At 51.1% G+C, this 60,948-nt stretch overlaps 1 protein-coding gene across 2 annotated transcripts; it reads left to right on the forward strand.

The window, feature by feature from the left end:
* The first annotated feature begins 5,979 nt into the window (after positions 1–5,979).
* USP7 (ubiquitin specific peptidase 7) lies at positions 5,980–60,697 on the forward strand. 2 transcript variants are annotated; one of them, XM_052636425.1, is made up of 31 exons: positions 5,980–6,104; positions 32,029–32,133; positions 36,956–37,154; positions 38,581–38,719; positions 39,385–39,473; positions 41,306–41,414; positions 42,226–42,356; positions 42,805–42,859; positions 43,718–43,798; positions 43,899–43,989; positions 46,179–46,261; positions 47,948–48,057; positions 49,449–49,605; positions 50,325–50,469; positions 50,704–50,834; positions 51,484–51,618; positions 51,884–51,985; positions 52,120–52,225; positions 52,970–53,062; positions 53,152–53,219; positions 53,510–53,610; positions 54,481–54,634; positions 55,177–55,244; positions 55,684–55,792; positions 55,882–55,959; positions 56,901–57,001; positions 57,783–57,882; positions 58,526–58,645; positions 58,773–58,844; positions 58,976–59,066; positions 59,392–60,697. In XM_052636425.1, exons 1-31 carry the CDS (start codon positions 6,023–6,025, stop codon positions 59,496–59,498), a joined length of 3,312 nt encoding a protein of 1,103 aa, XP_052492385.1. In that variant the 5' UTR covers positions 5,980–6,022; the 3' UTR covers positions 59,499–60,697. The 2 variants fall into 2 exon arrangements, with proteins under 2 accessions (XP_052492385.1, XP_052492386.1); XM_052636426.1 differs by lacking the exon at positions 5,980–6,104 and adding an exon at positions 32,871–33,045 and having other exon boundaries at positions 32,026–32,133; positions 59,392–60,696.
* The last annotated feature ends 251 nt before the right edge of the window (positions 60,698–60,948 follow it).

Genomic DNA, 60,948 nt, shown 5'->3' on the forward strand with positions numbered 1-60,948 from the left:
ACAGGAAAAGAAGGCACTCACAGTCTCACTGCCTCTCATTAGAGCATCTTTGTCTTTAAACTTCGAGGCAACCCACTCATATTACCAAAGCATCTTTTTGTGAGCTGTTTCTTTCTTTCTTTTTTTTTTTTGAGTAAACGATATCCCAATATCTGTAGCACACCAGCCAACCATGAACAGTCATTCTAGAAAAGAGTTTGCTTTAAGGTTTTGTGACTTCCTTGGTGGTCCACTGGTTAAGTAGGACTTTACCTTCCAATGCAGGAGGTGCAGGTTGGATCCCTGGTCAGGAAGCTAAGATCCCACATGCCTAGAGGCCAAAAAACCAAAACATAACACAGAAGGACTATTGTAACAAATTCAAAAAAGGCTTTTTAAAAAATGGTCCACATCCAAAGAAATCGTCAAAAAAAAAAAAAAAAAAGAAAGGCATTAAGGTTTTGTTGTTTCACAGCCTAGAAGCATATTGGCCACGTGACTTCCTTAGCCACCCCCATGGTCATTTTTGCCATTTGTTTAACTCAGGCAGCCATGTCCTTTTCACAAGTGGGTTAGGGTTAGGCCTATGAATAGTTTTGAGTGAAAGGATGATGGTGTCAGGAATGGGGAAGGGCTGGGGTCTCATTCATTCTTTTACAAGAACCATCTCACAAGTTCTGGATGGGAAACTATTTGAGAAAAGTCTTATCTTTTCACTTGGTTTCCATAACAGCCCCTTTAGATAGAAACTAGCCTCCCCATTTCCTTGATAAGAACCTTGAGTTCTAAGAGGTTGGGTAAGTTTCCCAAGTTCAAGTTTGCGGAACCCCTTGAACCACCTGGTTCCGCACCCTAAAGCCCCTTACCCTCCCGAACTGCTTACAGATACATGACCTTTACCGAATGCCTTATCTCTATGCCCACATCCTCACTAACCTTGTGGTTAGGGGTTTAAGTTGTATCTTTCCAACTATGGATTATAACACTTACACTGAAAAAAAAAAGAAAAAGAAAAAATGTGCTTGGTACTCTCATTTCTTCTTTGACATGTCCATTAATTTATTTTAGACCCTGATGAGAACCTGCCTTCCAGGTAGGTAAATAGTTTGGGTGGGTCTCAAGAAAAAAAAAGCTGACCAGCTGTTTATGCCGAGTCATGGCTGGAGCTCTGGGAGCAGCAAAATATGTTTTGCTCAGACAGTAGTGATAGGGTGGCCCCTCCCTACTTGGCTCTACCTACTGACAAGGGAGCTGGTCCAGAGGTTCCTGTCTCCCCGGTTTTCTGTCTCTTCCTCTGGTCCTTGGTTTCTCGGAACCAGGGGAGGGGTTGTGAAATTTAAAACAAATTGGCAGTGATCAGAAACAGTGCCAATCCTCTTGCCCAAACAGAGTTCTCCAAACAGCTTCTTTGGAGCATCTTGGCATTAAGGCTCCCAGGAAGCAGGATTTCCACAACTGATTCCCTTCTTCTGCGGAGTTCTTTCCCAACAACCCCTTCTGCGTGTAAAGGGGCTTTAATAATTCCACTGGGCCAAGAAGAAAACACACTAGCACAGCCCTCGGGAATAACTGAGTCTGGGCCTTCTTGGTAGGCCTCAAAGTGCACCGGTCTTGCTTTCCTAGTAGCCATGGGGGCCTAGGGATAAATTCTCCACCTGCCATCCACTCCTCTGTGAAAGATGGGCAAGGGAGGAAAAGAGTAAAGAAGTAAGAAAATCCATCTGAGATGCCTTAAAAGCAAGCAGGCGCTGTCTTTCCCATCTTTGCCCCAGACGGCTCCTAGCTCCTCACTAGCAGTTAGTAAGCATCAGCTGGGGTGGAAGCAGTGATTCAACCTTTATTGAGTATCTGCTATGTGTCAGGCACTGTGCTAGGTTCTGTGGACAGAGCTGTGAGAAAGATAATTTCTTCCATCAAGATGCTTCTAGGAGTGGACAGAGATTATATACACATGTTCATTTTGTTTGTTTGTTTTTCTCTTTTTGCTGTATAACATGTGCATGCTAAGTCATTCAGCTGTCAGACTCTTTGCAACCCCATGGACTGTAGCCCACCAGGCTCCTCTGTTCATGGGATTTCCCAGGCAAGAACACTGGAGTGGGTTGCCATTTCCTTTTCCAGGGGAGCTTTCTGACCCAGGGATTAAACCCAGGTCTCCTGCATTGCAGGCAGATTCTTTACCACCTGAGCTACCAGGGAAGCCATCTAGGATGAAGGTTGTAGGGAATAAGAGAATGCTAGGAAGTACTATGAAAAAGTAAACCAGTTCCCAGAATCATCGTTTACTCTGTGGGTCCCTCTTTGTATCAGCATATGACTGTGGCCCACATCTGCTATATATAATATATCCCCACCTCCCTAGGTGACCTCTAGGCTCTCATATCATCTCCACACATTTCTACCCATCAGTCCAGAATCCTGTTGAACTAATTTATTCACACCTCCATATGGATAATGTCTGGGGCTTCCCAGGTGACTCAGTGATTTAAAAAAGAAAAAAAAAAATCCACCTGTCAATGCAGGAGACTCCGGAGGTGCAGGTTCGATCTTAGGTTGGGAAGATCCTCTGGAGGAGAAAACAGCAACTCACTCTAGCATTCTTGTCAGGAATATCCCATGAATAGAGGAGTCTGGTGGGCTACAGTTCTTAGGGTCGCAAAGAATCGGACATGACTGAGCAGGCATGCATAGATAATATCTAACAAGCACTTCAAATGTAATACAGTAAAAAAAAAGAAAAAAAGGCAAACACAAATAAAAACAACAACCCCTTCCCAGCTCCCCAAAGTAAAGCCAGAAAAACATCTCAGTTTTACTCCCAAACCTCTGTCTCCTCCAGACTTCTCCCCCATGTTGGTAATTGGCAGCATCATTCACTTAGTTGCTCAAACCAGAAATCTGAGAGCAATACTTGATTCTTCTCTCTTCTGTCCCACCCAACTCCAGGCTATCAGCAACTTGACCTGCCAACAGACTAACCTGTTTTCTCCATCTCCACCCCCGCCCCCACCCCAGGCCACTCCATCTCCAGCACTCTCCTAGACTACGAACAGCATTCTTTTATTCTCATTCTCATCTTTTTATTTTTAAATTTTATTATTTGTTTATTTGACTGCACTGGTCTTAGTTGTGGCATACAGTATCTTTAGCTGCAGCATGTGGGATCTCGTTCCCTGACCAGGGATCGAACCCGGACCCCCTGTGCTGGGAATGTGGAGTCTTAGCCACTGGACCACCAGGGAAGTCTCATCTTTTTCTTTTTTTAAAAATCAATTTTATTGCAATCTGACCCATACCATATAATTTACCCACTTAAAGTGCACAATTCAGTATTTTCAGTATATTCACAGAGTTGGATAATCACCAGAATCAGATTTTGGATATTTTCATCACCCCCCAACCCAAAGAAACCCTGTACTTTCTAGCAGTCACTCCCCAAACCCTTAACTGTCCTTAATCTATCTTTCCTATCTATAGGTTGATTTTCCTGCTCTGGGCATTCCGTGTCATTGGAATCATCATACACTATAAGATCCTTTCTGTCTGGCTTCTTTAACTCAGCACAGTGTTTTCAAGCCTCATTCAATTTTTTAAAAAAATTAAATTTATTTTAAATGAAACGATGAATGTTTTTAACGATAAAAGGTATAATTCACAAAGATAAGCATCATAAATCATTAGACACCTTAACAACAAAGAAACAAAGATACATATAGCAAAAAATCAGAATATAAAGAAAAAATATATAATAGTGAGACATATTAACATTTCTCTGAGAATATTTTATCAAGTGCAGAAAAAATAGGAGCATCTTGAAAGATGTCATTAATAATTTAAATATATTTACATTTAATTAATTTATATTAATCCATTCTTCATTGCCAAATAGTATTTTACCGTATTGGGTGTACCACATTTAGTTTAACCATCATGCAAAGTATTCCCTACTCTTATCCTTTTTTAATTCCCGGGTTGGTTCTGAACCCAGTGATGAAGATAAGGTTGGCCAGTGTGGAACCCGATAAGCACCATTATCATTGCCTGCCACCCCTTCCGCCAGAGCGGTCCGGTCTGCCCTCCCCCAAGTGAGAAGGGTTCATTTGCATCTGAGAACCGTTCATTAGCATTTGTGTGAATAACAACACCTCTTCCTAATCTGGGGGGTGATGCTGGGGCTGGACTGATTCGTCGTGAAGTGTCTCCTTCCCTCTTGAATGTCACTGCTTGGGTCCAGCAAGAAATTCACCGGTGGGAAATGCTTAAGGGGTGGGAGGTGGCGGGGGGGCTGGATCTCATCACATTTGAATCATACATTCATTCAACAAATATGTATCTGAGTACTTGCTCTGTCTCAGGGCGCTTGGGATACCACAGAGAACAAAACATTCTTTTCCCGCTAGGGAGACGGACAGTGAATCAAGTAGAGAAAAGAGGAGAAAAACGCAGGGACAGGAGATGAGCAGATAGAAAATCTTCCTGGTCATTTGAGGACAAAATTATATTCTCCCTGGAGACGGTCACTAAGAGATACAGTAGAGACGCAGAGATGTACCTATCCTTCTCCACTCCCTTCTTCATCCACACTGCCTTGGATCTCATCAGAAAGTTGAGACCCCAATCGCCGGTCTCCCAAGTAATGGGAAGGAGGCAGGCCCTAAAGGATCTCAGCCAGATTGGGTTGATGTGAAGGGAATCAATTATTGCCAGATCAAGAGGTACTTTGACTGGTTTTGAGGAGACCAAAACCTGGTTTCTGGTTTGGGCTACAGTGAGAAAAGTTCTCGCACAGCGCGGTACTGGGTTGAATGAATTACACATCTGTTTTCAAAGAGGTAAAATAATTATCACCAGGGCCAGCAAGGGCTGACCAGCGCCGGCCGCTCGCTCCGATCGGGCCGTCTTCTGCCGAGTCGCCGGACGTCTTCAGCCAACCCTCCCGCGGTCACCGGGCCCCGGGCAGGGTTTCGGCTCCTGAATCCCCCGCCTCCCTCCCCGGACGGCCCTGGGGCTTCCTGGGTTGACCACACTCCCTGCCCGGCACCTGCCGGGGCCACTCGCCCCGCTAGGGCTGGGGCCCCCGGGCGCGCACGCCGGGGCTGGGCCGCGAGGCTCCGGGGCGGGCCCCTCGGGTCGGGAGAGGCCGAGGCGGGCGGCGCGGGGCGCCGAGCCGCTGCGCTGAGGGCCGCGAGCGGGCGGGCGGGCGGACCCAGGCGGCGGCGGCGGCGGCGGCAGCGGGCTGGCCGCGCCCCGCTCCGCCTCCCCGCTCCGCCTCCCCGCTCCGCCCTCCGGCGCGGCGCCCGCCCGCCCGCTTGCTGCGCCGCCCGCCCGCCCGCTCTCGTCGCTCGCAAGCTCGCTCTCGGGCCCCCCATGCGGATGTGACATTTCACGCCGCCGCCATTTTGAGAGCGAGCCGAGCCGAGCCGCCGGGCGCCGCGTCCGCTGCCGGAGCCCCGACGACGACGCCGAGAAGGCGGAGGCCGCAGCGCCCCGAGCGCGGCCGGCCCGTCGCCCGCCCGCGCCGCCGCCGCCGCCGCCGCTCCCGCCGGTCCCCGGCCCCGCAGGCCCGCCGCGGCCGGCCAGGCCTCCCGCCCGCCGCGCCCGGCCCGAGGCGGGGCTGACTCCGCGGCCCCCGCCCGGCCGCCCTCCGCCCCCGGCCGGCCCGCGGCCCCGCAGCCCCGGCCCCGGCGGCGGGAGGCGGGCCCCGCGGCGGCGGCGGCGGCGGCGGCGGGAGCGGCGGCTGAGGCGGCGGCGGCCGCAGCAGCGAGCGACGAGGCCGCCCGGCCCGACCCGCCGCCCGGCCGCCCGCCTCGGCGCCGAGATTGGGCGAATCGCGAGCAAGTACGTGCGCGTCTCCCTGCCTCCGCCGCCGCCCGCCGTGGGCCGCCCCGGGGCCGCCGCCGCCGACGACGCGCGCGAGGAGGAGGAGGAGGCCGCCCCGCCGCCGCCGCCGCCGCCGCCGCCGCCCCGGCTCGCCGCCGCCGCCCGCCCGCCGGGCCCGCAGCCCCGGCCCCCGGCCGCAGGCGAGGCCCAGGCCGCGGCCGACATGAACCACCAGCAGCAGCAGCAGCAGCAGCAGAAAGCGGGCGAGCAGCAGCTCAGCGAGCCCGAGGACATGGAGATGGAAGGTGAGGCCCCGTGGGCCGTCTGCGGCGGGGGCCGGGGGGCGCCTTCCATTGTGGCCGGGGCGGGAGGGGGGGCGGAGAGCCGCGGGAGCCACGCGAGGGGCTCGCCATCTTTACGCAGGCCCCGGGCGGCCCGCGGGCCTCGGCCCGGCTGCCCCGGCCCGGGCGAGGCTGCACCGTCATGCCGGGGGCCTGGCGGGCGGGGGGCGGGCCGCGTGCGCCCCCCCTCCCCCGCGCCTCCCCGCCCGCTGCATTGTCCGGCCCGCGGGGCCCCCCGGCCGCCTTCCTCGCCTGCACAAAGCGCCCGGAGCCCCCCGAGTTGTAAAGGAGGGCGCTCCGGGCCCGGCCGCGGAGGGACGCGGGCGCTTGCGGGCTCTGCGGTGCGCCCCGGGTGGGGAAGCCGGGCTCCGGGGAGCTGTGTCCCCCACGGCCCCGGTGGGGCGTCGTGTGGTTTCCCCCGCTTACGCTCTGGAAACGAGATCTCCGTGGGTTCTGGGGCTCGGGCCGCACCTGCTCGCGCGCGCGCTCTCTCCCTCGGAGAGCTCACCGGGGGCGAAGCGGGGCGCCCCGCCCCGACCTCTACCCACCCCCACCCCCTCACCCCGATCGCTCCGTAGCAACACTTGCTGGCCTCGGGCTTGGTTTGGAAACACCTGCAAGGGGCGTAGAGGTTCGCAGCCTCTGGACGGGCCCAGGATTCGGAACCGGGCGCGCTCTTCGTTTCCGAGTTAAGCCGTTTTGCGGGGAGTTAGGTAACCTGGCTGTTTGCGGTGCCTCCGGCCAGGTATGCGTTTGAAACTACGTGACACCCCCCCCGCCCCCCCCCCCGCTCCCCCCCCCCGCCACATACACACACACCAACACACACACACCCTTCTCCCCAGCCTACGACTCCTTACTTCCGAATTCAACCTGACTTCAAAGGTAACTTAGTTTTATGCTTAGGTGCCGGCAGTTTTTCAGAGTGCCCAGCTTTGAGATGATAGCAAGGGCTTGGTAATAGATGTTTGATGTAGAGGCTCTGGACAGGAAAGGGTCTTGCTTGAGCTTACGTAGCGCAATCGGTGCTGGTGGTTCGAAGGCTCGTGGCCTAAGTGCTTGAAAGGGCAAAGTGTAAGAAGTATTCAGAGAGGGTCCTTAGCTGTTTCGAGAGGGGGACAGACAGGCAGGAGTCAAAAAGAGGGCTTCTGAATGAAGGGGGTATTGAATGAGCTGTACTTACGTTGCTTTTAGCCAGAGATTTTGAGCTGCGGAAATGAACAGGGTCGGTAAGGAAGCGTTCCTACAGTGGGGTGCTGCACCCTGGTTGGTGGGAACTCTCACCGTGACTGGTACTCTCCTGTGAATAACAAGGGGCGGCCAGCAATTGAATGTGCCCTGAAAAAAATTGGCCTACAGGATGGCAGAAGGCAAAGTGGTGGGGAGTCCGGCAGAAAGCACTTCCCACCGGGATTTCAGTGGCCACTAATGCGGGATAGGGCAGCCCATCCATGGCCAGGCTGGTGCTGTATCTTCTGACCCCAGCAAGGCAATAACTTCATAGAGCTTTTGTCGTGTGTCATTAAGCCAACTAGCCAGAGGAGTACATTGCCCGGGAGGATTTTGAATATTAAAAAAGAGGTTGTTTTTTAGTGTTCTTTTTAAGTATCATCCAGTCAAGACAAAAACCCAGTAGTTATGTTGTCTTAGCACTTTTTAAAGTGTTTTGAACAGGAACGAGAGCTGATCAGCATGGCCCCCACTGCAGAGCAGATTTCTGGTGTAGAGCTGCGTCTCTGGGGAAGTAGTCATGTCCACAAGTTTCAAGGGCTTTTCTCTAAGACCAGAGAGTGTTGAGTGGGGAAGAATTGTCAGAAGTCATGCCTGCTTTTAAGACTACTTTATTTTCTCAAGGTGTTTTTGGTTCTTATATCCAAGTTTGCGTTGGGAAAGTCACCCATATAATCACTAATCTGCAAATTTACTGCCATTTCAAACTGGATTGCAGAGGTTGTAGTTTATTACTACTCATTCCATAAACTTAAAAGTCTTGTTTTTTTCAAATGGGTCTCTGTCCTGGGTTTATTTTCCAGAAGGTACCTTGTCTTTGTAGGGCTTATGGTCAACACCTTGTCCTGGTAGGCTTATCACTGTTGACCCCCTGTGAGCACCTACAGGTGAGACAGTCTCCCCTATCTCAGGCAATCTCTGTCAGCCTTTCTTAAGCCTTCCCACTCCTCAAGTGTTGTGCTTGGTTTATATATTGTACTTTAGGGTCAGTAAGAGCTAAACAATCCTTCCTGTTAAAAAGGGAGAAGGGTGGGGTTGTGGTGATCCACTGTGCGTGGCTTCATAAGCCAGGCTCTGCGAATGACTCGCACCTGTTTGGTGTTCGCCTTGGTTCCCATAGACTCAGCAGCTGAAAGCTGTCAGGGCTCTGATCAGCTTGAGGAGCTCTGCCCTTGAGGAGCATTGCTTCCCACTGCTCCTAGGCAGGGTGGTTTCAAAGGAGCCGGAGAGGCTGGTTAGATTGGCGCTTTCCCCCATCAACAGGTTAATGGGCTCTCCTTCTGCTGTACTGTTCACTGACTCTGCACAGCCTTTGTATGTCTGCTGGAGAAAAACTGCTCAGGCCAAGTTATTTTTAAAATGTCTTGTTTTGAGCAGTTGGGAAAGTTCGGAAGGGCAGCGAGGGAAAAGATGGGGCGGGTATGGTGGCAGTTCATTGGGGTTGAGACCACATGCTTCCTTCCTGTGAGGCCTGTGCACATTTTCAGGTTGGGAGGCAAATAGCATTGTTGAGGTGTAGCCTCCGTTGGGGCCTGGCCAGGAATGAATTTGCTCGGCAGTTTATTTACCCTCCAACTCAGAGGTAGTGCAGGCCAGGGGGCTGCGTGAGGGCCCCGCACTGGCCAGTGCCCCCTGGAGTACTTGAGAAGTGATAATCAGGGCTGTTCATACCCCCTCGGAGTCAACAGGAAGTTTCCCCGAGGCCTCCCTTCTGCTGCTCTGGGCTGGCTGGGACCAGAGTCAGTACCTCCATGTCTGTTCCCTGGTGTGATTCTCCTGCCCGTGTGAGCAGTCTGAGTGTCATCTTTGAGACTAATGGGGACAGACGGTTTCATTTTGTACTTTTGTACAACGCTCAGACCGTTGCTATCAGGACACCAAGGTGGGAGCAAATGAATGAGTGTGGTCTGCCATTTCTGAAAAGAATTCGTCACTGACTTCTGTGTCTTTTTGTTTGGGGTGCCCCAGTGGTGGATTTCTTTTTCTTTCAAACCTGTGTGGGTAGATTTCACAGAGTTTCAAGTTACTTTTCTGCTGAAGCAGGTTTAGGAATAGAAAGTGAGTTGTCTTGTATACGTGGATCCAAGTAGACTACACCTGGGCATTTTAGTCTATCTAAAGCATGTTTCCTTTTCAAATAGCACCGTAACAAGGAAGAAGTCAAATAATATGAGAATATAGGTTATCGTCTCACAGTAGCTTCGGTTGGTAAAAGAACTCTACGAAGTTAGCATCAACTTGGAGAATCCAGGGGAAAAAAAAAATGGAAGAATTTAGGCCAGACCCAGAAACATCTAACTCTGATGTGAGCCTGTCAAGTTTTGATGGGTTTGGAAGTTACTCGCCACAGGCATTTACCCTCCTGATTCTTCCAGACTGCTGACTTAAGATAAACAAAAGATTGATCAAGTTTTATCAGACATATTGGGGAAGAAATGTATACCTTCATCTTGGCTTTTTTGGGGGTGGGAGCGCAGTCAGTTTTGTGGAAAGGGAGAAAGAAGCTGTTGCGTTAACTCAAGGAAGGCGAGTGGAGTGAGACCAAGTATAGGCTTAGTGCCAGGCCCGTGTCTGAGCGTGGACTTTGCCATTTAATTGTTGTGTGACCTCAGCACGTTGCTTAAGCTCTCAGTTGTTGCATTCTGGAAAAGGAGGTTGGTGGGACCCTGCAGGGTGGTCGTGAGGGTGGAGACATAAAGCATGTGTGCAGTGCTGGGCGTGGAGTGGGGTGCTGTGGCGTTCAGTCACCGTGTGCTGATGGCAACAGGGTCGCACCTGGGCAGGGACAGGCGCAGGTTAATCAGGCGTGCTGCCGCGCACAGGTGGTGCTGGTTGGCATTCGTGGTTCTGCAGTAATTATATCCTAACGTGGATTAGGAAGCAAACTGACCAGCCTCAGTCCAAGCAGCATTGTTCATGAATGGGCTTGATGTTCCTAAGTAGATATTTAAGGTTAATGATAGAATATTTTAAGAAAAGTGCAGGGAGCTCAGAAGGAGAGAGGATGGTGGATTTGGTGCGGTGGGGCACTGCTGGTGGCGCCTGGTCAGCCTGGGGGCCTTCTGCTGAGGGTGTTACTTGACGATTATCCAGTATCCAAAATTGACATGATTGCCAGTCAGGTTTGTCGCAGGGAGGCCAGGTCACAGGAGTGTCCCAACCTGGGAGTTGGCCCTGAATTCTTGTCTCTAAATCCCACATCCTGTTACCAAGCCCTTTTGGTGTTCCACCCGCCAGGCCCCTGTTGCCTCATGCGGGGACTTTGCAATAGGCCTCTTAATGTTCCCTGCTTCCTCTCTTCCCCACACGACTGCCTGGTCCCCTTCCTCATGCAGGTAGATGGCTAGTTGCCCAGGCCTACCTGATGGATCCCTGACCCGGTTTGTGCTTCAGGCTCCGAGCGCGCGCACACACCTGCGCGGCACAGGGTTCAGCCATGGCTTTCAGGCCCTACTCTTGCATGGGTAGTGTCTGCCTCTCCTTGACTGCACAGAGACCCCAGGAAAGAGGCTCAGAAGCCCTTCATTCATTTTCTCAAACTTGTCTGGTGGTCTCAGGCACTAGCCTTGCATAAGAGCCGTGTCTTTGACCTGTGGGCTTGCCACTGTATCCTCATCTTCCCCACCCCGGGACCGTTCCTTTTCTGTTAAGTGTTTCTGTGGGAGACACTCATTCAGGAAACGGCAACCCAAAGGCAAAACAGTAGTACCGGAGGTGGCTGGCTGGCCAAGTCGGTGTGAAAGAGAATGCCGAAGCCATAAACCAATTTCGCTTTGATAGCTGCTAATTCAGTTTTATTGCTTTTAACGTTCAGTTGCTTCGATTGGCATTTTTGATCCTTTTGCCAGGAAAAGGTCCTTTTCCACACACAGGGCATCAGTGAACCTTAATGATGTTTCCTTTTGAGTATTTTTGAGTTTGTTATTGTTTCTGGTTTTTTGCCTGAGTAGTTTGTAGCCTGGCTGCTTCTTGATTTCCAAGGCAAAGGAACTTTGGAGACTGGAGTTGTAACACGGTATTTCTTGACATGTACTATGACAGTTAAATGTTAAAATGTCACCTGCTTCACAGACTTCTTGTTCTGAACTAATTTGGACTTAGGAAAGTTGGAGGAAGCAGGATTTTTAAGTGTCAGGCGTAGGCAAGAAAGTCAGTTATGCCATTTTGGTAGTAAGTTAACACACGACTCGGCTAATGAGAAGTCACATGTGTTGAAACCCTCTTGAAGAGAAGCAGGCCTGCTTCTGAGCGTTGGTGGTGTAGACTAGGAAGTTGGCAGTGGAGGTAACTGCAAAGTTTGCTGGGTAGGGAAATACACTGACCTGGATAAGAGTGAGTGCTTCCAGAACTTAAAGAAGATGCTGGTGTGAACTAGAAAGAGCCAGGGTGTGGGGATGAGGGCAAGGGGCCTCCGCGGGGTCACACCTTGGGGAGGAGAGTCATTGTCATTGGTGTTGGGCAGAGAAGACCGCCGATTGGAGGACGCACTGCCTGCATGTGCTTGCGGGGGCTGGCGCTGCATTGCTGCCCCTTCGGCTGGGACCCGTTAGTGCGGGCACAGCTGTTAATGTTCACGGAGATGCCCGGTGTCCTTCCAGGGAGTGCAGGTCATCCGATTGACCGGGGCTTTATCTTACCAAATGTGAGTGAGCACCATGTCTGAGTCTCAGGGTGGTGGGTGGTTTGCCCTTCTTTTTGTGTCATTTGCGGGGTTTGGGTGGACTCCGGGAGTTGGTGATGGACAGGGAGGCCTGGCGTGCTGCGGTTCATGGGGTCGCAAAGAGTCGGACACGCCTGAGCGACTGAACTGGGAGCCGAAATGATAGAGAGAGGGAAGTTCCCTTCCTTGTGCGACCATGACGGTTGCACGTGCTTCTCCCGCCTGGCATGGGATATTCGAAACCCAGGCCAGCCCGCCCTCCCTGGGCAAGGAATGCCAGTGACTGGTTTCCCTGAGGTCCTGCTACTGGGACGGCAGCGTCCCATGCAAGGTGCCAGCCCCCGAATATCGACCAGGGGAAGGTCTGACTTGAGCAGTGAGTTGTTAAACTGGCCTGAGCTTTGGAGAGGGGTTGTGTGAGATTGTTGGGGTGATCGGTGACGCAGAGCATGATCACATCCAGGGCGTGACTCCAGGTGTCTGGGTGGCAGTCTGACCTCTTGGCTCCCTCCCACCACCCCCTTTATGGTGCTTTCAGAAGGACTTGAGGGGGCTTTTCTCTAGGGTATATAGGCTGAGCAAACTAGGCTTATGCATCTAGAATTGCAAGTACATTTCATCAATATGACTTTGGGGAATAAATTACGTTTCAAGGCTCTTAATTGACCCGGTGCAATTGCGGTTTTCAAACAAGCACCTGTAATACTCTTCAGCCTGTTTACATGGCTAGATCTTCAGCTCCTCCTCTGAAATAGTGAAGGCAGGTAGTTTTCTTTTTCTAATTGAAGTATAGTTGGTAGTAGGTAATTTGGAAGTGCTTGCTTCTTAGAGTTGGTAGTTTGTCAGCTTGGAGGAGAAATTATTCAGTCAAACAAATTGGGTGTGAGTTGGTTAAAGACATTCCTCAATCCCTAACCTCATTTCCTCTTCTATCACCATCATAGATGGACCAGTAAGAGTTTTTCCCCGCGCATCTCAGCCTTGCCCTCCTGTCTTTAGCTTGTGCAGGCAGAGGCAGAGCAGATGGGGCTGGCGTGCCTGGCCCGCAGGATGTCCCTCAAGAAGCTGGTGGGTGAAGTTGCTGAGCTGAGCCCCATGCTTTGGGCAGTCCCCCTCCTCACACAGCTCTGTGTGATGTCCAGCCCGCGCTAGCCAGAGGGCTCCTCCTCTTTCTGAAGCACTCCAAGTCTCCTGCTGCTACTGATGAGGACAGATTAAACCTGTTTTCCTTCCAAGACCTGTACTGCTGGTGAAGGCCACTCGGGGTCTTGGGAGCAGGAGAGAGGATGCTCAGGGTGTCACCTGCACTGTGCAGTGAGGTGGCCACTGGCCACACGGTGGCAGTTGCAGTCCTTAACTGACCAGCCACGCTGCAGGGGTTCAGTTGCCGCCCGTGGCCAACGCTGCCACCCGGGACGAGCAGATGCAGCATGTGTCTGTCGTGCAGAAAGTGTTCGTGGCCAGAGCTCACCTAAACAGTCTGGCTGGAACCTTAGCTAGTGGTGTTTCTGGTGGCATTAGTGTCACGTTGAGTGTTGGAAAGATACAGTGTGTCCTGGAAAAGCTAAATGAAAATGAGTGAATAAATAGTTCCTGGGCAAATGCTACAGAGCAGGCTTTCTTCGGGTATTTGTGGTGAAGATCGAGTTTTGTCTTTTTTAAATTTCCAGTCCACTTGTGGACAGTTTCTTTCTGTGTTTTGTAAGCAATACAGGGTAAACAAATTATTTAAGAAATGAAATAAAAACCCACATACAGAATGCATACCCCACGTTATTACTACATTAAAGTCACATTTCAGCAGTTATCACTTAGAACAAACGCATAGGAAGAAAGACTGGCAGAAGTTATATATGTTCGCTGAAAGTGTGTAGAGGCCATTAGTATGCGGAGCTGTGCTGTGCCCCTGTGACTTTGTCATGGCCCTCTGGTACCTAAACAGTTTTGTGTGAGACAGCAGTTCCCCATAGTAAAAGCTTCCTTGCACACTTGGGAGGAATGCCACGTATACGACTGGTCTTTTTTGTGTGTTTGTTTTGTTTCTGACAATTTTGGCTGTGCTGGGTCTTCGTCTGCCTTGCTGTACGGGCTTTTCTCTGGCTGTGGCGTGTGGGGCCTGCTCTCTAGTTGCAGGTTTTCAGGATTCTCACTGTGGTAGCTTCTCTTGGTGAGCGCAGGTCCAGGGCGCTTGGCCTTCAGTAGTTGCAGCACATGGGCTCAGTTGGGACTTGCAGGCTCCAGAGCACAGGCTCGATAGTTGGGGCGCACGGACTTAGTTGCTCCTCCACGTGTGGGATCTTCCTGGTCCAGGGATATAGAACCTGTGTCTTCTGCGTTGGCAGGCGGATTCTTTACCGTTGAACCACCAGGGAAGCCCACTGACTAGCTTTCAAAGTAACAAGTAATATTGGTCCTGTTTGCTTGGGGGACGTCCTTGCTCCTCGTGGAGCATGTTGATTCCGGCCATCTCGGTATCTGTTTTACCAGCAGTAAATAGTATGCCCGTGAGTCCAGGGCTGCAAAGGTGTGCGTTGGGAGCCATGTAGGACACACGACTCCACGCTCCAGTTTGACAGCGCGTAAACTGGCCCATGCTCGGATGTGGCAGGAAAGTCAAGTCGCTGATAAGTCTCCTCCCTTGCTCCTCGTTTCGGTGAGGCCCGAAGACGGCACCAGCCCGCAGGCTCCTGCAGAGGCGCCCTTGGTCCTCCCCACCCTGCTTTTTGCTGGGTCTCTCCGAGCACCAGGCCTGCTCCTGAGTCCGCCACACCCTGAGCCTGCTGCAGGGCTTCTGTCCTCAGATAGAAGACCCTCCCAACTGGCGGTGCTCTGCTGGCCGCTCCCTGCGCTTAGTGAGGGCTCCTGGTGAACATGTGCAGGGAGGGCTGGCCTAAAGGGGTGGGTCAGTGGAAGCGTGAGGGTGTTGTGCTCAGAGGCGGGAGGTGGCGAACAGCACCATGGCCTTGGGACCTAGCAGGAGAGGATCTGTGGCCCCAGAATCGTGCCCCACGGAGGTCTGTCCTGATCCCCTGGAAGCTGTGACCACTACTGCCTGACAGGGTGCTTCGCAGGTGTGGTTAAGTTCAGGATCCCTGCATGGGGAGATGTTGTTCAGTCACTAAGTTGTGTCTGACTCTCTGCCACCCCATGGACTGCAGCACGCCAGGCCTGCCTGTCCACCATCTCTCGGAGTTTGCGCAGACTCATGTCCATTGAGTCCGAGAGGCCATCCAACCATCTCACCCCCTGTCGCCCCCTTCTCCTCCTGCCGTGTTTCTTTCCTGGCATCAGGGTTTTTTCCAAGGAGTTGATTCTTCGCATCAGGTGGCCAAAGCATTGGAGCTTCTGCTTCAGCCCTTCCAGTGAATATTCAGGGTTGATTTCCTTTGGCGTTGACGGGGTGGGGAGGTGATCCAGGGTTATCCAGGTGGCCCCAGCGTAATCTCAGGGCCCTCCTTCCCCTGAGAAAGAGGCTCGATGTGACATGATGTGAAAGGCCGCTGCTAGCTTGAGGATGGATGAGGAACCCAGGAGATGACCAGGAAGCAGGTCCCGCCTCCAGAAGGAACCCTGCCCTGTGGACACATTGATTGGAGCCCAGGGCGGCCCGTTGTGGACTTCTGACCTCCAAAGCTGAAAGGATAAATGTGTGGTGTTTAAGCCAGTGAGACTGTAGTGATGTGTTAGCTGCCAGGAAACGGGTCAGGGTCCAGGGAGTGGATGAGATGCGGCAGGCAGGCGTCCGGGAACCTGCACAGAGGCTGGGAGAGCGTGGCCGCCCCTCCCAGGGCCAGGCTGCTGGACACCAGGGCTGTGCCCGTGTCTGCTCGTTGGCTCCTTCCCACAGCTCTGATGTAGAGGCAGCAGCATCCCCATTTCACCCCTGAGCAAAACAGAGGTGCTGAGCACGCTCCACAGCCTACCAGGGCTTGGTGGCAGTGGCAGGCTTTAAATCAGGCCAGCCAGTGGCACAGAAATTTGCGTCTCGTCACACTCAGCAGACACTTGGTTGTGACGTCGTGGTCAGCCCCCTGCTGCCCTCTCCAACGGTTCCTGTCTCCCCGCCCAAAGTGGCAGGCTGCAGGTGGGCTCCTTAGTCGGAAGGCTTTTGTGTGGTTCACCACATGCTTTGAATGTGGAAGGCAGCTCACTGCAGAGTCAGCCGGGGCCGCCTTCTGCTCGAGCACGTGGATGTGGTGGGTGGCAGAGGGAGACTCGAGGTGTGTCTGAAGGTAGAAACCTGCTCTCCTCACTGAGTCAGGTCCTCAGTAATGTGAGCCTGAGCCGAAGTGCATCACCCCAAACAAACCGTTCAGGGCTCTGGCTGTCTGGAGAGATTTAAACTTGAGAAGGCGGGGAGCCTTGTCCGCCAGGGCTCAGGGCGAAAATCCCAGCTCTGTGGAGCCACAGGTTGGAGCCCCTGAGGCCGCTCGTCCACGCCGGTCCTCCGGTCAGCTCACCCACACAGCCCTGTCTCTGCTCGTGAGCAGACGAGGCTCCTCCAGCCACGCAGATGGCACCAGCCCGGCTGTCCCCCGGCTCTGTCTCCAAGCCCCAGCCACCTGCATTCATCTCCTCAGTGCCGCCTGAACCATCTGTTTCTTAAGGCAGCAGCTTTCACCAGGTGGAAAGAAGACAGGGTTGGAAGGGCCAGAGCCGGGTTCCTCAGCCGGCAGGGGCTGAGAGGCCAGCCAGTCCCCTCACTCCTGACATCCAACTAGCAGTGTGGGGGCGTATCCTGAATGTCCTCCTCCTGGGCCTCTCTTCCTGACAGTTTTAAAGGTTTAAAACACAAGATAGATACATACGCTAATATGTTGACCGCTGGGTTGGCCAAATTGCGACCTTCAAGCACATGGTTTGGGGGTTGTCTGGAGAAGATGGAGGTAAGCGAGGTAACTCAGGGGCATCCTCGTTAAGACCCAGAACACAAATGATCTGTTGAGGTGACTTGTTCCGCCTCAAGGTGTGCGGCGGGCAGTGACCCAGACACTGCCCCTCGGGGTCCGGATTGGTGGTGGCCGTGGACTCCTGCCGGACGCCCAGGTGATGGACATGGTGATGTTACAGGCAGGTTCCCCGGGAGCTGTTAACAGTCCTCAGAATTCTCCAGGTGGTCACTGCTGACCCTGAGCGCTCGGGGAAGGAGTGAGAATTACAGGTCTGAGAGTTTTCTGTGATAGCCAGTATTTTCTTGGGAATCAGAGATTATTATTTAAAATCTTAATTTCTCTTTTGATGAAGTTCAGTCCTATACTTTTTAAGGGCTGCTGTTCTTAAAATATTGCTTTCATTGTGGCTGTGTTGTTGGAGAGTTCGTGGTCATGTGATTTTGTTTTAGAGCAGACTGTGATTATTACACCCCTTACTCTAGAGGCCAAGAGACCCAAGTCTCTGGGGGGGTGAAGTGATTGAAGTCAATTCGCAGCTCCCCATTCTCACCAGATCTGTTCAGAGGCAGGTAGCACCCACCCGTGGCTCGCCGCTTCGCAGCGGTAGATGGTCTCCATCGTCACAGACAGTTCCAGTGGCCAGTCGCTCCTCCAGATCCAGCCTGTGAGCTGGTTTTGGGAGACTGCCTTGAAGCGGATTGCTCAGGGTAACAGAAAACCAAGCATTTTCTTCTGTAGAAAACCCAGGAAGAGGCATCTGCAGACTGACTCCCCCGAGCGCCTGCTCGCCCTTCGCCTCAGATCTCTGCTGCAGGCGCTGGCCCGGGTGCTTGACACAGAGGAAGAGGGGATCACGTGTCAGCTGGAGGGGAGTCGGCGGGATCTAGACGGCCCCGGGAACACAGTTAATGCGGAGAGAGAGGGATGGCCGCCACAGAGGTGCAGAGCCAGGGCTCTGAGCGGGGGAGGGGCTAGGATGTGAGTTCCGGGGACTCGAGGCGAGAGTGGCAGAGGTCTGGCTTTGGGTAGATGGAGGCAGAGCCCTCTTTGCTTGCTGCCTGGGCACGTGGATCGCAGTCAAACCCGAGCTGTGTCTCTCTGCTCTCCCCCCCGTTAGTCTCTGAGGCCAGTGACATTCCGTTCTCTCCACCGTGAGCAGCCAGATATTTTTCTACCAGATAACTGAACGCACTGCATTTTTATATTTTAGTTCCAGTAGGCCGGGAAAGGGCACCATTTGCAGTGCAAGTTAACCTTCATTTTACCTGCTTCGTTAACTATTATAAAGGTTAGATTTGCATCTGTCTGTCTGCAAGTCTCTGAAAAAATGTCAGTAGTCACCAAAAATTTTAAAATAGCGAGTTATATTGATGATTCCCATCCATCACAATTTAAACCACCCATTTAAAGCATCCAATTTATTGTGACCGTCAGCGCAAATTTTGAACTTTTTTGTTACCCCCTAAAGAAGTCCTGTATTCAGCCCCAGGCAGCCCCCAGTCTACCCTCTCCCTGCCTGTTGTGGACATTGTGTAGCCGCCTCACACTTCGTGTGGCTTCTGGCGTCTGGCTCCTTTCGGTAGCATGAGAGGGAAGGATCAGCACGCTGTCCCTTTTTATTGCTCAATAGTGCTCCGTCCTGTGGAGCCTCGCCATGATTTGTATGGGATCAGAAGATGTGCAGGCTCTCACGATTCTGTCATCTATAAGAGGTTTTATTCAGTGTTTTTAAAAGGGACTTGGAACTTTGTTGAGGATGTGATTCACCGCCAAATCTAATCAGCCGGGTGGTGCGGGGTGAGGGTGTATCAGAGTGAGTGGAGGGTTGTCAGCAGCCGTAGAGCCACATGGAGGCACTTACGAGGTTTCTCCCGCGCCCAGCTCTGCGAGTTGCTGACAGTCCACTGGCGCTGGCACGGGAGGCCACCTGGCCGGTGGGCTGCGAAGGAAGACAGTGGCAGGTGGGTGAGCGAGGCTGGAGCGCATCCCTGTGGGCTTCTCCCCGCCTGCTGGTGCCGTCCTCACAAAGCGAAGGGGCCAGGAGGCAGACAAGCCCCCGGGCACTGGGCAGCGCGGGGCTCCTTTGCTGCACCCTCCTCATTGCTGGAGCTCCGCGGGGAGGGGCCTGGGTTGCAGGGTCGCTCAGGTGGCACACATCCACCAGGTGGCCTGGTCTCTGGGCTGTCACTGCTGAAAACCCCGGAGAGCTGCTGGGTAGGTGGGTCATATCTATCATTATTTGCCAGGTTAGAAACTAAACATTAGTTATTCATTTAGAAGTAATAAATCAGCACATGGTAGCACATTTAATACAGTGGGGTTTTTGGCCATGCAGCACAGCGTGGGATATCAGTTCCCCAACCAGAGCCTCTGGCAGTGAAAGCACAGAGTCCTAGCCACCGGCTTGCCAGGGGACACCCACACGTGCAGGAGATGCTTTCTAAAACAAAAGTTTAATGAGGAATGGCTTTGTACATACATTTTGCAGATTCATTGTCAGACTTGATAGGAGTCAGCTGGGTTTTCATATCTGCTTTTGCTGACAGCTGCAATGTAAATTTTACTGGAGCTATAAAGAAACCCAGTCTCACAGAGGTATATACTTACAGAGGGACAGCCTTGTCAGGTAATTGTGGCAGTTCGTTCACACTGCACTACAGTTTGGTAGCAGCTTAGGTTCGTTGCAGCATGCAATTTGAAAACTATGAGTTAACTTTTCATGCTCTATTACATTAAAACTTATTGGTTTGTCTTGAACTTTGAATGCTGCATTTCTAATACCATTCATTGGTCATTTGAAAATTCCGATTCACAGTTTGCAGACATTTTAAATGTTGGTGTATTTCATTGTGCGGTTACATTAAAAAGTCCTTAAAACATCACATTTTCATTCAGCCCACCGGTGTTACCTAACTGGGAACAGGGTTGTAGTTAAATCTCCAGAAAGCTCATGGCACAAAGAGAGTGGTGACTTCCGATCTGTATGTTAGAGTCACCACTACTTGGCAGGTGAATATGAAAGTCACTCAGTCATGTCCAACTCTTCGGGACCCCATGGACTGTACAGTCCATGGAATTCTCCAGGCCAGAACATGGGAGTTGGTAGCTGTTCCCTCCTCCAGGGGATCTTCCCAACTCAGGTATCAAACCCAGGTCTTCCGCATTGCAGGCAGATTCTTTATCAGCTGAGCCACCAGGGAAGCTCAAGAATCTTGGAGTGGGTAGCCTCTCCCTTCTCCAGGGGATCTTCCTCACCTAGGAATCGAACCCGGGTCTCCTGCATTTCAGTTGGTTTCTTTCCCAGATGAGCCACGAGGAAGCCCGCCCAGTGAAGATGGTTGGATGATAATTAGCAACTGGCAGCCGAGTTGTCCACAGCAGCTAATTCCAGGTTCAGGCAGTGTAGGGTGGTCCCCGCAATGGGAAATAGTCCTGTGGTCCCACACACACACTTAAAAATGTATAGAATGTATTTTTATGGATACCTAAAAATGTATAGGCTCCATTAAGATGAACAGATATTCTGTCAGAATTCAAGGAGAGGACAATTAAGTAGAAATAATTAGTGATTTTGAGTATTTTGCTTCCTGCTCCTTCCTCATGGCCAGCATTCACTTCCTATTCTCTTTGGGTCTTTCCCCTCACTTTCTCCATTTTCCGGTGGCTTGTGTGGAACAGTTGGAGGAACTCTGAATTTAAACATAGCTTTTGAAACAGCACACCTTATTTATGTACCTGAGTTCACTGTCTGCCCTCCCGTTTTCCTGGCTTCTGGACGTTCTCGACGCCCTCTCCCCCCAGAGAGAGCGAGCTGTGCTGCAGTCATCTGTGCACACGACCGCCCGCAGGTCCTGGGTAGAAAGACTCAGACCTGCATCTTTTATGCCCTGTTTTCTTTTCCCCAGTGGATAAAGTTCTGAACTCATAACCCAAGGCGGTGTTTAGAGAGTTGGTAAATCACATTCTTCTCCTTGCCCTACAGGTGCTTTTCCTTTGGTTTTACATATGGTGAGGTTGGCGGCTGCTCAGCGGCTCGGCATTGCAGCCTGGGGGCAGGTCTGTGTGTGCCCCTGGCCCGGCGGGGCCCGGAGCAGCCCCTCACGCCGAGCTGCCCGTGTGTCTCGGTGCAGTCTTGTCATCTTGCAGAATTGTGCAGCTTGTAACCTGATCAGTAGTTCGTTGCTTTTTATTGCTGGGCTCTATTCCACGGAGGGACATCTGGGTTGTCTCCAGTTTTTGGCAGTTACAAATGAAGCCACTATAAATACCCATGTTCAGGCTTTTGTGTGAACATGAGTCTTCATTTCTCTAGAGGAAGGTGTCGAGTTGTTGGGTGAGGCGTGCTCCGTGGGGAACTGCCCACCTGCTTGCTGTCCGTGTGCCTGGGTCCTCTGCACCGCCTCCTCAGCCTCGCCAGTGGTTTCATCTCAGTCGTCTTATAGGTGGCGGTCGTTTTAATTCACAGGTGTCTAATAGCTCAGGCACACATGTTTTGGTTTGTTATTTGCCATCCTTGTGCCCTCTCTCACCCATCTGCTTAAGTATTGGGCTTTCTAAAGTTCTCACTGCTGTCGTCAGGTTGGAGAGCTCTGTAAGTATTCAGGGTGAGTCCTTTGCCAGGTGATCTGCAGATATTTCCTCCCAGCCTGTAGCCTGTTTTTCCCCTTAATGGTGTCTTTACAGAAAAGTCCATTTTATCAACATTCTCTTATTGATCTTGCCTCTTGGTGGTATGTCTAACAATTCTTTGCTGGGTATCACATGATTACTTCTTAAAGTTTAAATGTTTGTCCACCTAAGGTCCATTATGAGTTAGTATTTGAAGGTGGGAGGTTGCAGTTTATTTATTTTTGCGTATGAACGCCCAACTGTTTCTTTACTGTTTGTTGAAAAGACTGTCTCTTTTCCTCTGAATTACTTACACCTTTGTCAAGAATCAGGCAGTAATGTTGACGTGGGTGTTTTTGTGGACTCCTGTTCTGCTCTGTGTCCACCCCTTTGCTAACACAGCTCCATCTCAGCTGCTGGAGCAACTCAACTACTCCTTTCAGAATTGTTTCCCTTACTGTGCTGGGAATTTGACTGGAATCGTGTATCAACATAGCGATTCATTTGGGGAGATCTGAGGTCTTCACCCCGTCTTCCAAGCCCTTGAACGTGGTCCGTCTCCTGCTCTGGTGACTTTACCTGGGAAACCAGTCTTCCTCCCACTTTCTGTTGACACTAGTTTTTTCAGAAGGTCTTGGATGTGAGTGTTCCTTGATAGTCTGGGTGGGCCCCCCAAAAAGGAGGGTCAGGCCTGAGTGATAGTCCAGTGGCACCAATGTGGGGAGAAAAAGAACAACCAGAAATGGCTTGGTCCTCCATCCCAGACTGTTCTGTTTGTGGCTTTATACAAATAAAGGAACTCCCCTGACATGGGCTGTGCTTGACTGGTTTGTTAAAGTTTTAATTAGCACAGTCAGAGTATGTATTTTAAAATCTCTCCTCTGCTTCTGACCCCATTCTTCAGTCCCCGGATTTCCTTGTCTCTCTGAGTAGAAAATGCAGGTGTTTAAGGGTGGGTGTTGCTGTCTGCCCAGGTGTGCAGGGCCGACCGCCATGGTCACGGATAATGGAGGCAGCCCCTCTGTGCGGGTCTGCTAGGGGAGCCCCGCCGCCTCTGCCCAGAGGGGCAGCTCCGCAAAACTTGCTGCCCTGCTGCAGCCTGGCTGGTGCGCTCAGGCTGCGGGCTGTGTTCTGCTCGTGCCTTTTCTCTGCACTGTGGGGTTGCAGAGAGTCCTGGACAAGACGAGCAACCAAATGAACTGTAAAGGCGTGTGTACTTGCTGAGGCGATGGGAGGGCAAGCAAGGCTCCATCCAAGGGGTGAACACTGGGTACTTGATGCACGAGGGCCGTTGCCCTGCCCACACGCACTGCTTTCTTCCCCAAGGACTTCCTGCTCACTGAGTCCTCTCTGGGTGGACATTCTCCCTTAATAGTTTTGCTTTCTTTAAAACTACACGAATGTGGGGTGAATTCATACACACAAATAAATTTTATAGATAAATGGGTCTTTCAAACAGCACAGTGGATTTTTTTTTTTTTTTTTTAATTTTTGGCTGTACTGGGTCTTTGTCACTGTGCGGGCTTTTCTCTAGCTGTGGTGGACAGGGGCTGCTCGCTGGCTGTGGTCACGGGCTTCTCACTGTGGCGGCCTCTCTCGTTGCAGAGCTCCCAGGCTCGTGGGCTCAGTAGTTGAGGCGCACGGGCGTAGTTGCTCCCCAGCATGCGGGGTTTCCCCAACCAGAGATGGAACCCGTGTCTCCTGCGTTGGCAGGTAGATTCTTTACCTCTGCACCTCCATGGAGGCCCCAGAATCTTTATTCCTAGAGAAAGAGTGCAGAAAGTAGAGCATTTACACCTGCCTCAGGTGTTCAGTTTCAGTTGGGAAAGAATCCGCCTGCAGTGCAGGAGACCCCAGATCAAGTCCTGGGTCGGGAAGATCTGCTGGAGACGGGACAGGCTTCCCCTGTGGCTCAGCTGGTAAAGAATCCGCCTGCAATGCGGGAGACCTGCGTTGGATCCCTGGGTTGGGAAGATCCCCTGGAGAAGGGAACAGCTACCCACTCCCGTGTTCTGCCCTGGAGAATTCCACGGACTGTATAGTCTGTGGGGTCTCGCAGAGGCGGATGTGACCTTCACTTTCACTTTCAGGCGTTCAATCCACACAGCAGTTCCAGGCAGAGCCCTCGAGACGGCTCTGCTCTCTGAAACTGGTTTGTCCCCATGCAGAATGGCCTGTTTCTATTCAGTTCTTGTCCCCTCCCCCCCCAAACAGTGCAGCTTTATTGAGATATTCCGTATATCCTGCAACTCAGCAGTTTTTAATAAACATATTCACCCATCACTGCAGTCGGTTTATGATGCCTGAGAGAAACCCCTGTGCCCCTCCGCCGTCACCCTTCCGGTCTCCCTCCCTGCTCTGGGCACCCACTGGTCTGCCTTCTAACTCTGTGGAAATCACTCTTCTGGACACCTGATATGAACGAATGGAGCCGCACCACATAGGGCCCTTAAAATTAATGTGTTGTATAAGGTTTTCTCTGTGAAGCGTGCTGAAGTGTAAGAAACACGCTTGTGTACAATTTGGGGCATGTATGCTAGTTTTCTGAGAATAAATATCTAGAAATGACATTCTGAGTTAAGATTCTGGCTTTCATAAATACCACCTTTGGGGAGAATGATTTGACTGTAAGCTTAGACTCTAGCCGCTTGGCACCCATTTTATGATGTGAGATCCTTCGCATCTGTGGGCATCTCCAGTATTTTTCACTGTTGATGTGGTTAGACGGAAAGGGGTGTCCTGTTAATTAGGGGGGTTGTTACTTGTATTCCTTCGGGACCGCTCCTTGGCTGCAGTTGGCTTGTTTTGTCTTGACTTCAGCATCTTGTGAACCCTCTGGCTGCTGCAGGCTGCTCATAGTCTTCCTCCGTCCTGGAGCGTTCACGTCGTCCCTCCTCTGCTGGGCTTGTTGGGTCTTGTTTTTCTCTCCGGCAACCGGACAGCCCTACGCAGTAGAGCAGATGAGACCGGACATGTACGAAAGCAGCTGAGATGTAATTATAAGTTCCTCGTTTGGGCCGGGTGCACGCCCCTCTCCGAGCCTGGCCAGTGTCCACACCAGTCTGCAGTCGTGGTCTGTGGGGCAGACGTGATGGCGGGTTAGCACGGTCCTCCAGAGAACAGACGATTTTTGCATAATAAAGCCAAACGGAGAGCCCCAGACAAATAGTCTTATACACAAGTTTATCCGTGGCCTTCCTTGGGGCTTTATTTTCCTATAACTGATGTAAATCTGAATTATTTAAGAGTATGGAGCCCACTGTTGGGATTTGGCACACTGCTTCTGCTTGGAACTTTCAGGCTGTCCGCAAGGCAGGAGCTGAGAAGCCCCAGTTTAACAAGGCAGACACCACCCGCGAGTGGGCTTCCAGCTCCCTTCACGGAGTCAGAGCATATAAAAATTAAACCCAGAACACATGTTAACATGTGTTAACACAACTTAGTGTTGATTAAGTCACGATCTCATTGTTAACATGACCAAAGGAAGTCTAGAATCACTGGAGGCTGCCCGGGCCAGGGGCACGAGAGCACAGAAGTGTTCTCTCACACACACATACTCTCACACGAGAGCACAGAAGCTCTCTCGCACACACACGAGAGCACAGAAGCTCTCTCGCACACACACGAGAGCACAGAAGCTCTCGCACACACACACGAGAGCACAGAAGCTCTCACACGCACACACACACTCATACTCTCACACACACACTCACGAGAGCACAGAAGTGTTCTCTCACACACACACACTCGAGAGCACAGAAGCGCTCTCTCACGCACACACACGAGAGCACAGAAGCTCTCACACGCACACACACGAGAGCACAGAAGCTCGCTCTCTCACACACGAGAGCACAGAAGCTCTCACACGCACACACACACTCACGAGAGCACAGAAGCTCTCGCACACACACTCATACTCACGAGAGCACAGAAGTGTTCTCTCACACACACGAGAGCACAGAAGCTCTCGCACACACGAGAGCACAGAAGCTCTCACACACACACGAGAGCACAGAAGCTCGCTCTCTTACACGAGAGCACAGAAGCTCTCACACGCACACACACACTCACGAGAGCACAGAAGCGTTCTCACACACGAGAGCACAGAAGCGTTCTCTCTCGCACACACGCACTCACTCACACAGAAGCCCGCTCTCACGAGAGCACAGAAGCTCTCTCACACACACTCACGAGAGCACAGACACACTCTCGCACACACACATACACGCAGAAGCTCTCACACACACACACGCACAGTCCCCGCTTCCTCCCAGGAACCAGCTACAGACAGATGCCTGGGCCCGCGGTGGTTGGATAGGCTCGGTCAGATGGCTGCCTGGGGCTGGCAGCCAGGTTCAGACATGGGACCTCTCAGTCCTGACCCCCCTGTTCCGAGTGTCACGTGCTTCCGGGCCACAGGTGGTTCCTCTTGGGACGGTGCTTATGTGTCCTCGGGGGTTTTCAAGGCCCTGCCCGCCCTCTGCCCGAGCCTCACCACCCACCTCCCCCCGTGCCTGCCGGCTGCCTGGCTCCTGTTGACTGTGGAGCCTGGCAGGTGCATCTCGGGACCTCTGCCCGGCCGGCCCCCGTCTCTGGTCCCGGCCTGTGTGTGTCTGTCTGCCCTTCTGTCACCTTAGCCCGTGTGTCCAGGGTCTGCTGATCAGTTCTCCCTGCTGCCTGGCCCAGCCTGTTGTTGACACATCTCAACGCTTGCTAAGTGAGGGACTAACCACTGAGAGGAGGGCAGCCCGCTTCGCCTCCCAGGTGGGTCGTGTGTGCAGACCAGTGTCAGGAAGGGAGTCCACCCCTTGAGGGGATGGAGAGCCTGCTAGTGTGATAGTGGATTCAGAATGACTTTTTTGAAGTGTAGTCAAAGTTTTCCATTTCTAGGAGGTTTCACAGAGTGAGGGAGGGCATTTCCTCACAGCACATGGGCCCTGTGGTCCTCCTCCGACTGGGCCGGGATGGGGTGAGCTTGTTGGCAGAGCCTGTGGGCTCTGCTGCCTGGTCGGCACCGGCTCCTTCCCGCCTGGCAGTTGCTGGGGTGGTTGACCTGCGTGAGAGCAGACAGCTCACGCGGACATTCTGCCCCATGTCTGTGTCCTCGGTGACCTCCATGTTCTGCCCAAGGATGCGTCGTCCCCTGCCTCTTCCCTCTCTGTGCGAGGCCTGGCTTGCCCTGAGACTCCCCCAGGGGGACCAGAGTTGACACCGAGTAGAGTTCTCCCACAGAATTGTAGGTTTTGTAGGGGTGTCTGGAATTGTTTCCCAACACCCAGGAGGTTCTGGCTTCTTGGGGAATGTGACAGCTGACACTTGTGGGTCCCTGCTTTTGTGGAAGCCTTTTCAGACCCTCTCCTCCCCATCCTCTGCTGGCGGCGGGGCCCCAGCTGCTGCCTGCCCCCCGGCCCCATCCTCACTCCTCACCATGCCTTCCTCTAACCGGCCCAGCCTCTCAACCGGGCTCAGCAGGAGTGGTTCATCTTCTGTCTCTCACCATTGAGTTAGCAGTTGCTTCTTTGAGCTCAGAGCCAGGGGTTTTGTGGATCAGAACCTTGAGAAATCTAGTGTATCTGAATTCTTGAGAGGAAGTGATGGAGCTGAAACAGGATATGTATGCACATCTCTGTTCGGACCTGTACAAAACTCTATTTCTGGACCACTTTGCCTTTTGAAGGTGATCATCTCAATTGATGGTTGCTTGATTATGTGTCTGGGCCTGATAACTGTGGGCAGCTTTAAAAAGAGAATGCTGAGCGAGAGCTCCTGGAGGTTCTATGCAGTCACTCTGATGTGGCTGAGAGAACCCTGCCCTCCCCTCCCCCCACCCCAGCAGATTCTGCTGCAGAGCCATGCAGACATGGCGGGGAACTGCGCACTTGGACCACAAGGTGACTTGCGAGCCCAGAGGGGGCCTCGTGACTCCGAGTGGAGAGGAGGGGGACCAAGCAGAAGCCTGGGGGCTCTGACCTGGAAGTCAGGGTGGACTGGTGGGGTGGGGCTTAAGCTGTGTTGGTAAGGCTCTGCTTGACCCATTCAAGGAGCCATTCATGTCAAGGTCGCCGTGGTGTCTGTGTCCCTCCACTTACCCTGTCTGCCCTTTTTAAACCAAGTCATGGGTTTTGCTCACGGGGTTGTATCACTAGTTGGGATTTTGAGGAGAAGTTTGCAGGGGTGGAGAGTGACTCTGAGGCGTGGCTGGACCCTTGTGGCCCAGCTAGCTCCTGGGGGCAGCATTCAGACTTAGTTGGAAGGCCGTGAGGTTTTATTGGGGTTGTTTGGTCCCCTTTCCCCAACCTTTTTGGCAGAAGTTTGTGAAGTGATGGAAGACGTCAAGGCCATCAAAGTGGAATTTTCTGTTTTTCTCCACCAGGAGTGAGATTCAGGCACTAAATCGGGACCATCTCATTTCCATAGCAATTGGCCGGCTCTGGGTTGTGACATCACAGAGGTCTGAGAAGAGTGAAGCTGGATATAGATAGGTCCAGGGAGCCCCAGTAAAAAAGGAGGAAATACAGGCTTTGTAACTAAACAGGGGAGCCTTTCGTGTTTCTAAAGTGACTCTTTTTTTTTTTTTTTAAGGGGAGTGGGGAGGATTCGGGCTGCTTTCTGTGGAGGTGGGGTGAGTGATGGGTGAAGGGGAGAGAGCGTGAGATGGGGCTGGAGGGGCAAGACTTCAACCACAGTGCCCTGGCTGCCACCAAAGAGTTTTATTTCTTCAGGGGAGCACTACCATCCCATTGATGCTTTTTATTTTTTTTAATATAAATTTATTTATTTTAATTGGAGGTTAATTACTTACAATATTGTATTGGTTTTGCCATACATCAACATCAACATCAATTCACCACAGGTATACACGTGTTCCCCATCCTGAACCTCCCTCCCTCCTCCCTCCCCGTACCATCCCTCTGGGTCGTCCCAGTGCACCAGCCCCAAGCATCCAGTATCATGCATCGAACCTGGACTGGTGATTCATTTCATATATGATATTATACATGTTTCAATGCCATTCTCCCAAATCATCCCACCCTCTCCAACAGAGTCCAAAAGACTGTTCTGTACATCTGTGTCTCTTTTGCTGTCTCGCATACAGGGTTATCATTATCATCTTTCTAAATTCCACATATATGCATTAGTAAAGTCACTCTTTTTAAAAGGTATTTTGTGCCATCAGTTCAGTTCAGTCGCTCAGTCATGTCCGACTCTTTGCGATGCCATGAATTGCAGCACGCCAGGCCTCCCTGTCCATCACCAACTCCTGGAGTTCACCCAGACTCATATTTTGTGCCATATGTGTATATTAAAATTTGCCACTGATCCTATCACTATGCTGTTGTCAAAAGGCCTACTAATCATGAGTAATGGAAATGATCTGTTGTATTTCTGGGCATCATATGTATATTTCAGAATGATAATAACCCCCTTCCCCTCCCTGACATTGAAGTGTACCAGAGACTTGGTCTGTATATTTGAGGCATTCTGTATGGTCAGTGGTGTTTCTAATCATTGTGTCATCGTTCATATTTGGCCGAATGAGAGTTAACATATCTGGGAAAATTTCAGCTGAGCAAGATATAAGAAATTCAGAACAGGATCAGTTTATATGGTGATAAATAAACATAAATGCCAATCTTGCACTTCTTCCTCGATGATAAAGATAGCCTTATCATTTAGGATATTTTTGGAAGCCTAGTTCAGATTGTGATATCAGGCACTTGCATCATTTAATTCTGGTCCAGGGATTTACTGTGTCTTAATTAAATTTTTAATCCTTTTGTTGAACAAACTCATTTATGAGGAGCTTATTTTAACTGGATGCAGTCCCTTAGGAGCTAGACTTGAGTTGCCAGCCTTTTCTCCAAGGTCCCGTGCCAGGTGGTTGGGAGGGCCTGTCGCTGACAGCTTCCCCCGTACGTCATCGGCCAGCCAGGGGGCTTTTCTGCAGTTTGGCAGCCGCCGGCCTGGACCACTGTCACCATGCCTGTGAAGTGTGGAAAATTGGTCAGCCCAGTAGGAATGTGTGCTATGTAAAAGATGGGACGGTGCTCAGGAGAACCTCATTCTAACTGTGGAACCCTAGCCGCCTTGCCTTTAGGAGCCAACTTCAGAGAAACTTGTCATTTTTGCATATGTGCACTCTAAACCATGCTTTAAAGCTCTCCTAAAGACCTGAGGAACTAAAGTCAAAGTGCCAGGCACATGTCAAGCAGATGGCTTCAAGATTTCTAGTGCATTCATGTGACGTGTGTGCGTGTCCGCAGGGAAGAATCACTCTGCTGCTTCACAGCCTCGTACTAGTTTGTGTTCCAGTCCATGTCTGTTTATTGGTGTAAAGGGCAATAAGAATTTATACAGTCTTACTCCAGCAAAACTCTTAGCTTTTATAGCCATGATGATGGATACGGCATCTTCATTTTTAAAAACTTAATATTATAAACTCAGAACCTTGTATAGTAGGTACACTGAGAACCTTTCGTTCCCTGATCAGGGATTGAACCTGGGTCCTGGGCAGTGAAAGTGTGAGTGCTTAACCACTGAGCTGCCAGGGAATTCCCCGAGAACCTTAAAAAAAAACCACCACTGCTGTATAATACTCCGTTGGTGGAATGTGCTTCTATTTCATAGGCCTTTGTAGGATTTTTCCTCAAAATATTTTTTGATGGCTTGAGGTAATTAACTTAGGAGGGTAAATGTGGAAATTTCAGTCAAAGTACATTTTTAGCATATATGGTTCAAGCTAGATAAGCATCGGGAAAAGGAATTTCTACTTCTTTCCCCAGTTTTTTTGTCAGGGTGTCATGATTGAGAGGGCCAGTTTAAAAATTGTGTTTTCGTAAATAGCTTTTATTGATACCCTGACAAAAACTTATTAAATGTATATATTGAGATTTAGTGGCTCAGCTGGTAAAGAATCTGCCTGCAGTGTGGGAAACCTGGGTTTGATCCCTGGGTTGGGAAGATCCCCTCGGGAAGGGAAAGGCTGCCCACTCCAGTATTCTGGCTTGAAGAATTCCATGGACTATACATGGGTCGCAAAGAGTCGGACATGACTGAGCTACTTTCACTTTGGGCTTCCCTGGTGGCTCAAACAGTAAAGCATCTGCCTGTAATGGGAGAGACCTGGGTTCAGTCCCTGGGTCAGGAAGATCCCCTGGAGATCCTTGTTGGCAACCCACTCCAGTATTCTTGCCTGGAAAATTACATGGATGAAGGAGCCTGGTGGGCTCTAGTCCATGGGGTTGCAAAGAGTCGGATACAACTGAGCAACTTCACTGGTTTATTGATATTTAATAATACAAAAACATCAAGATTGGCAGTGGTCTAAATTTGGGTGGTAATACCTGTTTCTTGGCTTCCAAGGAACTCTAAGGTGTGTTTTGAGATACTTAAGAAAAAAAAGGATGGTTTATATTCAGGAAGTATTTGAGAAATGTAACCTGACGGTTGGGGTTTGGAACTTGCCTAGAGGGGAAAGGGAAGGGTGCTGTCCATGGTGCTGAATCGGACCCACTGCTTGTTGGAGTGGTGTAAAGGCTCTGAAATACTGAAGTCCAAATACACAGCTATGTAGCTACTTTAAAAACCACATCTCCTGTTTATAGCTGATATCCTTAATTTCTGTTGGAGTGTTTGAGTTGCCAGGGAAAGCTGACCATACAAGGAAACACAGAACATCATTAGTTGTAGTCAACTGTTCTATATGCCAGAAGGACAGGATTTAAATGTGAAGTATGGCCATTTTGACCAGTAGAGGCTGTTTAAATCCTAATTCCTGCCAGAAGTTTAAAAAAATTTTTTTTCTTTTAAACCATGGCCCTATGTCTTGAAGAAGATTGTACTTAATGCATGAGGAGGGATGGGAGTGTTACAATTGGAGTTTACACTTCATGTTTGTCCGTCCTTGGTTAAAAGTTTTAAATCCTCGCTTCTGATTTTATATAAATGTTTTCCAGGCCAGCCTTCAGCAAGCATTTTGCTAGTCTCGAGATCTTTTCTAGGATCTTCCTCCATTCCCATCCTCCCAGGGACCCCCTTTTCAAATTCCCCACGCCCCAAAATGCCATTCCTGTTCTTTGGTATGGATTCACGCTTTATATAATTGAAGTGTCCAGTAACAGTTTGAGAATGAGCCTGCTGTTTTAAGGCACGTGTATCCATGATGGAAGATTCTAACGTACGCTGTTTTAGTAACCCCCACCCCCAAACAATATTTTCTCTAGGATTGAGTTTTAATGAGTAGAAACCTTTTTCAAAATAAATTTCATTGCAAATTCAGCAGATTATTGTGTGTTCATATCCCACTTAGCATTTTGAAAGGAACAAAAGTTTGATTAGCAAACATACCAGTAAGTATCTTTTGGGTTAAGAATGTAATTATTTGGCTCGGTTGGAACTTATTAGTGCCTGGAAATCGTCCAAAGTACAGATGTGTTTTTGTTTACTTGATCCAAGCCAGGAAGGTAAAAATAGTGGAATTTCTTTGTTTCCTTCAAAGCTGGAGATACAGATGACCCACCGAGAATTACCCAAAACCCTGTTATCAACGGGAATGTGGCCATGAGTGACGGGCACAGCAACACAGAGGAGGACATGGAGGACGGTGAGTTCCCGGGCTTCGTCTCCTGGTGCTGGGCAGAAAGCAGTTGGAAGCAGACACCTCTTCTGTGAGGACTGCTGAGTCTCTTTAAGAGTAGCTAGTTTTCAGGAAGTTGTATCTGAGCAAAATTTAGGAGCCTGGTTTGGTTTTGAATTTCACGATTGCCTGCAGATTTCAAGGTAAGTTAATTCTCCCCAGCCTAGGCGAGAAGGTTGAAATACAGAAGTCTGTAATTGATGGGTATTTGGTCAGGCCTGCAGTTAATTTTCCAGCCACTCCTAGTACTCAGAACAAGTACCTTACTGTCCTTTCCTTTTCGTCTGCAGCACGATACTTCTAGACACTGGAACGTGGCTTCCCATTGCATTCCTACTGTAGCAAGCGTATCGGTTGTTTGTAGCTGATCACCCCTCCCCACTCCGGTTAGGTTCGAAACCAGAATCGAGCTTTGGGCTTCATCCCCTAGACTGACTTTTGGTCTTTTATCTTCTCTGTGCAAAGAGTACACATTTGTACATGCATGGGCATTTTGGGCCTAGGGGAGCACTTTCTCTCGAGGCTATTTCTTTATTATGCCTTATCAGACGGGTGTGGCCTGTGCCTTTGCCAGGTCAACCCCACGAGAAGGTAGCAGCCAAGAGTCACTTTATGCGGCCCCCCGGAGTCTTGCAGTGTAATATGAAACCGTGTTCTGTCAAGAGCGTGTCCATCAATCCTCATGAGGGTTGTGTCCTTCCCAGGGGTGTAACGGGGCAGTTGAAAGAAACCATCAGTCACGGGCTGCACCACCAGAAGGACTGCTGTTCAGACCTCCTGCCAAAAGTTCAGCCTCCATGAGAAACTGCAGCCGTAGTTGAGAGTTCTCTCACAGTGCGCTTTACCCCTGGCAGCGGGCTGAGGCCATATCTGAGGAAGGTAAAGAGGCGTGGTCTGACCCGCTGCTTTGTTACCTGTGGAGTGCGCTTTCCACCGCAGACAAGAGGGCGACGGTGTGGGGTGGCCCCCCGGCTGCGAGGGCCCTTTGGTTCCATCGCAGACCCTGGAGACGCCAGCAGTGGTTCAGAGAGCGCCGCGGGGAAGGCCCGAGGCAGGGGTCGATGGTAGCCTCTCCCAGAGCAGGGAGCCGCCCCAGCTGGCCAGAGCCCTGTCCTCAGCTGGTTCCACAGTGCAGGCTTGTCCTGGCGTCGCCCCAGGTGTTCTTGGGGTGGGAGGGCTCGGGAGGAGGTGCAGATGTGGATCCAGACGCAGGCTTCCGAGGGCTCCAAGGCCTTTTGGTGGATCCTTCTTGGTCAGAAAGGGCCGTCCTGTACTTTGTAGGTTGCTGTGTTATCCCCTCCTCCCCGCCGAGTCCTGACAGCTCCAGAATGTCTCTCAAAGTGGCTAGAAGTCTCCTTGGGGCCCCAGATTGCCTCACCTGAGAACCAGTGTAAGGAGAACATAGTGTATACAACACCCCTTCCTTTTGAGGCCAATTGTACTAAATTGTTAGTAGTCAATGATGGCGTTATGGAACCTAAAAGCAGAAATGCTCCTACTGCGAATTATCAGCTGGAAAAAGCACTTTACAGGGCAAAGTAGCAGTGGTCTTCGGTACCCTTTGTTCCTGGTCTTCTGAAAGGCCCAGGGGCAGGAGAGTGAAAAGACGGTGTCTGTGGGGCGGGGGGCCACGGTGATAGTTATTTTGAACCATTTAATGGCAGAATATGTGCGTGTGAAATTGTTCAGAAATCTGCAGAAAGTGAGAGGAGTGCTGGGTTAAGTGTGTTTCTTTACTGAGTAGTTGTGAGCTGTTAGCCTCCTAATGTCTTTCTCCGAAAGCCCTTTTTGTTGTTGATGATTCCCCAAGCCTCTGAAATGCTAGCACCTCTTTTTTCCGAGTCTCCTTTGGCAGCGTAATGTAGGGAGGGCACACGGTGTGGGGAACCGCAGGGTAGGAGCCTCAGTCTGCGCAGAGAAGCCTTCGTGGCGGGGAGGCTCTTGCATGGCAGCTGAGTGGCTGGCAGTAGTGGTGGGAGAAGTGTCCAGTCGAGGTAGAGTGACTGTTGCAGATACAGGTGGTTGATGCCCGGGAAGCAGTAGTTGTGGTTTTTTTTTTTCCTGGTGGGGGGTGGTGGTGATTAACTGGGATGTGCAGAGATTTGTATTAGAACAAATAATTGAGGTTTGATACACGTTCTGCCAGAGTGCCCTTTGGGGGAACCTCAGGCCCGCCTTTTGGGGGACCAGGTTTTCTGCCAGGATGTGTGAAGGCAACAGGCGGCACAGGCTTGCCGACAGGCACTGGCATGTGTCAGTCAGTGTCCCATGGTGCTCAGGCAGGTCAGAGTCTATTTGGATGAGGCAATAATCCGGCAGGGTACGAGCTAGCCTCCATAATCCCAAGTGTACCACTTTTACCCAAAAGAGTTTCACTTGGAAGCCATTGTAGATAGAGAAAGCTGCATAAATAGTTTGTGGAGTCTGGGTACCTTCCACCCATCTTCTCCCCTAGCTCCTCAGAGGACAGTCACCAGGCCAGCCTGGTCCGCCAGACAGAGAGGGGCTTCCTACCTACCGCTCGGCTGTACCCCTGCCTGTCTGGGCCTGCTGGTACTTAGTACAGGTTCTCAGCTGCTCCGTTAGCGGGAGGAGCTCAGCGGGCAGCTGTGCTCTGGTCTCGGCCACCAATGCCACGGGTACGAAGGGCTTGAAGAGGGGGCGGTGACATTTTTATTCACGTGAAATCTCACATCAAACCTCCTGATTAGCATATTTTGGAAGCTAATGCTGTGCCTTGGGCATGAGGCAGCATCTCACGTCTGGTGTGTGGTTCAGTGAGTGTGAGCTGCGTGGAGGAGGGGAGGGGAGGCGAGGAGGCGGGCCAGGGCAGCACCAGGAACCCTGGAGGGCTGGCCTGCTCCCGGACCCACGCCAGGCTCCTGTGGTCCTGTTTGACTAACGTGTGGGGAGGAAGAGCAGAAAGGCATTTTTTTGCATAAAACTCGTCCTACAGAACCCTTAATGGAAACTGAAAGCCACGTAGATGGAGGCTTGTGGCGTCATGTCTTTGGGTCCCTTTAACATGCCCTATCATCACCAGATAGTGGCTGGTTTAATCAGGCTCTGGGTTTGGCCCCCTAAACTCTTAAGGTGGTGTTGGTCACTGTGTTTAGTGTCCACAGATCTTGGGTCCTGAGACCCCTTGTGACACCTTGGATGAGATAAGCCCCTTAACCTCAGCAAGCCTCGGTGTCCCCACCTGTAACGTGGGAGCTGAGTTACACCTGCCTTGCCTGGCTGCGGGGTTTGGACACTGCTCAAATACGATATGTGTGGCTGTGGAGGAGCGGCCCGCTTCTCTCCCCAGCATTCTGGACCGCATTCTCTGCAACAGGCATTTTGCCTTTTCCATGGACTCTTTATGTCGGGAACGGATGAGGGTGACCCCTGCAGAGGCCCGAACGCATCGCACGCCATTCAGCTGCTCTTCCTTTGAGGGCCTCTGCAAAGAACCAGGGTTACGGGTAGTAAAACAAGTGGGGACAGAGCCTTTAAATGGAGGGAAAAGGGCTGTTAGCACATCCTATGGGGTTTTCTTTCTTTGGTAAAGAATATTACCCTCTCATGAGGACTGATGGACATGTTTTCTTAAGAACAAACTCAGCCACAGTGGAGGCAGTTTCTGTGTGCAGAGAAGTGAAGTATGGAGGGCCTGGGCATGTTCTCGGCACGCTCTCCCTAGGCCTGAGAACCCCAGTTGTGCCTGGGCTCAGGGGTGACAAAGTAGCCCCTGCTGCTTAGCCAGAAAAGGCCCTCCTGTTACTCTGCAGGTCACATGTGGCCCTCGGCCCCTGCGCCTGTCAACTGTCCCCTCCTGCCACGAGAAGGCTCATAAAGAGCAGGGAACTGCTTGGAAAGTTGTGTAGCAATTTGTCCTCCCCGCTGCAGTTTTCTTATGTGCTGGCCGGTAACAGGTTTTTTGGGGGCGGGGTGGGGGGTTGGACAGCTGCAGAAGGCTAATGGGTTGTCGGCGCTAATTATCACTGCCTGGGGTCACTTGAAATGAGTAGTCACCAGCAGAAAAGGCTAGAATTCAAAATGTGACTTTTTAGTTTAATTCTCATCAGTGCTTTGCTTTTTATTGGAGGAAACCTTGATTTCTTAAGTTGGCCTTTGGTCTTGCTGAGTAAATTTAACAGTTCATTCTGTTCATGTCCAAAGGAATACCAGTTTCTTCATTTTTTTTTTTTGTTCCCCCAAATATTTCCCCTTAGAGAATCTAGCGTGCTATTTCACCAAAATGGTGAACTGATGAAGTTAACGTTTATTTTTAGCTAACTTCTTAGGAATGGTCTTATCTCTAAGCAGTGCTGCGCTTCCTAGGAATGGCTGTCCCCACTCCTCGGAAGGTCCTGTTTGCCTGCAAATCCATGTCTCTCCTCTACGCTCAGCCCAGGTCTCAAGCCCTTTTCTTTCCCTCCTCAAGCCCTGTCGTTGAACGATGTGACAGAAGTTCATTGCTTTCCTCCAGCCTCTCCACTCACTGCGGATTACTTGGGAATTAAGACAGAGTAGAGTAGACGTTCTTAATCACACTGAGCCAGTCTGGTGGGAAGGCAGGTGTGTGTTGCTGGCCCTCTGAGTCTGGGGTTTCTTTCACACAGACTGTATGTCATCTCACAGTTTAGATTGATACTGAATTGGAGATGATGCTCTCCTTTCCCCAGAGGGTTAGGCTTTAGCAGTTGGATTGCCATCGTAGAGAACGTTTATCTCAGGTTTGTCCTGCCTTCAGTGTTGTCCGACGGTCCCCGGGCCCTGTGATTGACAAAGCGTTTTCTTGCAGACACGAGTTGGCGCTCCGAGGCAACCTTTCAGTTCACTGTCGAGCGCTTCAGCAGACTGAGTGAGTCGGTCCTTAGCCCTCCGTGTTTTGTGCGAAATCTGCCGTGGAAGATTATGGTGATGCCACGCTTTTATCCAGACAGACCACACCAAAAAAGCGTAGGATTCTTTCTCCAGTGCAATGCTGAATCTGATTCCACGTAAGACAGTTTAAATGATGCAATTACAAATCCACAATTAGTTATAAGCCAGATTGGCCTCTTTGAATTTTGGATTTCTCTGTGAATTTCCTTGCTGCCTCTACATAGCAATTTGATTTTCAATTAGATTCAATACATTTCCCTCTTTAGAAACTCACTGGTAGGTATTATCTCCAAACTAGAAGAGGTGTATATTTTTCGTGCAAATAAAACACTAAACTTTGTGTATGTGAGAATCTACCTGCCCGTGGAACATGAATTAGGGCCTCTCTGGACTACCGTAATTCTTACCCTACCAATAACTGCCAGAGGGGAAGACGATAGTTAAGGGAAACTCTCCAGGCAGACATCCACACTGTCTGTTAACTGATTCTGTGGGTTATTTGGAAAGTTAAAGACCAAGCTCTTGCTGCCCAGTGTTTCTCAGCAGCACAGTTGAGCGATTGTTTGAGGGGATCCCAGCTCACTTTGTCTCTTTGCCTCATTCTGCACTGACCCACCCAGGAGAAGGCTGCCTCCTTGGTCCATGTCTGTCTGCCGCGGCCCCGGGGGAACCCAGCTCCTTTCATTTTTCCTCTTTACCTGAGTGTTTCAGAAGCTAGTTTTAAGGAGCAGTCAGGGCCTCGGCTGTGTTTTTACTTCTGTGTTCAGTTCACATTATAATCTGACCTGATCGGACGAGCCTTGGGCTGGGTTTCTTTAGTCTGGCAGACAGCCTGAGCCTGAGCAGCAGGTGGTTCAGGCACAGCCCGCACGGGGGCCCGAGCGGGCAGCAGCCGCTGCCCCTGTGCTCACGAGTCTGCGGTCATGTCAGAGGTCATTTGAAGCAGTCCTGTGAGCTCTGAGTTGGGCCTCAAGCATTTAATGTGCAGTCTGCCCCGGACATCTGCACCTGCAGTTGTTCCCAGGTGGCAGGGTCCTTCTCGGAGCCCCCTGCACAGCCCGACCCGGGAGCCTTGCAGCCCCGGGGGGAGGGGCAGGAGTGACACTTGTGGAACCTGGAGCTTTAGGTCTGTCCATCTAACAGCCAAACGGGTTCATCATTCCTCAGTGTGTTTCAAGCAGCCCCACCGTATTTGATACTAGAACTGCTATCTGACCAAAAAGCTATCGTCTCTTGTCAAATCTCAGGACACTGTTTGAAGTTCAAACGCTTGTGTTTTATAGATATCAATAAAAAACTTAAAACCTTTTAGAAATCAAAAAGACATAAAACGTAGACTGAAATCCCTCCAGACTACACAGGGGCACCCCGGGACCCTCTTCACTTCTTTCTTCATTAAAGATAGACATATGTGCTCTTTATTCCATCTTAAAAAAAAAAAAAAACAGAAGGAAATGATACGGGCGATTTTGTGTGCTCTTGCAAAGGGGGTCGGTGTGGGTCAGCCTGTGGACTGAGGCTCAGGTCGCCCTCCTCGCACAGGTCTTGGTCCTGTCACGCGCAGGCGGTGCTGAAGATCATCAACTACAGGGATGACGAGAAGTCGTTCAGCCGGCGCATCAGCCACTTGTTCTTCCATAAAGAGAACGACTGGGGATTTTCCAATTTCATGGCCTGGAGCGTAAGTAGCAGTTACTCAGACTGAATAATCCGAGCCCTGATCCTTGATTCTTCAGTTCCTCTGTCCATTCGTTTCGGAATCAGAAACATTTGCTCTGCAAGTTGGGTAGGTAACTGAAAACAGGTTTCCTCCTGATTGCTTGCTGAGGTTTCCAGCAGCCAGTGTTTTGATCAGACGTTGTAAGATAAGGTAGTCTAGCACTTTTTGGATAGGCTAGACTTCCTTTAAGAAAAATAATACTGAGGCAGGCACTTTGTGGGGAGATTCCAGTAACCATTGAATTCTAACGTCAGCGCTTTGGGGCTGCTTTTGCAGGAGCAGAAGCCAGTAGGACGTAGGAACGCCCTGCTCAGCTCTCTAGTGTGTTCTCGGTGGCCTCCCGGGAGCCTGCCTGCTAAGTGGACGTGGAGGCCTTAGGTCTGAGATGTGGTCTCCCTCTACTCCTCCAGGAGGCATTCAGACTCTGGCTGATTTCATTCGGAGAACAACATTGTTGAAAACAGGCCAGAGCACTGCAAAACTAGAAAGCACAACTTCAGTGTTTTGAAAAGGCAGTATTTTAATCTGTTAAGTACCGGGCACTAGGGTTATTGTTTGAAATGAAGCGAGCATTTGTGTGTTCTCATGCAAGTTGGATATTCTTTTTTTTTTTTTTTTTTTTATAGGAAGTGACTGATCCTGAGAAAGGGTTTATTGATGATGACAAAGTTACTTTTGAAGTCTTTGTACAGGCGGATGCCCCCCATGGAGTTGCGTAAGTTTTCCTTTGATTGGGTGCTGTAGTGAAAGGAGTGAGCAGAGGTGCCTGTGTCAGCAGAGACGCACCCTCTCTGTGCTCGCCCCGTGGCACACAGACGTGTGTGCCAGCTTCACGTCGGTGCCCTTGTGTGGCACCTTTATCGAGCAGTTTATATGAGCCTGGGCTTCCCTGGTGCCTCAGATGGTAAAGAATCCACCTGTAATGCAGGAGATCCAGGTACGATCCCTGGGTCAAGAAGCTCCCGTGGAGAAGGGCATGGCAACCCACTCCAGTATTCTTTTCTGGAGAATCCCATGGACAGAACACTCTGGTGGGCTACAGTCCACGGGGTCAGAGTCGGACGCAACTGAGCGAGTAACACAGTTCCATGAGCCAGACACGCTGCTGGGCTCTGGGACTGTAACTGTGGTGAATGAGGCAGCTACAGTTTTACAGCCTCAAAGTACTTGGGGACTGGTCGGGCAGAGGAGTTAATCACAGTAACTGTGGCAGCATAGGTGCTTGTTACTTTGTTGGCGGGCTGGGCAGCGCCATGACATGTGTGATGATGGGGAGAGGGTGGGGAGCTGGGAGGATGGGCTCCTTTCCCAGGTCTGGGAGGGCTGTGTGCAAGAGCAAGGTTTTGGCCTTGAAGAATGTGTAGCTTTGGGTCCCTGATCGATAAGAAGGGAGAGGAATGGCCAAGGTGTCAGGGGAGTCTGCAGGGGGCACCGGAGGCTGAGCTGGTGCGTTGGAATCAGGTTGGAGCAGAACGGGTGTCCCGAGGCCAAGCACTGAAGCAGCACGGTGCCGTCTAGGAGCGAGACAGGCTCAGGTGCCCTGTCTGCTCACGCGTTTCTCTTCCCACATGGCCCTGCTCTGGCAGGAGCGCATAGACTGACCTGGTGGTTTGGTGGCACTGGGAATTTTAAAAAACAAATGAGATTTGTTGGTTTTCATATTAATTGGGCTACTTTCAGAGAAATCAGTCTTCTTTTTGAAACACACACTTGAATTGTACACTTGAATCATATTCAGATATCCCGGGTCAAGGGTGGGCAACAAGGTGGTATTTCTAGTTTTTTTGTGGGGGTTTTTTGCCCTCGTTTTAAAACTGTGTTCCCCTATACTTATGTCTTTTAACTAACAAAAACAGCAGAATGGGTTTTTCAGACTTAGCAGTCAAAACTGTCTTACTCAAGAAAACCCAATACCCGCAGCGTCTGAGTCTTTGCCGACGCTGACCTCACAGAAAATGTCTAGCATTGGCCATATGTTCACATTGCGCAGAGAGGGAGGGCTCCTCTGCTTCCTGTTACTACGGGGGGTCGTGGGGGTGCTGCAGACGGTTCAGTGTCCTAAGCAGCCAGAGATACAACGGACTCAAGAGAAAAGGCTCTGGGAGTTGAGGCCTGATCCTGTCGGCATACCTGTCCTCACTCGTGTACGTGGTACTACAGAAAAGAGGGTTTCAGCGGTTTCTGCCTTGCACCGACTACACGTGTGTGTTATGCATGTGCGAGGGAACCAGTCTGACCGCAGTGTAGCTTGTATGTGGGAGCAGTGCGCGGGGTACATGATAGCCACGCAGCCACTCCAGTGAGACTGAGTTCCCCCAGTCCCCGCACTTGAGTGGGCCACACGGGTGACGCTGGAGGGAGCTGGGTGAGCAGGACCCCTGGCTTGGCGATTAGTTACTCCCTTGGAGGCTGGTGCTTGGACGTCATCCCGTGTCAGCATGGGGGCGGAGGTGGTTGCACAGAGCAGCCGGCCCCAGCCACGCTGCCCACACGTGTGGCAGAAGCATGGGGGCGCAGCCTTTCCTGAACCTCAAACTGGTCTCGTAGGTGGGACTCAAAGAAGCACACGGGCTACGTCGGCTTAAAGAATCAGGGAGCGACTTGCTACATGAACAGCCTGCTGCAGACTTTATTTTTCACAAACCAGCTACGCAAGGTAAATGGATGGTGTTTCTCCCCCTCAACCTTCCCCAGCCTGCCTTCTCTCTGCAGGATTCTGGGGCAAGAACAGCCCGGCCCCAGGCTTGTCTCCAGGGAGGGCCCTGCCTCATGCTTACACGTAGCTTCATTCCTTGCTGTTCAGACGCTTGTGAAGCCAAGTGGTGTGATGAGAAGCTTGGTATAGCTAGCAAACCTAACTTTATTAGGCTGGAGATAATCAAGCTTTTTTTTTAAATATGAAAGTCAGTAGTAGCAAGATATGAAAAGTTTTATATGGAGGTTGATGAGTTGAAAGACTACTGGCTAGTAATCTGATCTTTCAGTTTTTATAGATAAAATGTAAAATCTAACAGGATAGGTACTTGTACTTTAGGAAGGTTGTGAGAATGGCGCAGACCCGTTGGCGGGTCTGTTGGCACTCCTGTTTGCATCGCACTAGTCTTCCAGGAAGCAGTAATTACCTAGATAGGATTAGATCAGAGGCTGAGTGTGGATAATTTCAGTAGCATTGAAGGTTTCATCAACTTTTTTTGTTCACATGTCAAGCTAAGTTAAAAAATGTTGCTCTAAGAAGTATGAAATAGAAGGGATGCTCCTTGGATGGTATGCTATGAGTAATGTTTAAAATTGTTTCTGCACTTTCTTGTAACTTCTAGATTGTCTCTAAAGACGTCCATGAGTGTTGGAAGAATATTCAGACGCTTTGGGGGGATAGTGAGAAGCCCTACCCATCTACCTTAGTCATTGTGGTAGAAATGATACTTTCACATAAGATTCCATTTTTACTTCTGAATTGCTTCTTTTAGGCTGTGTACATGATGCCAACAGAGGGCGACGATTCATCCAAAAGTGTCCCTTTAGCCTTGCAGAGAGTGTTCTACGAGTTACAGCACAGCGATAAGCCCGTAGGAACAAAGAAGCTGACCAAGTCATTCGGGTGCGTGTGGGGGGACTTTCCCAGCTAGTGGACGCAGAGGGGTGGAGAGCAGAGCCCAGGCGTGCAGTGGTGTCGGGGCATCTTACCCGTGTTGTTTCTTTGACTTCTTTGTAAATGGAGGCTCTTAGAATTTTGCTTGAGAACTAATGCACCATTTAGGTCTGCCTGTCAGGAAAAGGACAGGTAATGGTCTCCAAGCTTTCTGTGCATTTACTTGCGAACACGGCCTCCCCATGCAGTAAGGCATTTAGAACAAGAGACAGTTGGGAGCGTTTCGGTGTCCGGATAAAGTTCAGCTTGGCTTTGAATTATAACCCCCCCCCAAATAATCCTCTAAATTAGTTTAAGAATGATGACTGGTGATACAGTTTAGTTTGTTAACTTATTCTTGTGTGAAATTTAGAAGTTTCAACATACATTCATTTTATCTTCATTTTATCTTTCTAAGGTGGGAAACTTTAGATAGCTTCATGCAACACGATGTTCAAGAGCTCTGTCGAGTGGTGAGTTTCCTGCCGTAATTTTTTTCCTCTTACATTTCATATTTCGAAGTTGTTACCAAACAAAACCTCAGACCTACCTTTAGTCACTGTTATTCCAGTTATGCCCATCTTTGTTCAGGACCAGGGCTAGGCTAGAAAGAAAAGATGGCACATATCTCATTTAAAGGCCAGAAAGACTGGAAAATGATTTGGTAGGAAAGTGTGAGGGGAACCAGTACAGGCAGTGGACTGTTAAGTTTGTTAAATTGGCGTAATCTACCAGTTAGTAGCCCGAGAAACAAGTCCTGGTTGAGGCAGACCTTTGTGTGGGTGATTCTCCCCCAAACCGCCTCTAGTCACTAGCAGGTGCCCACTCTTCTAGTCGTGATGCGAGACACACACACGTGAAATGGCAATTCAAGGTGATTGGCTGGGCAAGGTGTGTTTTCTTTTTTGCAGCACTAGCTGGATTGAATCCAGTTCATTAAATATCCATGGACAAACCAGTCAATCCTGTTGACAGGCTCAACCTCATTAATCTCTTGGTGTGGACCAATACGAGTTAAGTTTAGTGCTCAATTTACATGCTTTTCCACAGAGGTAAAAATGAATATAAAAAAATGCTTCTAAAGGCACTACAAATTACTAATTCATTCCAAAGGCTGTATAGAGGGTTAATCTCAACTGTTGCATGTAGTTATTTTTGTAAATATCCAACCAAGAAAGAAGATGTTGTATGTTTTTGATAATTGCATGCTAAAGGTCATAATATTTATAGTCTAGAATTTATTTGACCATTGAAATTTCCTAGTGCCGTTTCAAATTACTGCATAATGCTTAAGCGTAACATTTTCTGAAAGCCAAAACTTTCTCTTCCAGTTGCTTGATAATGTGGAAAACAAGATGAAAGGCACGTGTGTAGAAGGCACCATACCTAAATTATTCAGAGGCAAGATGGTGGTATGTGATTCCCAGTTTTAAAGAGTGATTTGTGTAAAATTTCTCAGTGTCTGTGTTTTGATGCTCAGTGCCTAAGCCCCCGCGTTTTCCTTATTTGTAGTCTTACATCCAGTGTAAAGAAGTAGACTACCGATCTGACAGAAGAGAAGACTATTATGACATCCAGCTAAGCATAAAAGGAAAGAAAAACAGTAAGTTCTGTGTACATACAGCACGACCTTTTCACAATTCATTGTAATGCTTCATTGATGTGAGCGGTTTTTATTGAAATACACTGTAGAGAAGATGGTCCAAATGATGAATGTATCTCATGAATACATTACAGACAGGTAACCCCACTCAGGTCAAGAAACTAAAACGTTTGCTAATTAAGGAAGACGTTGGCCCTTTCCTGCCACTGCCTACCTCTCCTCCTGGGGAGCTCCGGGCTTCTAACATCCTTTGCTGGATTAGTTTACAAGGACGGGAGAACGTAGGGCATAGTCTTGTAATTGTCGGTTTGCTTTTCTCAACGTTGCCTCCATGCACTTGTGGCAGCAGTTACCTGATCATTTTCATTGCTGTTTAGTATTCTGCTTTGGGGATATAACGCAGGACTTTGGAAACCATTCTTTTCGAGCTTAGCAGATGCAGCCATTTATCCCTGCCACCCCCCAGCAAGGTGCGAGCATTTGTTCCACATCCAGTTGGTCATCAGGATGTGGAAGATGGGGCTGTCTTGGGTTTAATTTGCATTTGCCTAGAAGTCAGGGAGAGTTCGCCTTTTCAAAAGCTCATTGGTGATTTGGACATCTCCTGGAACGTGCGGAATGTCGTCCACGGTAACTTGATGTCCATGTCTGCTAGTGTCTGCTAATCCTATGATTTCTGGATCTGTCTCCGTCGACTCGTTTTTCATCACGGGCTGTGAGTTCCAGCCCCGTTGCCGGTCCAGTCGTCTTTCATCAGATGTCAGCTGTCGTGACTTTTATCTTGTGTTGGCTGTTCTTCACCCCTGTCCTGGGGCGCATTGCAATTATGTGGAGATAGTTGATGCTTTTGAGGCCTATTTAAGTGTGCTCTCTTGCTGCAGCCGTGGGGTTCAGTTGTCCCCACAACCAAGGCAGTATCTGCCAGGTTTTCTGCCCAAGGTCCCGTCCCTGTGGGGCTTTCTCACTGTGGCTGCGGAGAGCAGGGCTGTTCCAGGCCGGGGTGAGCTGTGGGGATTGTCCTTCCCTGGTCAGTGCTCAGCAAGGCTCTCGGAGAAGCCTGAGCACATCTCCTGGGCTCCCCTGGGCCTGCCATCTTGCAGAGGTCCCTATAATCCCCACACTTTCTCAGATTCTGGGGTTTCCCTCCACAGCGCTGCTCTAGGCAGTGAGCTGGGGCCTTGGAGGGCTCGCGGGGTCCTGCACTGCCATCACTCAGCGTATGAAGATGGTTGTTGCCCTTGTACTAAAGTCCAGCGCAGGGGGCGCACTGCTTACTCCCCATCATGACCACCATGCGGCTGGTTCCTCGTGGGCTCTGGACGCTGGGTTGGGTTTTGGGGCTCTTCTTGCATCTGGAGCTCACTTTTTTTGCTCTTGCCATCTTGCCGTTTGTTTAACAATTTCATAATTGTGAAATCCAGTGTTTCACTCTGCTTTTTGTGCCTAAGAATGCCTTCCCTGAAGCATCAGCAGACAATTCTTTTATCTTTTCTGTTGCTCTCCAACCCACCCAGAGCAGTTCCTTTCTGCTTGGGGCCAGTGTGGACCCGAGGTGCTCTGCCGGCCCCTCTGCCAGCGGTGAGCCCTGCTTATCTGTGCAGGCCTGTTTGTAGACTCTTCTGCTGGTCCATTGGCTGCCATCCTTGGATCAGTTCTGGGTTCTCCCTTTTCAGCTTTCTGGTGGTATAATTGACGCAGTCATAAAGGGTTAACAAGTATTCATCATGGTTTGATGTGCGTGGATATTGTGAGAGAGTTACTCCCCTGTCTAGTCGGTGAACCCGTCCATTATTTCACTACCATTTATGTTTTAAATTTAGGGGGTGAGAACACTCAGGTTCTACTGTTCAGAGTTACATGTGGCCGCATTCTCGGCTGTTTCTAATGTTGCTGATGTTATTATTAATAAAACATCCACTCCATGTTATCATAAGACAAGATAATATTGTAAGATATTACGAAAAACCCAAACAAACTTTCTGGCCAACTCAGCAGCACCCTCAGTTCGCTTGAGAGTGTACACCTCTCCCTGGGTCAGTGAAGGTGCAGACCTGGGAGTTGGTGTTCATGGCTGCAGTTGTTGCTATCTTCGTTCCTCTCTGGTGCCTGAATTGAGCGGTTGGCTGTGTTATAATCGAAGCTTCAGTGATAACTTTGGCTGACTTTGCGCTCTCTCTCTCTCCTGAAAGTATTTGAATCATTTGTGGACTACGTGGCGGTAGAACAGCTGGACGGCGACAATAAATACGACGCCGGGGAGCACGGCCTGCAGGTAACTGAGACTGTGGGCCGCTGTCCCCTGTGGTCCTCGCGCTCTGTGTTCAGACCCCGCGCTTAACCGCGAGCTGGAGACCCCCTAGAGTTTGTCCATGCGCTGCTGGTGTGCAGCGCGCGGAAGGATCATGTTTCTCAGTCTGGACGTGACAGCAGAGAGCTGGTCGTGTCGCTGGTGCCCGGCTGGGGAGGCCGTGGGCAGGAGGTGGCTGAGCCTCCTGTGGATCAGAGGCGGGACCATCACCCGACTCCCCTGCCCCTCCCTCTCCATCCGACGCTGCCCCTGACTCACTGCGTCCTCCAGCTCAGAACTCTGTCATCTCTCCCAGGCACGGGGAGAGCAGCTCAGTTGCTGGACTCTGGTTTTGGTGGCTGGTGGCGATGGTGCTTTGCCTTGCTTTTTTGCTGGTTTTCTGACAATCCTAACTTCCGGCATGAGGGGCGCGTTTCTGCTGTTTGTTGCCCAAGTGCTTGGTGTCCCCGCCCATTTGCCACTCGGCCTTGCAGGAACTCTGCGAGGCGCTGAGGGTGCAACCCAGCCACAGTCTGCGTGGCCTGTGGCCTGTGCAGCCTGCCGTTCAGGCTGCTCGGTGGATCAGCAGCATCCACATGGGTCCAGCCACCCAGCCTTGTAATCTCGACCGACCGACTCAGCTAATTCATGAGTGTTTCAGAGCACCCCGTGTTTACCAAGCTTGCTAAAGCAGTGTGTGCATGAGCGAACCCGTGCTGCAGTGTGCCACAAACCTGCTGTCCTCCTGCCGGGTCAGGCCACTCGGGGTGCTGGGGTGTAGATCAGGAAGTCTGTTAGGGAACATGCTGCTGTATATGCTTAGGAAACACAAGTCACAAGAACCGCCCTTAGCCACACTGAATGTTTTGGGGTCTGGGTGAGCAATATGTAAATTAGAGTCTCTGGAGACAGTGGCCAAGAAACAGGATCCTTCTGTTATGCTCCCGAGTGGTACTAAAACCATGCCATTCCTTTGCATGGCAGTGGGTTTCTGGGTTTTTGGTGTTCTCAGAACTGCCCTGTTCTTTAGACATGAGAATGTACATCAGAGAACATTGCCACATAGGTGTGGCTGCTCGTGGACACCTGTTCCTCCAGGTGGGCGTTTCTTCACCGTTGTTGGACATAAGGTTCACAGCTCAGAAGGAAGGGCTGATGGCCGATGGCCTGGTGGCGGCTGGATTCGGCCAAGGCTGCTTTTAGTGAGGAAAGAGCTGGCCGAGGTGGAGCGGAGACGGGGGAGTGAGGCGGGGGCTGGGCAGAGGCCGTGCCAGCGGGCAGGGGACCTTGCTGTCAGCAAGAGGGAGTGTGTTCAGAAGTGGGAGTGAACAGCCAGCACTGACTGCCCCAGGGAGGGACGGTGCCCACAGGCAGCTTTCCTCTCTTCCATTTGGTTTTCTCGCACTTCTCCAGAATTTCAGAGTCCAATGACTGTGTTGCTAGGGCAGCAAGTGCCTGTGCCTCGGTTTCCTTCCTCGTCCCCGTCACTGGGCAGTAAGATAGTGTGATACAGACTGAGAGGAGATTGCACACGTAGAGCATTTAAAGGCCCCTGTACCTGTCTCCCCAGCAGACTTCCCCCATGTGTTTCCATCCTGCTGTGAAATGTTTTGGTGGCCGGGAGAAGTAACCAGAGGCGAACTAAACCTGCGTTTCCTTTTCATTGTTCAGGAGGCAGAAAAAGGAGTGAAATTCCTGACGTTGCCACCAGTGTTACATCTGCAGCTGATGCGATTTATGTATGATCCTCAGACGGACCAAAACATCAAGATCAATGATAGGTAATCTAGAGTGGGCTTGTGAGACATAAGATTTACCCAGCGTCCTGGCGCAGGGGGTTAGTCTCTCTGCCTTGTTAAAGTCTTTGTATTCTTGCTCTCATCTCCCATTTGTTTAGGTTTCCCCTCTGCCTAGGTGTCCCGAAACAGACACCTTGGGACAAACTTTTTTTGGGGTGGAGGGGGGCGGTGCACTGGGAGGCTGAGCCTCACGGTGCGTGGGATTTTCCCGACCAGGGAGCAAACCCGTGTGCCCTGCATTAGGAGTGTGGAGTCCCAACCACTGGGCCGCCAGGGAAGTCTGATCTGTACTTTTGAAGGGATGGCTTCAGGGGCTGCGAAGCCGTGTCTCCTGCCCAGGGAGACCCTCTGTCTGCCCTCAGGCAGATGGCACCCCGGGGAGGGTGCTTTCTGCTGCTCAGGCCCTGCTTGCCTTAGATATGGGGCTCCATATCCCTCTGTCGCTTTACCCGGGATTCTCCAATGGTTTGTTGTCTCTGGGTTCCTATCGACTTAGCGAATGTGCTAGAATTGTCAGGGCTGCTGGTGTGTGTGGGTGTGCTCCCCCCACCGCCCCATGTGTTTTCTAGGCCCGTAAAGCACCTGTAAAAGTTTGGTACCCCCACACAGCTTCGTCTGGTTCAGCAGACAGAACTTGGAGCAGTGACTCTCTGCCCCTTGGTCAGAGGGTACAGCCTGACAGTAACCAGCCTCCTGGACGGTGGCCAGTACCCCCAGACTCGGGGGAGGGCGTGGCTCGACCCCATCGCCTGCAGCAGCCAGGCCTGCGGGTCTCTGCTTGCCCCTCGCTGTGGGCCCTGAGATGGCGGAGCTCGCAGACCAGTGGCCTGCAGGCACGTCCAGCCTGCCCAGGAGCTTTGCTGGGCCCTCACCGTGGTTTTCTTCCTGGTTCTATTAGAATCGGTTGCTGACGCTTTTTCATGTCATGAGCTGTCACATGGGAGTCCTGTTTTCTGGCATCTGAGGCTTGGTTTGAGAAAAATGCCTGTAGAGTACTTGTGTACATTGCATGCCGGCCCCGAATCCCTGAGGGCAGTGTGGGGCTGGCTCTGCCTCCCACCTCAGTCCTCCAGGAGATGCCGCTTCCTAGAAAAGGCAGCGTGTTTTGTCACAATATTCTGGAATTGGGGGATTCTGGTAGGTGTATCAGTACTCTGCAGGCATTTTTCTCAAATCAAGCCTCAGATTTTTGTCAATGTGCGAGTCATCTGAAGGAGTTCTGGGAAGCTTGCATGTCAAATTCCCTGCCCTCTCCACATAACAAGGAGCCAGTGAACTGGAGGGCCTGGTAGCAAATAAAACCTTGAGGTGAAGTGTCTTACCGGAAGTGAAACCTGGATTTCTCTTTAAATGATTTTTTTGTTTTTAAATAGGTTTGAATTCCCTGAACAGTTACCACTTGATGAATTTTTGCAAAAAACTGATCCTAAAGACCCTGCAAATTACATTCTTCATGCGGTCCTGGTTCATAGTGGAGATAATCATGGTGGACATTATGTGGTTTATCTCAACCCCAAAGGGGATGGCAAAGTAAGTATGGGTCAGGGGGTGAGGTGGTCAAGAGGCTGTGTGGGAATTCAGTGACACTTGCTTCAGACTTGGCATTGGCAGCCAAGGATTCCTTCTTGGCCTCTGACGTGTCTGCACGTTCTGATCTGTGTTAACTGCTGATACTTTCAAAGTGTATTTAAGTTGTGATAGTCCTTTATGTATACAATCTTAGTATTGGACATTAGATCTGACAGGATCCCTTTACGTCTGACACTTATCATCTGTGGTCCTCGAGGGTGGGGTGGCAACCAGTGCGTGTTCCCGCACGTGCCATGTATAATGAATACTCTGGCTTTGCCTGCTTCACGTGGGTCCCATCATGTGACTTTCACCAGGAGGAGCAGATGGCGGGTCTGGGGGTCTGTGTCCAGGCCCAGCAAGGAACAGAGCAGGTTGAGCCCTGCTAGTTCACACAGTGGGGGTTCATGATGGTAGGACCCCCACGGCCAGGTGCAGAGCCTGCAGCCATAGGCGTTATTGCCCGGTGGACTGTGATGGAGCCTGAGCTAAAGCTCGGCTGATATCTGAGCACCTTATAAAAAGTGCCCGTGGGTGGACGTCAGCAATTTCCCCGGAGTTTGGGACGAGGAAGGCGAGAGCGCTGGCGAGTTTCTGCAGGTCGCCCGCGGCAGAGGAGGTGTTTCAGGGAAACGCCACCTCCTCCTTTGTGCCCCTTACCCCTGTTGTTCCCGTCACAGTGGTGTAAGTTTGATGACGACGTGGTGTCCAGGTGCACGAAGGAGGAAGCCATCGAGCACAACTATGGTGGCCACGACGACGACCTGTCCGTGCGGCACTGCACCAACGCCTACATGCTGGTCTACATCCGCGAGTCCAAGCTCAGTGAGTGCTCCGGGCGCCTGCCCTCGCCGGGCCAGCTCCCCTCCTGACTGCGGGCCTAGGAGCCGCAGGTCCAGATGCGTGGAGCTTGCCCTCCCGCCCTCCCGGCATTGCCTGGGAGCAGCCGGCGTGGGTTTGGATGTGGACTGAGGGTGGAGAGCGGCGTTACCTTAAAGGAAGGCTTTGTTCGTGCTGGCGTAATGCACAGAGGTGAAGGCAGGTGCCTTTGTCCCCCAGGTGAGGTTTTACAAGCTGTCACTGACCAGGACATCCCTCAGCAGTTGGTGGAACGATTGCAGGAGGAGAAGAGGATCGAGGCGCAGAAGCGGAAGGAGCGGCAGGAGGCCCATCTCTACATGCAAGTGCAGGTCAGCCTCCGGCCGGCGCGGCAGCTCCACGGACCTGGTCTTCCTCCCGAGTACGGGTGCCAGGGCAAGCGAGCCCCGTGAGCACACAGCCGAGCGGACGCTCAGGCTAGTCCCCTGACCGTTCAGAGTATTCTTTCCAGTTCAGGGGGCGGCTTAGATGAATGGGAGAGGTACTCAAGCTGCCAGAGAAGGCAGCGGTGTGCGAGCGTTCATGAAACGGGCAGGGGACTGGAGAGCAGCAGGTGAGCAGGGGCCGGGAGGGTGCTGTTGGGGTGCCGAGGGCTCCTGCTGGGTCATGATTTAGTTGCAGTTAGGAAACAGGCAGTTGTAACAAGTTGACTGAGTAAAAGGTAGGTGTGTATCCTGGCTTTATAACTGGGGATTCTCACCCAGGTGGACCTGCAGTTGAAGCTTGGGGATGAGTTTAGACTGGCTGCATAGAAATGTTCGGTTTGGTCTTTTCTAAATAAATGACTGTCTGAGTTCATGCTTGGTCATTTGGGGTTTCTCTACGTGGGTCTTCTGAAGAAGGCAAAAGACGGGTCACTCTTGCTCTTAGCATTGGAACCTTGGCTTCCGTCTGTGTGGCCTGGTTCTGTTCTGCCTTTTGGGTGTGAACCCTGGCCTGTGTTTCTACGCCTCTTGGCAGATCGTCGCAGAGGACCAGTTTTGTGGCCATCAAGGGAACGACATGTACGATGAAGAAAAAGTGAGATACACTGTGTTCAAAGTGCTGAAAAACTCCTCACTTTCGGAGTTTGTCCAGAACCTCTCTCAGACCATGGTGAGTGCGCGTCCCCCTGCGGGCGGTCCTCTCCCTCCTCCACCCCTGGGTGTGGGTGGTCACCCCCAGGGCCGGTGCTGTTGGGCTCCCTCCCTCCCGGTCGTGCCCTCGGCAGCTCCCCTGCCGCCAGCGCACCGCTGCCCCACACGTGGGGAGAGGTGTCAGCATCACTTCTCCCCCTTCTAATCATAGAACCGTCACCTTGATACCAAATTAAACTACAAACTGATTGTGCTTCGATTAACTGAACTGTGAATATTTCCAGGGATTCCCACAAGATCAGATTCGGTTGTGGCCTATGCAGGCGAGGAGCAATGGCACCAAGCGGCCAGCCATGCTGGACAACGAGGCCGACGGCAGCAAGACGGTGAGCGTGGCCAGCGGCTGGGCGGGCCCCTGCCGTGCGGCCTGTGGTCCCATGGCACGGGATCGGACTTGTCATTACTCAAGTCTCTCTCAGCCATTTAAGTCTCCTAAACCCAGCCTCTCTCTCTAAAACAGATGATTGAGCTCAGTGATAATGAAAACCCCTGGACGATATTTCTGGAAACAGTTGATCCGGAGCTAGCTGCTAGTGGAGCCACGCTACCCAAGTTTGATAAAGATCGTAAGTGCCCCCCTCGCCCAGCCTGGCACCCCCAGAGGGCGGAGTTAAGTCCTGGACCATCATGCTAAACACAGGGCTAAGCGTTTTCTCGCAAAGAAATCTCACTAGTCCCCAGAATACTCATTAACATCTCTACAGTCAGGTCAAGTCAGACCGACTGTGGGCTGTAGTATCTGGCAGGTGAGGAGAAGGTGGCAGCCACCGGTCATGTCCCCTGCTGTGCTGCTCTGCACGTACAGAGGAGACGGAGCAGGGTCGCTCTCAAGGGCCGGCAGTAAATACTTGGCACTTTGTGGGCCATGACCCTCTGCCTGCCATTGGAGCAAGCAAGTGGCCACAGAGATTAGGCAAGAGAGCCTGCTGCAGCACAACTTTATTTACAAAGCAGGTGGGTCTGAGTGTGCTCTGTTGTACTGCTTCAAGTGGTCACTTCTCTGGCAAAAACGCAGACACAACCCTGAACAGGTATCCCCTGGTAGCTAGTGAGTATCGGGTCTCGAAGCTAGGTTTCCTACGTTGTCTGCACTTACTCTCGTCTTTGCTGCCTCAGATGCAGCACTTCTGTGGGTTTCATGTCTGAAATGACGCTACGACCCTGGGCTCAGCCTCTAGGAGCCCTCACGGCACGCAGTAGCTGCCAGTGCTCCGCTCTGTCACTTCGGCTGTTGCTAAAGCTTACTGTGTACACTTGTCAGCCTGGCACTGACTGGAAGATCCCACAGAGCCTGTCTGTTGACCTTGCAGATGATGTGATGTTGTTTTTGAAGATGTACGATCCCAAAACACGGAGCTTGAATTACTGTGGGCATATCTACACACCAATATCCTGTAAAATACGTAAGTCTGACTGCAGTCGCCTTCTGAGCAGGTTTTGCTCAAGTTGCCACATGTCGCAGCCTTGGATTCTTTATTTTCCTTGAACCTAGGTGACTTGCTCCCGGTTATGTGTGACAGAGCAGGATTTATCCAGGATACTAGCCTTATCCTCTATGAGGTTTGGATCCTTATTTTTCTGTAATTCTCACGTCGGTGGTGGTTTGGGAAGGACGGCTCCTGTCTGTGTGGCTCCCCCTGAATTTGCAGTGTGAAGACCACAGCCACATGGGCTGGTGTCAAGTCAGGATTCTCTGTCCGCTTCTGACTGTCTCCTCTGTGGGTGTCCATGATTATTATTAAAAACGTAGAGCTAATGAAATTGGGTGTAGAGAAAGGACATAGAGTGTGTGGCCATATTAAACACTGGACAGGTGTTGGGTTATAACCATACCGTTTCTTTCACTGCAGGAAGTTAAACCGAATTTAACAGAGAGAATTCAGGACTATGATGTGTCTCTTGACAAAGCCCTCGATGAGCTAATGGATGGTGACATTATAGTGTTTCAGAAGTACGTACCCTTTGAAGGGCTTTTCTCTCTTTGCACGAAGATCTGAAGTCCTGGAACCAGAAAACAGATCACCTCTAGACCCTGAGACACGTTTTGTTTGGTGTTGGCAGCGTGTTAACTGCAGCTGGCCTCCTCTTGAGTTTGGGAGTTAGGGGTGGTGAGCTTTTTCCTCACTGGATGCCTTTAGTTCCTAAAAATGGTGACAGTGAGCATGATAACTATTTTCAGGGGGACAGAGGTCTTCATGGAATAGCGAAAGTGTTGTGTTTTCCTGAAAACATGAAATTCCTTAGCCTGCACCTGCTGGGGTAATCGCTTGAGTCTGTCTTCACGAGAGCCAGCAGGTGTGTGGTCTGAAGACAGCCTGGTGGCACAGCAGGCTCCTGAGGCCTTGTGGCTGGGCAGGACAGTCCTGGACCCTGGCCACGGGGAGGCCGCCAAACATGGGGCCAAGAGTGGGGCGGCAGACTTCTCCTTAAGGGCCAGGCAGTGAGGATTGTAGGTTTAGTGGTGACCCGCTCCCGTCGAAGGAAAGTGCCAGCTCACCAAGCCCCGCTCAGGGAAGGGACCCTGCACAGCCGGCAGGGTGGGCCCCGCCGTGCGTCCTGAGTCCTCCTCCTTGTCCAGAGGGCACCGTTCTGTCTCGGGAGTGAGATCAGGCGTGGAAAGCAGCCGCTCAGGGCTCACCTTCTGTCCGTGGTCCCTTTTTCCTGGTGGCCGGGCAGGCTCCTGGCTTCGGGAAACGCTGGCCCGAGTTCAGATCCGCAGCGCTTGTGCCACTGTTGCGTGGGAGACGGTGCCTTTTTAAAACAAGCGAACAGTGAACCTTGGCCTGGACTTCGATCGTCTGTGTTTCTTCCGCTTCCCCAGGGATGACCCCGAGAACGATAATAGTGAATTACCCACTGCAAAGGAATACTTCCGAGACCTCTACCACCGTGTCGATGTGATTTTCTGTGATAAAACAATCCCCAACGATCCTGGGTTTGTGGTGACACTGTCAAATAGGATGAATTATTTCCAGGTATTGGATCAAACACTCTTCCCTTCAGATTCCACACCAGGAAGACCACATTCTTACATTAAAACTATCTTGCTGATGAGGCTGTGTAGTGAATTTGGTTCTGGGGGAGGGGTTACCATCCACTGTCTGAGGAAGTTCCTGCTCCAGGCTGGTTGGTGTTGATGGTACCCGGGACCAGAAGCAGTGTCCCCCTGACTCCCCCGCCCCCGGCCATGTTCTCTTCAAGATCCTCCCTACCCCTCAGCAGCTTTGCTTCTGTTTTAATATGCTGAGTGTGAGCTATTAAAATAATAGCCTAAAGAAAATACAGACCTCCCCATTAAAAGTGAAAAGTGCTTTTAAAGTTCTTCCTCAGATATGCTGTTCCCATGGAGACATACTAAGAAATATAGTTTATCCCTGTTAAATAGTAAATTTCTGGGGCATTTAAACTCCGGCAGCTTGTGCCCCGTTCGAACATTAAGCAGTTCGTCAGTGCTAAGTGCACGGGCCAGGCTCAGTTTGCTCTGAGGATGGAAGCCTCACTCTCTGCTCCCCTCCAGGTGGCAAAGACGGTCGCCCAGAGGCTCAACACCGATCCGATGCTGCTCCAGTTCTTCAAGTCTCAAGGGTGAGCCGCAGACGCCCGCCGTCGTTGGGTCCTGACTGCATGCTTTCCATAGCCCATCCATTAGTTAGAGCCCCTGATGGACACAGCTCACAGCCGGCCACCTCGCCTTGCCTAGTTTCAGCGTAGAATTGTCACCACTCACATCTTGACCCCACTGCTCCAAGGTGTCAGAATAGCAGGCAGCCTTGTCTAAAGCCAGCCTTACTCTAAAGACCACACGCCTCCCCTCCCGTGTTCTGGCTGGGCCCGTCCCAGCCAGGACTCCGTGTACAATGCAGAGAACATTCCCGTGTGACAGATGCAAGGACTGGGGACCCAGGGATGGGGGTCACATTTCAGGGCGAGGGGCAGGGCAGAGGCTTGCTTTGGTGCTCACTCACGGGTGTGTGTTTTAGGCAAATAAACAAGCCTTGTGTTGATGTACTGTTCTCTTGTGTAGTTACAGGGACGGCCCAGGTAATCCTCTTAGACATAATTATGAAGGTACTTTAAGAGATCTGCTACAGTTCTTCAAGCCTAGACAACCTAAGAAACTGTACTATCAGCAGGTATGAGCCCAAGTTAACAGACTGTGGGTCATAGAAAACTCGGGTTTCTGTTGGGATGGGTCTAAAATGCCTTTCTTTTTTCTTAACAGCTTAAGATGAAAATCACAGACTTTGAGAACAGGCGAAGTTTTAAGTGTATATGGTTAAACAGCCAATTTAGGGAAGAGGTAAGTATTTTCATGGTATGAAATTTTATTTTTATTGTGGCTTGTTGTTTCTCTCTCCTTAGGCCTTGAAAAACTTTCTGGTAACAGGGTCAAAGGGCTTCCCTGGTGGCTCAGCAGGAAAAGAATCTGCCTGTAGTGCAGGAGACATGGGTTTTATCCCTGTGTCAGGAAGATGCCCTGGAGAAGGGAATGGCAGCCCCACTCCGGTATTCTTGCCTGGAGAATCCCATAGACAGAGGAGCCTGGTGGGCTACAGTCTGTAGGGTCACAGTCCGTAGGGTCACAAAGAGTTGGACATGACTGAAGCGACTTGACAACTAAAACAACCACAGTAAGGTCATAAGCGGCAGCGTGTGTTAGAGACCCTGCCCCAGCGTCTGAGAACTGGATGGGAGGTGGGGTGAGCTCTGTCCTCGCCCGCCCCCGGGGCTGCAGCGGAATGACGGTGTGACAGTGTCGGGACTGTTGTCACCGACAGGGACCTGCATGCTTGGCCTTGGGGCCGGCAGCCTCTCCTGGCACCTCGCAGGCGCCCTGCCCTGTGTTGGGTGGCTCCTCTGGCAAGTCAGACCCCTAGCCGTTCGCCTCTCTGGCCCCACCGGGTGGAGAGGGACCTGGACCACACGCCATCAGTGTTGCCCCCTGTGCACTCTGTCGGGGTGAGGAGACAAGCTCCACCCTGGGCCTCCTCGTCTGTCTCAGCGTTGAGAACTGGACAGGCTCTTGGTGACTGTTCTGGGGGAGAAATTCCTGAGGAGCTGTCCTGGGAACCACGAGCTTTCTGCCTCAACCTGGCCGTTGATAGATGCACAGCACTGTGGGGTGGGTCCCAGGCTGGGTGGGTGGTCTGCGTGAGGGTCGGCAGGGAGGTGTCGGAGCTCAGTGCACAGGCCCCGCGTGTGTCATGGTTCCCCTAAAGCCTTGATCTTGTCATTTCTTAGGAAATAACACTATATCCAGACAAGCACGGGTGCGTCCGGGACCTGTTAGAGGAATGTAAAAAGGCTGTGGAGCTCGGCGAGAAGGCATCAGGGAAACTTAGGTGAGTATTTCCCAGAGATGGAGGTTGGGGTGGCCCGAGCCTGACCCCACCATTGCCCCTGATGTATCATTACCGTACTCGGCTTTTCTGTCCTTGGCAGCAGTTTATTTAAATATTTCGTGGTTTTTCACCCGTTTTTCCCTCCCTGATTCTTGACACTAATTAGCAGCAGTACAAAGGGAAATTGACGGAGAAAAAGCCAAGCAGAGGAAGTGAACTCAAGCAGAATGATCGGCTGAAACTGGAAAACTTGGGGCTCGCTTGTGTCGGGGAAATCGGGTTGCTTATCCTCCATTTCTCTTGTGTTCGGGCCGAGGGAAGAAGCACCAGATTTGATGATCAGTTTTTATTTCCGAAAGTTGGGTTCTCTTCTTACCACCTTGTCTTCCGGGCAGCACAGAGGATGAAACAGTCCTTCGGGCTGTTGGTCCCCAGAATGTTTTCTTTGCAAAATTAACAGAAGAATGAGGCCTTTATTATCTAACGAGTGAGAAGAATATCACCAACCCTGCTTACTCTGGAACCATTGTGGGAAAGGCCCGCACAGGTCCCTCCCCAGGCCCTGGCCCGAGGGTCCCCTTCAGACTGGCCTTACCACACTTTCCGAGGGGACCCCCGGCCAGTGTTCTGTCTGCTCCCCATGGATACTTGCTTTTGACACTTAGATGTTGATAAGGACAAGCAGATCTCCATACTTTGTAATAAAACCCTTGTAGAAAACCATTTGTTGGCTTTTTCCCCATGAGTTTGTATAGTTGATTTTCTTCCTTGCTTTGCACAGGCTGCTAGAAATTGTAAGCTACAAAATTATTGGTGTGCATCAAGAAGATGAACTATTAGAATGTTTATCTCCTGCGACGAGTCGAACGTTTCGAATAGAGGTGCGTGTCCTCTGACTGCAGCAAGGGGCAGGGGCTGGGGAGTTGGGAGGGGGTTGCTATGACCTGGTGGGAGGTGGGGGCCGTGGCTTGTTCAGGTAACACAGCAACTCCCAGAACATGCTGCCATCCCTGGGGTTAATTCTCCCAGGTTTTGAAATTTTAAATGTTGATACAGTAGACCTGACCTAAAAGCTACTGTTTCAAGTGTCTGCCTCATTTGGTGACATGAGTACGTCCATGTTGTTGGACAGTTGTCAACGCTGTCCATCTGCCCCCAAGGCCCCCGCCCCACCCCCCCACTCCCAATGTGTCGCTTGTTCGTCCCTAGAAATTGATTTCAGTGGTGGATCGCCAAGCACATCTAATCAGAAACCCGAGCCCTGATAATTGTAAAGCGGCTGAGATTGCCGCAGTAGCTGCAGTGATTCATCATTTGGTCTCTTAAAACTCGGCGTTTTCTTTGAGGTTTAGATCTTTCTTCTGACTTTAAACCCTCATCATTCTCGTGAGCCCCTAACGTGACCTTGTGGCAAAAATCTGCCCTCACTTCCTTGCTGGAGGAACGAGTCAAAGAGTTCGGAATCCAAATGTGCAGTGCTGTGTTGGCCTTAACCGAACGTCTGCCCACTCTGTGTGTCCCCAGGAAATACCTTTGGACCAGGTAGACATCGACAAGGAGAACGAGATGCTCATCACGGTGGCTCACTTCCACAAGGAGGTGTTCGGGACGTTCGGGATCCCATTCTTGCTGAGGATACACCAGGTGAGGCACCCTTCTGCCGGCTGGCTGGCCGCCCCGGGTCCGCTCCACTCAGCCTGGGACGCTGCCCCAGGCGGCTGCACAGGTGGCCGTGAGCCGCGTGAGCATACATGCCCTTTGTCGTCTGCAGGGCGAGCATTTCAGAGAGGTGATGAAGCGGATTCAGAGTCTGCTGGACATCCAGGAAAAGGAGTTTGAAAAGGTACACGTTTCTTGGATACCGGCAAGTCATTTGTCGGGTGGGATGCTAAAGCCTTGACTCTTTTTTTTTGCCAGAGGTGTGAGTTTCGCTACTCTTTGGAATTAACGGAGTTTTCCGTTTTTGTCTGTCAGTTTAAATTTGCAATTGTGATGATGGGCCGACATCAGTACATAAACGAAGATGAGTATGAAGTAAACTTGAAAGACTTTGAACCTCAGCCTGGTAAGAGCCCTCCTGTGGAGACGCAGGCCGTCAGGGCCCAGGGGGCAGGTGGCCCCGGGTTCGAGGACCAGGCCTCCCTTTCCTGGCTGGGGAGTGAGCCTCGTTCTCGTCCTCTGTGGAGCAGGGAGGGACAGTGGCCTGCCTCCGGTGACCTTGGCGGGCGTCACACGATGGCGAGGGGGGTAGCACCTGACAATGCCACACGGGGAGCCAGTGACCTTGGTGGGGTGTGGGGGCCCGTGCTGCCCAGGAGGCCCCTCGGCTGCTCCTGACCCCAGGGCCCGAGTGCTGGCTCAGTGGTCTCACCGTCTCCTCTCCCTACCAGGTAACATGTCTCACCCTCGGCCGTGGCTCGGGCTTGACCACTTCAACAAAGCCCCGAAGAGGAGTCGCTACACATACCTTGAAAAGGCCATCAAAATCCATAACTGACTTCCTCCCCGGCGGGCGGGCGAGGCGGACCGTGGTGGGTGTGCCCCTTACCAACAGCCGAGAACTCTGGTGCGTGAGCACCACCCCACGTCTTCAGCAAGAGGATTTGCTGCTGGTGTTAATTTTATTTTGTTGAGGCTGTTCAGTTTGGCTTCTCTGTATCTATTGATTGCCCTTTTTGAGAAAAATGAAGGTGTTTTTATAAAGCTTGGATGCCAATGAGAGTTATTTTACGGTGACCACGATGCCAGGCGCTGTCAGCGTGTCGGGGTGCGGCCGGCGGGCGCAGCGCTGGGCGGGCGCGGCTGACCCCCTCCCCGGGGCCCGGCCACCAGCCCGCAGCTAGGAAGTCTTCTGTTTAGGCTCGTCTGACGTCTTTCCCTCAGTTATACTTTCAATGACCTTTTGTGCATCTGTAAAGGCGAAGCAGAGAAACTCACAACCTAATAAATAGCGCTCTTTCCTTCACTGGTGTCCTGTTGCCCCTTCCTGGGTCTCCCCGGCTGCCTGGGTCTTTTTAATAAACTCGTCTCCCTTCCGTCAGCCCCTGCGTCCCACAGCCCGTTTGCAGAGCAGATGCACTGAATACAGGCTTGACCAGACACTTTGGGGTCTTTTTATTCAATTGGAAAAAAAAAAAAAAAAACACTGTTCAAATCCAATTAAGGTGTACTATGCTGCCTCTGGGCAAACCTGATGATCTCAAGAGTTCATTCGAGCAGGTGAAAAAATTATAAATGGACTCGTCTGCTTCAAATGGGACAGACGGAACCAAGAAAGGAGGGCCTTTTAGCTAAGAGGGTATGCCCACTGGTGTTCGCAAGCTGTTGACTTTGTATAAAAAAAGTTAAAAAATAAAAAATAAAAAGCAAAAAAAAAGAAAAATGAGATTGTATATTTAAGGAATGGACATGTACAATTGACCACGGGGAGGAGGTGGTGGCTTCTGTCGGGTGACGGAGTGGCCCCCAGAGGTGTCGACATTCATCGTGTGTGGTTTTCTTTCAGTCCGGCTGTTTCCTTTGGAGCTGACGCCAGCTGCGTGTCTAGTTTTGAGTGCAGTAAAATAGAATCAGCAGATCACACTTAGTTTTCATCCTTTTCCAATATTTTTCTGTTTGTTTCTGTAGCAGCAGTGTACACCAACTCTTCCTGTATATTGCCTTTTTGCTGGAAAATGTTGTATGTTGAATAAAATTTTCTATAAAAATGATAATTCAGTGAGTTGACGTGGAAGTTGAGGGAGCCGTCAGCACTCCCTGCAGGTAGGCCCGGGGAACCTTTTATCGCTTCATGGCAAGGTTTTGGGGGTTCTTGCCTCCTCTTCCTCCTCCTGTTGAAGCTGAAGAGATTGAGGTTTTCCAGGCAGGAGTCGAGTACACTGAGATGACTAAATACGGGAATGGCCGAAGGCGTGGTCCAGGGGGAGGTGGCCTCGCGTCCCCCACCT

Source organism: Budorcas taxicolor, chromosome 2 (assembly GCF_023091745.1).
Source record: "Budorcas taxicolor isolate Tak-1 chromosome 2, Takin1.1, whole genome shotgun sequence".
Classification (NCBI taxonomy): Eukaryota; Metazoa; Chordata; class Mammalia; order Artiodactyla; family Bovidae; genus Budorcas; species Budorcas taxicolor.

Bases quoted from the DNA above. Each gene is read 5' to 3' on its own strand.
- USP7 (XM_052636425.1), top strand. From the start codon at position 6,023: ATGAACCACCAGCAGCAGCAGCAGCAGCAGCAGAAAGCGGGCGAGCAG. The intron at 6,105-32,028 runs GTGAGGCCCCGT...TTTCCTTCAAAG, and splicing joins CGAGGACATGGAGATGGAAG to CTGGAGATACAGATGACCCA. The intron at 41,415-42,225 runs GTAAATGGATGG...TGCTTCTTTTAG, and splicing joins TCACAAACCAGCTACGCAAG to GCTGTGTACATGATGCCAAC.